Here is a 72,089-nt window from a genome sequence, read left to right as displayed (position 1 = left end):
GTTATGTGTTTATGTTTCATGCATGTGATTAGTAGTTAGATCTACTTATTACAACAATTAATTTTATAAGTTATGTTATGCATGAATTTGATATGAGATGGAAAATATGGTGAATATAGTAAGTGCTTTTTAAGGGATAAAAGTCTTATAGATCCCAATTCACACCCCCTCCCATCTCAGTGTCTTAGTTTCCCAATTAACTTTCGAACACCTTCTTGCATTAAACATGGAAGGAATAAGTACATCAAGTATAATACAACACTATGCATATTATACCATCACATAAGTTTAGTCAATATACAATCATAACCATTTTAGGTACACATATTACCAATAATCTCAGATAATTTCCACTTTAATTTTTTTTTAAATAATGCAAGATCCACCCAAAATCATGACATATACAGGGAGCATCCTATCTTTTCTTGTCAGAAGTAGTCATAACTTAGGGGGACAATAATCAACCCAGATGTCTATACCTAAACACATAGACTAAGCTTAATTGATTAACAATTGTCTAACCAGCGGTCACAACTAAGCACAATGAAGTAAGGACCCTAGTGTGGAACCAAGAGCTCTGATACCATATGTAAGATCCTTGTCCTACTAAGAAAATCCACATCATCAAATGTGCAAGAAATGCAAAATTTAAAAGAAGGCAACCCTAGTTAAATATTCAACCATCCAAGTAATTAAACCATATTCAAGATTAACAATTAGTTATTCGTATCTTTAGTCAAAATCAAAGATAAATAATATTACTTATTAATCGGGTAATTGTTGGAATTAAAAGTAAAAAAGAGTAAACTTATGGCGAGTGAATCGGTAGTTTAAACTTGGACCCATAAAACTTTCACCATTCATTCATCATATGCATTCAATATGTAAACTAAAATAACATGTAAAGCATATGCATCTAAAACATGTAAACATGTAAGCAATCACACATAACACTAGATATGATTACCTAGAAACCCTCCAAGTGAGAAGGTAAAATTGGGGTGGGGATGACACCCACAAATCTTTACTATTACAATTGTAAAATGTATCCAATTAAGGTTACAATATTTTGACCATGAATCATGGTCTACCCTGTGAAAGGTATGCCATGTTAAAGGCTTACAAAGACTGTTAGGTCTCACCTTGATCGAAAATTTTAACACCCTATTAGAAGTGTGCGTTGTTAGAGGACTTCAACTTACAACTAAGTAAGCACCCTATTAAAGGATTTCATACAGCCTATTAGGACTACTCTATTAAGAGATTTAACTGAAATCACCTGTTAAAATATCTCAACATAGATCCTATGATTGGCACTTGCTTACTTGATGACAGATCACCTCTACACAATGTCTAATTGATCCTTTACAATCATGTCTCAATGGTGTATCCTTTGTTCTTCTCTAACTAATTCTGCAATTCACTCTTAATTCTAAATCACCTTGAATGCTCTGCAAACTATCTTGTTTGCTCCTCCAATTCAATCACTCACCCATAAAGAGTTTAGGGCTTCATCCCTCCTTAAGAAGACTTAGGTGGCTTAGGGTTAGGTATGAATCTATGGTTGAGATTCATTCATATTGTCACTTAAACCTTCCCTTTTTCTAATTCGCTGCATGTAATTGCATAGGGAATCCAAATATAGGTTCATCCTTATCTCCAAAATATCATTATCTATCCTTAAGTCGGCTCAAAAATGGTTTACATAGTTGTTTGTGCCATTACAAACAAATATGTCAAAATTGTGTCACTCGGCATATGAAGTCACTGATGCTCGACATGCACTATATTTCTGCACTGACTCAACACTTGCACTGCTCGGCATCCACTGCTTACTGGGCTCCTAAATAACTCAGCATGGTCTAATATTTAAATGTTGTGCTCGGCATGTATTAGTAACTATGTAAATGGCTTAAGTGTGTTGACACTCACTTGTCAAAACCAATTTGAGATTAACAGCAATTAGAATGTCAATTCAATGATGTGGACCAACATGCCATACATCAATGACATATCAATAAAAACCATATGTATGATTGTACAATATACCAGTGGATGCATCAAAATGATTAATTACATCAATGACATCATACAAGATGATGATTTTATACATTACATTCACATAAAGAGTTTTAAAATACAAATTGCCTTGAACATGTGTCCATCTGCAAAATTCAGTCTCTACAGCCATCAAACATCATCCATCCGCTATCATCCCTCCGCAGTGCTCAAGAGAATAACATTCTAGTTTAATAAGAACTTAATTTGTTCTATTTTGATTCTGATTCTACCTTTATGAGGCTCGGTACTATAAGTAATATTGCACATGAAATAAGAAAGAGGAAGACATTCCACTTGTTTCCAGTTCTTTATATCATAACTCAAAACAAAAATGGGAACTAAGCAAAATCCCTAGTTTTGCAAACTTTGAGGGAAGTTCCTTTTCGGTTCAGCCCTTCCTAATTTCAGAATTTGCAGGCACATTATAGCTTTATTGTAGGTATTTTTAGGAAAGAGTACATAACTTATAGTGAATTATTCCATACAGCTCGATGACATTTCACCATTCATTATGTTCCCAACTATACTCTCAACATTGAAGTATGGAGAAAGATTTATAATACACATACAGAACTTAGGTGGTAGAATTTCCAAAGCATTCATTGAAGAAAACAATAATGTAATGAACAATATTCAAGGAAGGTTTCATTTTTCTTCAATCTATTGGATAAAAGACATTCTAAAGCTTGTGTTTTTCTATACTACACATCTCTAAATAATCTATGTTTCCATTGCATTCTCCAATGGAAGATGTTTGATTGGTGGTTCTTAGCAGAAAGTTCGGTGTTCAAACAACATTTGTTTCCAACTGAGTACTATACATTCTCTGTACTTTGTTCGTACAAGTTGGTTATGAGGTCACCACATCTCTATTTATATTTTATAGCTCCACCAAGTTTAGCATTCGATTAACACCAGTTCAAGTTGAAGGTTTGGGAAAAATTAATTCCAGATTCGATGCATATGACTTGGCCAAGCCGCCCAAAATATATAACAAGAAGTGGCGAGCTACATATTTATGGTAGGGATCATGTACTCATCGCAATTTTCATCTTCACAATAGAATGTGAAGTGTCGAGGAAGTAGTAATAAGGATTGATGTTCACAGTGCCTCTTTAAGGGTGAACGCCAGTTTCCACAGGGCGTGAGTCTTGCATAGTTTCACATTCATGGTTTAAAATTCATGTGTTTCATATTGGAACAAAAGAAATCAAGGAAAAACTATGACATCAACTGGCCATTTCAGAAGGAAATGTTGTAGAAAAACATATAGAACATTACATGGAGTTACCAAGAACAATGCATTCATGTCCTTCATTCGGGAAAGAAAATAACTTTAGTGGAAAAAGAAATTAATAAGCAAACGAGCACTTTCTCTATGTAATACCTTATATTTCAGCTGCAAGAGCAATTATTGATACATTTTCCAATGGTATTCACACTCATTTATGAGAAGAACTAAAAAGAATATGGAAAGGAATCTTCTCTGCTTTTTAATTTTTTTAGGGACGGCTTAAACATCACACACTAAATTTCATTCCAACACTAAAATATTAAATAGTCAAATTAGACTTATTTTTTCTAAGCTAGATTTTCTCCTTAATATGTGATGTTTAAGGATTCCTCATTTCTAAAGCCATGTTCTTGCCTCTTGCTTGTTAGTTATCGTCCTCTTTGAAGAATTCATAACCATATTTTATAAAGAAAACCCCTCAATTTCCATAACTGACCCCATCGCTTCTTGTTTTCCCTCATCTAGTCAATGAAGTAATTGTTTATCTCTAACTTATTATAGTTATCCATTAATCAATTTTCCCAATAAAATCTATGTGGTAATAAACTCTCCATTTTATTCAAGCCATGGAGAGACAGGTTGTGAGTGAATAAAGGAAAAAAAAGATATCATAAAGGACACAAAGAACATCACGTTTGTGAAGAATATATGTAGATTAAAGTCATCAGTTATCAATTCTTCCGTATTTAATTCACCACAATGAAATAGATATCAATCAAAGATATTACTGATGTAAAATACCAAAATCTTTTCTAGATGTTGATTATGCAGACTACCAATTTGTTTTAACATTTTCCTTGAATATTTATTTTCTAGTTTAAAAATATCATGTACATCGAACAAATTGTTGATAAAGTTGTTCAATTGTCAATGCCTTGAGAACTCCCCAGATACTTGTTGCAGCATTTTTTTTAAAAATTTGTTGAAAATTTGCAATCATTTGATAATGTATAAGTTAGAAACTTTTCAGTTTGATTACAATCAATTAAGCATTTAATGTTTTTGTCATCTACACTAGCACTTGCATCATAGGAGGTGCAAGGGAACAATTGATAAAAAACTTTGGATGTGACGATTTTGATCATTGTTAACTTATTAGAAGATTTAATCCCTTTGAAAATATTTTATTTTATTATGCTTACATTGTGCACAATTAATCATTCCTCCAAGCTATGCACACAAAATCATAATATTATTTTTGTCATTTCCCCTCCAATTCATAAATGTTGACGTTTCAATCAGTGTTGGGGCATACTTGTCAGAGTCATCACTTGAAATGTCTATAATAGGCTGACGTAGTTGATTGTTCGTCATAACATGGAAGTAAAAGATAGTGGATAAATTAATAAACGTGCATTATACCCTGAAAATAGGAATTGCATAGTCTAAGTATAGTAATTAAGGAATGTCAAATACTATTTTCGCACCATAGAAACTATTGAAGGACTTAATTGAAAATAGAATAATATCAAAATGAATACACAAAATAAGAGTTGAACAAAGAGAATTGGAGAGTATTGGATAACAAACACGTAAATATTCCCTAACACAGAGGACATCATTGAAATAACAATATGAAAAAATAAACATTTGTTTTAAAGATTGAATGACAAATACATACCTCTTTGTGCTTGTACCTCCTCTATTTTGAAACGATAAATGCAAACCCTTGCTATAGAAAAGTTAAGAAAGACAGTAGTAAGTATATTAAATGAACAATTGACACTTAACACTATAAAAAATAGAAAATTATCAAAACAATAACAATTGAAAATCCAATTTGAACCTCGTTTATATGAATATATCAAATACTTTTTGATGTGTGAGTCTTTTCAAATTTGTGGTTCTTTGAAATACTCTAACCCTCATTTACATTAGAAGATTTATATATAGTTTTTTATACTCAAAAAATAGACATTTATTATTATTATTATTTTATATATTTAGGTATCTTATTATTATTTATTCTAATTTTAATATTGTATTTTATAGAGCATTTATATTGATTGATTTCATTAGTTGATAATTTATATTGATTGTTTTTCCTTAATAAAAAATAGATTTAAAAAATTAGTTTTATTCTCAAAATTAAAATTAATTTTTTTAATTAATAAAAATCTATTTTATTTATTATTCTAGAAATTAAGATATCTTATTTTTACTTATTTCAATTTTGATACTTTTATCTAATAAAGAGATAATTTATATTGATTATTATATTATTAACAAATAGATAAAAAATGGTTTTACTACCAAAATAAAAATAAAAATATATTTTTTCAATTAATACAAATATCTTTTATTTATTATTCTAGAGAATTAGAAATCTTTTTTTAAGACAAAAGAAAGTGTGTATATATATATATATATAAATTTGAAGTAATTAATAAAAAATGGTGAAACAACCATACAGTTCATGGTCAAATCATAAAAATAACCTAGATGTAGAATAGAAAGAAGAATATCTATTTTGATATTTTTATTTAATAAAAAAAATTACTGATTATTTTAATTAATTAAAAATAGATAACAAGATTCTTTAGATTTTATTGCTATGAAAAATTTTAATTATATTTTTTTCAATTAATATGATCTGTTTTATTTATTAATATAGAAATTTATGAATATTATCTTTGTTAATTTTTATGTATATTTTTAAAATTAGTTAAATTGGTGAATTTTTTTTTAAAATTATATATTGAGAAATTGTTTATTTGTTTTTTAATATTAAAAGTAATCTTAAAATTAGTGTATAGATTTTTGAAGATATTATTATTTATATGCAAAAATATCATCATTACATTTATATTTTTTCTATGTGATTCATTCAAGGATTTTTTTTAATTAATAAAAAAATATATTTTGATTATTTTAATTAATTAAAAAAAGATTTTGTGTGTGTGTGGGGGCTAAATTTTTAGAAATCGTCAATATGACAAGTAAATTTATTACTAAACCATCAATATTTGTTATAGGTAACTTACTATTTTATTTAATATACATAAATATAATTTCATAATATATATAATATATATGCATGATAAATAAATATTATATTATATTTATATTTCTTTTTTTTCTTATTGTTCAGATATGTATCTATTTTGTATTTTGATGATTACATATTTATATTAATTTAGAAACTTGTTAAAATAGAATATAATTGATTTTAAAAACTTATTTTTAATAACTTACAATATTAGATATGTATTTATATATTTTTTAATTAAAATATGAACTTAGAAACTTCTATTATTTAATACTTTTATATAAATTGTGAATTTATAATTATAATTGATTCAGAGAAATTTTGCATATATTAATAATTTATTTTTATTTTTTGTAAAATATAAAATATTTAAACTTCAAATGATCTATTAAATTACTTTAAAACAAAAAAAAATTGACACTCAACCATTTTCTTAAAACATAAAATGAAAGGCATATAAAAAACTAGTCATCATGAAAAAAGCATATGAAAGGTTGGGGCAGTCATCAAATGCCAAGCCTGGTTTGATGGTGTGAGACAATTTTTTCGGTCAAGAAGTACAAGCATAATCTCACATTAAAAGTCTATCTGCTAATTTTTTTTTTTTAATTACTTAATTTAGCTAATAGACTATGTGTGGAACGTAAAATTATTTTTTTAGTCAAAAAATTGTAGCCTTTTGCTCAAAAATGTAGTTCTTTCCATAATTATTTTCCAACTCATTTTCATCTCATTCTACTTTTAACTCTTGTTTTTATTTATTTAATTTAATTTTCTATTATGTACACTCTTAACTCTCTTTTTCTCTTATTTATTTAGCTTCAAAATTATAGCTATAAAATAATTAGATGTGTTACACATTATTTAAGTATTTCTATTTATTTGGTTTAATTACCTATTATTTAATTTTCTATTATCTACACTCTTAACTCTCTTCTTCTATTATTTATTTAGCTTCAAAATTATAACTGTAAAATAATTAGATGTGTTATACATTATTTAAGTATTTCTATTTATTTGACTTAATTACCTATTATCTCTACGGTTAACTCTTATTTTTAAATTTATTTATTTAACTTAATTAGTTATGATCGGTTGCTTATTTAAAAAATTATTAAATATAGAATAAGAAATCATTTATAATTAATTTATTTACATAAGATTTTATTTAATTTATGAATTTTATTTTATCTACACTTTTAAATCTTTTTTACTTACCTACTTATTTAGAAAATTAATTAGTTGTTATCTCCACTTTAATGTTTTAATTAATGTTTTATTTTTAAAATTGATTGAAGTTGTAATTTTTTAACTTTCTTTATTTATTTTTTTAATTAGTTTAAAATTTCACTTTAACTAGCAGTTGCATGCTTTTGTGCTTGCAACGATAAGCTAATAGGTGCTCAATAATAAAAATTATTTTTTAGCATATAATCTTATGTGAACAAATTAGATTATTAATAAGTTTTAATTTAAATAACATAATATTTACTAAAATATTTTAACTAGATTAATTAATATTATTTATTTGAATTCAATTGATCAAATATGGAAAAAGACTATTTTTAAAAAGCCCATCAAAAAATCTATTATGAAGAATTAATAAGAAAAATACCAAAAAAAAAAACACGTCTTCAACAAATATTTTATTGACTAAATAAATTATAAAAACTAAAAAATAATATTTAAATAAAAAACTAAACTAATAAAAAAAATTACATCATTTAAAAACTAAAAGCTAAAATGATTTTAAAAATCAAAAGTTAGAGATCACAACATGAGCTAATGTGGAGATCACAAGTAATTATTTTTTAAATAAAGAGGAAAAAAAAAAAAAAAAGTTGAAAGTGGAGATTTAAAATATAATCTTATGTGAACAAATTAGATTATTAATAATTTTTAATTTAAATAACATAATATCTACTAAAATCTTTTAAATTGATTAATAAATATTATTTATTTAAATTAAATTTATTAAATATGAAAAAAAAAATCATTTTTAAAAATACCATAAAAAACTATTATGAAAAATTAATAGGAGAAATACGAAAAATAATAATGAGAAAAACTCTTACAAATATTCTATTCACTAAATAAATTATCGAAACTAAAAAACAATATTTAAAGAAAAAACTAAACTAATATAAAAATTAATTAAAATAATTTAAAAACTAAAATCTAAATCAATTTTAAAAATCAAAAGTTAAATAAATAGAGATCACGATTCACAATATGAGCTAATTTGGAGATCACAAGTAATTTTTTAAAAATAAACAGGAAAAAAAAAGCAATAGATAAAAGTGGAGATAAATAAATATCAAAGAAAGAGTTAAAAGTTGAGTGAGATAAAAACTATAACGGGAAGGATTATGATTTTCTGGACAAACTGAAAAAAATTTCGTCGAAAATTCAATTTCCGTGAACAAAGCTCCCACAAATAGCTAGCTAAAATATTGATTTTTAGTTTAGAATATTTGGAGGAGAATTGCTATTTTTTAAATATTTCTTATATTAATTTTTCATAATAGACTTTTTGATGGAGATTTTATTAAATGATTAGTTTATTCATATATTTAAGCAGATGGGCTTGAAATTAGTTTAATTTTTTGATTTTATAATTATTTTAGTTATTTTTTTGCTCTTTACTTTAGAAGTGTTATTTTTTATAACATTTTCTTGTTAATTTTTCATAATTGATTTTTAATGGAATGATTTTTTAAGATGATAATTTATTTTTATTTATTTTTATTGATAAAAGGCTGGGGCCAAATAATTTATATTAATTAAATTGATATAAAATTCTTCGTTCATTGTGGCCACTAGTAGGAAAGAAAGCAGAAGAAAACCTCTAGTCTTGCGTGAGACATAGTCCAAAAACTAGAGTCCAAATATAAATATACAAAGCTTAAGGAGGTATACCTCCTTTTACAAAAGTTATTTAATGTGTACCCTTATTAAAAAAATTCTAAATATTTCAATTAGTAATATTATTAGGGAGCATCTGTGTCCCAATCATTCATTTGACAGAAGTGTACCACTACAATGTGAATAAGAGTGCTCCCTTCACCTTATTTGATTGTAGCTGTAAAACCCAACACATCTTGACCAAGATTATTGTTAGATGAAATACATATCGTATACATAAAAAGGAAAATCATAACTTTTTAGAGAAATTAACAGAGGAAGTTAGATAAGTTGGTTTGATGTTTAAAATAATGATTATTTTCATTGATAATTAAAACATATAATGTCATATTAAATGGGTTATTAGTTTCTAGGAAGTCCTTTAAATACTAAAGAGATTATAGATGTTAGGGGTACATTTATAATTTTGGTTGAGTGAGTTCTTCAACAAGCATATAAGAATTGTTAGATTTATATAATTAATAAGTGATTTTATATTTTTAGTGTCAAGATTTGAGCCATTGGTGTTCAATTATTTGACTACATAATAAACCATCATTAAAAATTAGAAATTATTTAAATAGCATCTATCTTAAAATATTTTTTCTTATTCTTAAGATCTAAAAGAGTTTTTTATTTATTTATTAATATTTAGTAGTAATTTAGAAATCATACTTATTAAAAAGTGAATTAGCATACTTCTTGGATAAGATTAGACATCTTCTAATTCTGAGTCATCCATTTTCAAGATTTTTGTTATTAGTCATCTCTTCTCCAAAATTGTGGTGTTACTATTTTGATCTTTAAAATTAGAATCCTCGTAAAGTTCTTCTTCATCTAAGAACTCATTATCAAAAGTAGATTTCGGAGCTAGATCCAAGGAGAGTTCAGTGTTTATTCTATGAATTATATTTAGCTTGTCTACCTTTTCATGGTTATTTATAGTGGTATTAAATCCATCTTGAAGGTTATCTGGGTATCAAATGTGTGCAATAAATGGTTTGGACACAAGTACATTGTTAGTCAATTTAGGGTCTAGTGAATTTAATTGAGGATCTATTGATTTTTTAACGTTCTGGTCTATTAACTTTTTAACGTTCAGCTCCTTCTCATTATTGAAATTAAAACTATTGGAGGATTTTCTAGTTGTATTAATGAATTTAATTGTGTTAGTAACTTCATTACTAGCTTGATTCTTAATCAAATTAGGTCCTTAATCATGCTAGGAGTTTGATACTGCAATTTATTTAAAAATTTATCTCCACATTTTTGTGATTAAGATTATCTTGATGGTGGTTCCCATCAAAAATTGCATTTATTGGTTTATCTTTATCATTCTTGATTTGATCTAAAAATTCATTTATGTTTTTTTTTTGTGTTTCTAAATCTTTCTTAGTAAATTCTTGTTGTTTAGAAATATGATATACTTCATCATGAATTGCATCAATGTCTTCCATCATGTTGCTAAGAGCTATCGTGTTATATTCAAACTTACTTTTAAAGTTGTTCACATCCTCCATTTTTTTTAAATTATCATTTGAGTTTCCTATCTATATATGAGATAACTTTGTGTTTAAGGACTTCTTACCATCATCCATACTTTTAAACTTTTGATTCTTACTAGGTGGAACAACATCTATAAAATATTATCCTTTGAATCCTTATTGACCTATTCTAGATCTGGAACAAAGATCAAATCCATATCATTTACCTTTGGATTGAGGTTTTCATCCACAATCTGAATATGAACCTGATTGTCAGATATCAAGAGAGAGTGATCCTTGCACAAGGATGGAGACAAATCAAAAACCAAGTCTGGCTTCCACAATAGGGGACTGCAGAACCAAAATTTGAGAAGGGGGGAAGGTTAAAATTCCTAAATATAATTGAAGGAGAGATATTATCAAAGCTGAAAACTCCCTTTTCTAAGAACCTGAAACCTATCTCTTTTTCCAAATAAGCAAGGCTATTCTTTATATGATAAAAATTTCTACTGCGTTCAGGATCCACAAAGGTAGCCCTGATAAAAAAAACTTGTCTCTAACTTGTTTGTTGATGCATTCTACAAAAACAAATCCATTCTGAAGTTCAGTAGTGCATACCTCTCCTTTGTAATGTGTTGACAACCATGCTGCCAAATTTAATTCAGAAAAAAAGCTACCATGCCAGAACGCCACAAGTCCTAAGTCGTGACAATCACACCATAATCTTTTCGTTGTCTGATTGCTGATGGCCAAGTAGTCGTTCTCCAAGATTTGATCCGGTCTACTGGAAATTGGATGGCGTTATGAGATAAAATCTCGTCGTAGATCAGTCTGGTTTATGTTCCTGGGCACGTCCTGTTTAGGAGCATTCATTCTAAAAGTTAGGGTTTTGTGGAAGGCCTCGGAATTCTATAGGGACTTGAAATATTTAGTCTTGTGAAAATAGGATCTCGATGGGAAAGAGGGATGTGGAATACTTTTTCCCTGCATCTTGCTTTGGTGATAAGGTTGTCTAAATTTCCTCTGATTGTAACGTCTGACAGAGATCCATCATTTCTTGCTTATGTAGGTAGAATGCCCAATCAGGGTGTTTGCAAAGAGCTTTAAGGGAGAGCATCCTTGAAATTTGTCTAAATAATCTTCTGGATCTAATGTGTTGAACGAATTCTTAACCTAAACTGCATATTTCAGCTTTCGAAATGCAAGATATCGAGGAATTTCATGAACAAGTCAGATCTCTGTGTGAGGTAAAATTGTCGTAGAGAATGTATGTCGACGCAAATGGGCAGATCGCTTTCAATCGAAAAGTATTACTTGTCACTGTTAAAGGATTTTACCCATGGGGAAGTTCAGTTCAATTGTAGTATGCGGATCATATCTGGAGCCTATTTTCGATGTCCAAAAATGTTGTCTTATCCAATTTTATACAATTGATTTGGTGTCAATTTATTTCCAAGGCAAGATTGTAATTTATTGTCCTTTGTAATCAATTTCGTGGGTTTGTTAACTACATAGTCATGGCGGTCTACATATAAGGAGTTCATTGTCACTTTTTTCACTTAGAATTGATTTATCCTATTCTGTAGAACATTTCTGTCAAATTTGTTCATGTCCATATTTGGTATTATATTTCTGTCATGCCCAAATTTTGAACAAGACACAAATCTTTATGAAACCTATAGAAAACAACACTGAAAAATCATGGAAAGCTCACCTCCCAACCTAGATCTCTATGAGACCACCCACTGAGCTTGGAGAACCAAGACCAACTGGGTAACAATCAAGCACAAACATATAAAACAATAATTACACAAAACAACATTTAACACCCTTTTGAGCTTACACAAGAAGTTATTATAGCAACCAATCTAATGGGTGAAGGTGTGCCTAAAACCCTGAGGAGAAGCCAAATACATAAAACCAAATATACCTTCACAAGACATACAAAATAATTACCAACTCTCACAAAACTTCTCCCCTTATTACCCCAAAGTGCATAACAATGTACTAGCACATGCAGCCCATACTACATGCATATCCCTCTTCCTTCCAGGGAAGAGACTCTGCACTCAAGGGAAATGCCCAACTAACCCCTTCACCCGAAGGCCACTTCTTCCCTCCGAAGGGTGAGTGATGTCCTTCCACACCCATAACATCATACTCTCAAAATCAAGAGAGAGAAAATAAACAATAGAAATCCATTCACACCCAACAATACAACATGGACAATGATAAATACACATATGCATCTATAGCCAATTTACATTACTTTTATATAAAATAGTAACACAACACATAATTCCTAAAAGATGGCAAAAGCTCCAACCTTAATCCAAGCTATGGCAAATGAACCCATTTGAGAAGAGCCCTCTATCCTTCCTTGATCCAATCTCCAAGAAAAATGAAAATCTCTAAAACTAGAGAGTGGGTGAATGAACCTCCTATTTTCAAAGTCCCCTTTAATAAAAAAAATTCAACTCCTTATTTTTCTCCATTATGAAATAGAAAAATCCCCTTAACTTCACCTAAGTTTCCCTATTTGACTAAAACTCCAACTCACTGAAGATAAGGTGATAAGCTGGATAAGATTTCTTCTATTTTTGCAATACTTCAAAATTTGAATTTTAAAAGGATTAGAAAAGTGATTTTAACTAAAAAAAAATCAAAATTAAAGCCCTAACATATAGTGCTAACATATAGGTAACTTTATTTCACTAAAAAAACACCCTAGGACTCAAATAGAGCCCTCTAAAGTCACCCTAAACTCGAAATTCGAATTTTTAATTAATTAAAGCCTTCATAAGGCATTTTTATGCAAGGGAATATAACTTAAACATTTCTAATTGGTTAGAAATAAGGTTGGATGTCTTTTGCCAATAACTAAAACTGACTTGCCACTTATTCACATAACAATACAAGTGCCAAGTGACATTATAAAATATACACTTAACATTACGAGTGGCAAATCTAATCTAACACACTCATTCACATTACGTTCACAAAGTAAAATACTAAACAACGAGGCTAAGATCTCTTCATTAGATGTAGCCTTAGCATTCTCAATACATACAAAGGTATAGTCTTGGTTCTCCATTTTACCACGGTTATTTCCTACACACTCAAACGACATATTAGTAGTCTAAGATATCTAAATTATATGCATATATAAATCCTACATCAATTTTGTATTCGTAATTGAATCAAAGCATAAAATATATCTCAATTGAATTTCAAATAACATTTTTCCATTTTTAAACCACTGTGCATATATAATACTAGCAAAATCAACTAAGCATAGTATGACCATTTGTAACATTTCATGATTTTCAAATATATGATCCATCTAACCTTTTCATTCAAACATAATTTCGTACTCCTCAATAAATAACCAACCAAGAACGTGAATGTAAATAATCATCAAGTATCATTAATAAGTTCTAACATCATACATGATCATGATAAAAATAAAGTGTCGCATAGTATCAAATAGTTTGAATAACAGTCCAACAAAGTCCAACATATTAAAAGGTCTCAAAATATAAAGTATCTGTAATGCAAATAAGCTACTATGCTATGCTATGATGGACCAGGGTGAGGCCTCACATCCTCCCTCCCTGGGCATGAACATCCTCCTAGAGTTGATTAAAGAGGTACGGGTACTGTAATCTCATATGTGTTGTGTCCTCCCATGAAGCTGTGACTTCATCATAACAGTCCCACTGGACTCTAACTTGGTCCAACTCTCTGCCTTGAAGTGTTAGGGTTTGTCAGCCCAAAATGCAAATGAGCTCTAGTGCTAACTGCCCTTCTGACTCCACCTGCAAGACATCCCAATCTATAATGTGAGACTCATCATAAATATACTTCCTTAATACTGAAACATGAAACATGTTGTGGATGCGTGACAGGCTAGGTGACAAGGCTAAATAGTATGCAACTAGTTTTATCCTCTCTAGAATCTTAAGTGGTCCAACAAAGCGAGGTGCCAACTTAGAACCCTTTCCAAAACGGATCGGACTCTTGTGTGGATGCACCATTAGAAAAATTTTGTCACCAACGATGTATTCTATGTCTACTCTCTTTATGTCAGCATACTTCTTCTGCCTATCCTAAGCCTCCCTAAGATGTTGTCTAATCAAATCAACTTGTTGCTCCATGTCTCTGACTAACTGTGGTCCAATAGACACTCTATCCTCAATCCTATCCCAACTCAAAGGAGTCCTGCAATGTCTACCATATAATGCTTGATAAGGCGGCATACCAATAGATGAGTGATGTCCATTATTATAGGAAAACTCTACAAGATGAAGGTACTCTTCCTGTTTGACCTGATGATCCATGACATACATTCGTAACATATCCTCCAAAACCTGGTTGACCCTCTCGGTTTGTCCATCTGTCTGAGGGTGATATGATGTACTAAAATTCAGACTAGTACCCAAAGCTACCTGAAGCTCACTCCAAAATGAAGATGTGAACAATGAGTCTCGATCAAAAATGATCTTATGAGGAATGCCATGAAATCTAACAACATCTTGCAAAAACACTTGTGCTACTAGTGGTGTTGTAAAGGTAGTACGAACAAGTGAAAAATGGGCAAACTTAGTCAGTGTATCAATTGTCACCAAAATAGCATCATGGCGAAGAGAAGACATAGGGAGACCAATAATGAAGTCCATAGAAATTACCTCCCACTTCCACTTAGGTACCTCATGTGGTTGTAGATCCTATACGAAATAAGTTTCAATATGTTATCCTACTTTTCGTTTGTTAAAGACCTATGTTAGTCATTCTTCCTTTTAACACATTATGCATAGTGTTCATACCCTCTTCCAACAAGTTCACTCTGTCATCCCATGGGAAGCAAATACAAAACTGACACCATATCTATTCTAAAATATAATTCATTAACATATTTTTACCCCTACCTCTAGTTTGTAGTCTTCCACGAAGATACTTGACTAAATTGATCAGATGATTTGAAAAAAAAATCCCCAAAACTATAATCCCTAATATTGTTTTCCATACATTGCAAAAACGCAAACAAGTCTAAAAATTCTAAATATTGCAATCTCAATATTTTTTTATATGGTGAATTGTGGTCTTCATTAACCCTCTTGAAATCATGAAAAACCTAAGAGATGTTTGTGAGAATCTCCAAATTGAGTATAAGGACAAGTATCATTAAGTGTATTGGAGTTTTCTGGTTACTATGCTTTAATTAATCAAACCCCTTCTTTCTCTATGTCTCCCTCATTATTTCTCAGGTCTAATTTCTAAATTTATTTTAATTATTCACCATCTACATTGAAGTATTCTGCTCAATTTTAGGCATTGTGATTTCTAAGCAACAAAGAATAATTCGAATTTGAGTGTGAAGGCAATGTTTTCTTAGTCCATTTTTCCTCTCATACTAAGGGTTCTATTTCAATTCTAATTGTTTGTCTCTTATACTAAACCTTTAATCCATGAGGGTTATATGCCTGAGTATTGTGTTAACAAAATGGTTGGGAAAAATATCCACTTAAAAGCAATGGATTAAGGAAGAATGAATATAAGTCATCAAATATTTTCTCATAATGTCTTACATTTCTTAAAAAATACAAGTCCACAATCTAGCCATATGATTACCTTATATTATAACTCTCTAAATGGACAGAGAAACAATATGATTGTATGAATTTCAAGGAACAAAGAGCAACCAAGCAGCTTTCTAAATGCTTTTGACGTGTGCAGAATTACACGTGCCCAAAATCTCTTGTTTAACAATATTATGTTGGGAAAATCCACTTTAAACCAATGGATTAAGGAAGAATGAATATAAGTCATCAAATATTTTCTCAAAATGTCTTACATTTCTAAAAAAATACAATTCCACAATCTAGCCATATGGTTACCTTATATTATAACTCTTTAAATGGACAGAGAAACAATATGATTATATGAATTTCAAGTAACAAAGAGCAAACAAGCAACTTTCTAAATGCTTATGATATGTGTAGAATTACACATGCCCAAAATCTCTTGTTTAACAATATTATGTTCATTTTAGAGTTTAGCCAAACTTGAATAATCAGTTCTTATAGAGAAAATTGGCTCAACGTCAAGGAGTCTTTGAAATGTAACTAAACCTCTATCTCATATCACTCATGTACATATTAACTTCCTTAGAAAAATACAAAAGAATATTACTCGTATTCCCCCCTAAAAACATTCAAGATATAATAATTTTATAGGAATAAGTCTTCTTTACATCACTCTTGTATAATTTTAACTAATCTTAGAATTATTGAGTTGTCATAACAACTTGTAAATAATACATATAAGTTTAGTACTAATAATAATTTCCAACATTTCCCCCTTAGTGCATACATGTTAAGAGCTTCTGCACTTTCCATTGTAGTACGACCAACTCATATGGCTCATGATATTGATTCAAACAAAAGGAACCTCCCATCAACCTTCATGTTTTTTATATTGGGTTACCACAAACCTAGACACAAATAGGAACAAACTCATATGTTCGACTCATACAATTTTTTGGACCACCGCTAACCTTTTCAAGATCTTGAGGTACATTACACTAACACTTTTTTTCATTGCATATTTTAAACTAGGAAGCCACTAGAGAAAATAATGCACATGTGAACAAAAATAACCATTTTTGTTGATCATGTCATTAGATCTCAACAAAGTTAGGAATCATAACTATCACTAGAGATGGAATACTGCTATTATATTCCCCCATGTTCTGATATTTCCAATAACTGGAAAAATAAAATAAAAACACATCACATTATATTTCAACATGTCACTCAAGTTGACAAGAGGCCCATCATGGGTGCCTGATGAGGGGATGTTAGGTATCCTCCTCAATTCACATGTTCCTCATAACTTAAGACATCTCTTACCATTGACATATTCTTTCCAATATGTGTCTTTAACCAAGAAAGCATGATTATCAAGTTTATCATCTAGTAGATTGTGTGCCCTCTTCTTACAATTCATCATTACATCTTAAGTTTTATTATAGTAGAATTATTTCTTTTTCTTTCTTTTTTATGTATTAATAAGATATCTTTAGATTCTGAGTCTTCATTAAAGTCAAGTAGAAAAGATATTTACTCCTTCAAGACTAACATTGACCTTGCTTAATGTAGATATAATTCTAGGCATATTCTTCGTTAAACAATTCTAATCTATTTATCTAGCATCATCTTTTTACTCTCTCGTTAATTCTAGCTAGATAATTTAGGGGAGAGTGAAACTTAATTATATGATCTATCACTTTTTTAAATTTTCCATCTTTAATCCATGCAATCTTTAGATAAATGTTGTTTTGGATTTTTCTACTTCGAATATGAAGAACTTGTTTAATAAATCCCAAATTTTCTTATTTGATTTCGTAAAAACACATGATGCAATTATTATTTTGATAAGCCAAGGTTGATAGTCCCCAACACTTTTTTAATTTTTATAGCCTATTTACAAACTCATATACATTAGTTTGAGAGACTTCGTTGGGTTGAGAAAATTGAAAGATAATTTTTGACCAAATACAACTGCATTTGCATTTCCCAAGTGTGAAAGTCTCAACCTTCACATTTTTTTATTACAATGTTTCAAAGGCTACTAGTTTAACCAAAAGCAAAGCAAATGCATCAAAATCTACTGATAATGCAGCTTCACAATAACACTTTTAATGACATGCAAATCTTTAAAAAATAATGTAAGTTCTACAATAATGACATGTACACTACTCGAACTTCACTTCAATATAAAAACAAACTAACATTGACACTAGTTGTGTTAGATGACAACCAAATACCCACACTAAATAATTTGGAAATGCGCTTTCTTGAGAAGAAAACACACAAATTATGGCTATCTATGATACTCATTCCAAATGGAATATACATCTCATCATAACTTCTACTCTAGTATCAATGAGTTATAAATCACTCTAGTGTTAGTATAAATTTAATTATCTATTAAAAAACAGCCACAAGTCCACCTCTTGTTATCCAATATGAACTTGAATAGCCTTACATTGATCTTGTCAATCTCAACTCACTTTTCCACCATTATTTTTTAGGCTAACTTTGATCTACATTAGACATATAGTTTAATATGTATTATCTTATAAATTGAATGGACTAATCTTGTATTTACCAAAGCTCATTTTTATGAATTTCTCCTCTACGCCATGTTGCTTTTATGGCATCAAAGATGAGGCTTTATCGAATTTTGTTTGTTTGTAGATAGATTTTCTCTATTTATGTTTGTTTGTTTTGGCAAAATACACCATCACCATCACAAAGATTACATTCAAATTCTATGACTTAAATCTTATTTGCCTTCTCTGGAATACTAACAACTAGATTATGGATGCACCTCCTTACTGGGAAATTTTGCCTAAATCCTCTATTTCCATTATGGCCATTTCAATCTACATTTTTATCTTCACTTGAAAATCTATGTAGAGGTTTGTGTGAGCAATTATGCGGGTGTTGTGATAAGATTTTTCATCTTCAATCTAACTTGGAGTAGCTTCATTTCTTTTCACTTGGCAGTTATCCACTCAACATGATAGCATATTTGCAATCTAAACATTGGTAGTTGTTACCTTTATGATGCCTCTCTTTTTCAATTATCTTCCAAATCTTCTATGTGTTTTGCTCATTTCCTTTCTACATCATAGGGTGGATTTGGTTTATGATGCCAAATTAGAGTTCACGTTTTTTTTTTCTTTTCTAAGAAGCATCCAACAAAGTTATGTTAGTTTGTGGAAAAGGAGGAAGTAACTAGTATCATTGTATCTACCAAAGAAGAGAAGAGTGGGGTTTTTGTTTGAATCAGATTGTATAAGAAAGGTTCTACTCATATTTGTGATAAGATAAAAGATAGATCGTTAGTAAAGAGGTTGCCTACCAATAAAATAAGTCAAAGATATTATGTTAATCAAGAGATTGTAGGCTGGTTATAGCTATCAAGAAAGAAGAAAAGGAGTTTGGAATTGGAGCACTATCAATGAGGGGATGTTGAGATGTTTTGCAAAATATAAATGAAGAACTTGCCACCTAAAAGGAAGTAAATAGGAACTAGAAAACTCATGATTTCAAAATGGCAATCCCTTCACAAAAATGATGACAATCACCCTATCTCACCACCTATCCAGAGGGTTCCTTAAACAAATATAACATTCATCCATTTGAATGATTCTTATAGAGGAGATCCCTCTCCCCTCAAAATATCGACATTTATCAATGGTGTCTTTGTAACATGCTAAAATTTCCACTCTTATTTAATTGATTTAATTAACAAAATAACATTTCCTTTTTGAATCACATGAAGGATAGTTATAACGACCAACATATCATATTCACATGAAATACAATTACAACCTCAAATTATATATTCAAATGAAAAGAACAATATGTATAATAGATTAATTGATTATTAGTCCATTAAAAGAATAACGAATTTAACTATATTAACCATCTAAACATGCATCAATTAGAAATGTGGTCATATAAAAGTAAGGTACCCAAAAAGTAGTTATTATGAATGCAGATCATATCCTTGTATTGTGCAATAATTGGCATCTAGAATAGAGGATAAGCATTTCCAAGGACTTAACCTTCCAACAAACCCTTCAGTATCCCCACACAATCTCTATTGAGAAAGACCCTCCCTACCCTGGGATTAGGCTTGTGAGACCACAATTATGCTACTAAGAATCTTAGCGTTAGAGTATCAATTAAAAGCCAACTAGGCTATGGATGTCTTCCATCAACCTATATGTCAACTACTGGCAACCCTGACCTCTAGTGATCACAACAACAAGCATGCCACTAAAATACCTTGGCCAAGGATTTATGTGGGCACTATGTACCCAATCACCCACCACTCAACTTGACAAACAAAACCTATACATTGGACTACCATGAGTTGGCTCAATTTAAAATATTTTCATTACTTGCTTATTAGTTACTAATTTTCTGTCTTATCATGCAAGGATAACCCATGGCTCAATAATTATCAACACACACCCTTCATCTTGACCTTGTTGGTCCTCCTTGATGAATTCCTAGGGTGACAGTCTGAGCATTGTAATATCACATCCAATTATGCTCAACTTAGACTTGGCTTAACAAAAGATTCATGATGCTTTGTAATTTATTTCCTAACTCTACATTGTTGTCTCTTTATCTGAGGGGCATATGGAAGCTACCCCTATATAAGATTTGCATTGATTGGATTTCTTTTCAATATAAATAAAGTTCTGATAAGAAATCTAATTTTGACTATAGCATGTTCTTCAACTCTTAAGCTTATATGCACAGCCAAAACATGAGTAAATAGAAGACAGTCCTTTCGTAGCTAGATCCTATTTGTGTTTATCAATTCTTTGCTTTCCTTTCCAAGCTATGAATTTAGAACCTCTTATATCAAATTTCAAGGAATAGAATCTCATAAAAAATGCATGACCTAGTAAGATGTTGTGATATCTAGATGATTTCCTTAGCACTTGCTAGTAATGTGAAACAAGGGTTGTGATTGTATAGCAGAGATCTTATGAAGTGCAACCCCTAAATTAGATCACGACACTATATGAAAGGTTCGTACCAACAATGTTACACGTTGTTGTAATAAGTGGCTGATAAATGATCTTCGTAATGGAAAGAAATCGAGAAATGGTATGGGATGAGTTGTAGACAAAGTGCGACTAAGGTACAAAATGGAATGATCTTTAGATCAACTTGCGACTATGCATTCAATAATGTGATTGTGATTTCAATGAGAAACTATGCATTCCATATACTATTGTGACTATAAATGTGGTTGAGATGCACTGGGAAATCTTGAAAATAATATGCAATTGAGATATGGATTGTAATTGTAGAGCTATAAGAAATTGGAAATTGTTAAGGAAACTTCCATCATTAGTAATAAGAACCATCACAATTAAAACTTGCTACTCTTGGTTGCATTCTTAGTTACAAGAAAGAAGAAAGAAAAGGTGGGAAAATAAGGTACAGAAACAAAGAGTCATTGGACATATGTGGAAATAACATAAAATTAAAATGGCCACTAAAAGGACATAAGAGCCTGTTAAAGGAAATAAGAAATATGGCTGCTCAAGATATATTATCAAGATCATAACAAAAGTTGGAAAATAATAATAATAACTCCATCCTCTTAATTTTTTAATACAATGACATCATTGTAGCTATCTATTCTTGTATATGTACATAAACATACACATTAACATGTGTAGATCCTAAACATATACATCAAGATTAAAGTAGGTGTATATATTTTTGTACATCTTAATTGATTTATGCACGTATGTGTGTAGGCATCATGATGTTGTTATATTAAAACATGCTTAACACAACATGGGGCTCTAAAATATATCCCAAATTATAAAGGTAACAAATTTGTTCTTAGTTAAATTAATACTTAATGTTTTTATTTTATTATTTAATGATATACACGTATTGACCTAGTTAGCTCATGGTTGTCCATAGTCTCTTGCTTCCCTCATCGTTTACCCTTATCCAAGATGATTCAAACTCATACGTGTTGGCTCATTGGTGGATTGGTGCCCCTTACCCAATTCCCTCTCAAGAAATGCTTCCCCCCCTTCACCGATCACGGTAATTACATATTCCTCATTAAAAAATCAAATTACTATAACAAGTAATCGTTTTCATAAAACATCATAACGATTAACCTCCATTTCACATGAAACCATAATGTTTAACTAATTTACCAATCAACCGGCGTCACATGAAATCTCAATGGCTATAACAACATTTTTAAATTAAGCAAAAATTTGGGATGTAACATACCCTCCCCCTTGTGTTTCATCGTCCTCGATGAACTTGTCAATCAAAACTAATCACATTACAACATATATATCATCACATTACATTTCAAATTTAATCATAATTTATCAAAGTTCAAGTTCTTGGAAAAAAAATGTCAAATTTTCTGGAAGATTTCATCATAATCTTCCCAAGTGGCATTCTCTTCAGGATATTGGTCCCACTTGACCTTGCACTAAGTAATATCTCAATTCCGCAAGTGAAGCTTACACACCTTGAATATTCTAAGTGACTCTATTTACCCCACTCCTAGATATCACACCAAGAAGCAATTCTAGTCAGTAACATGTTTGTGGTTGGTTATATATTTCCTAAGTTATGAAATGTGAAACACAATATGCATTCTGGCAAGGGTTGGGGATAGGGAAATTATGTAGGCCACAAGGTTTATGACTTCCAACACCTCAAAATGTCCCACATATCTCGAGGCTAATTTGGCATTCCTACCAAACTTGATAGTACTTTATGTGCTTTAAACTTTCAAGAGAAGCTTTTCTCCCATTGAAAATTTTCTAGGAATCCTCTTTGCATCTACAAAACTTTTATGATGGTCATTTTCCTCCTTCAGCCTCTAATGGATCTAAACTACTTGCTCCTCCATCTCTGGAAGCATCTCAAGTGCAATGATAATTTGATCCTCAATATTGTTCCAACTTACAAGGATTATGCACTTATGCCCATATAGAGCCTTGAAAGGTATCATTTTAATAGTAGACTAATATGAGTTGTTAATGGCAAGTTCAACAAAGGGAAGATACATGTCCCACTAATATTGTCGATCCATGCAATATACTCTCAAGAGGTATTCTAGCACTTGGTTTACTCTTTTTGTCTGCCCATCAATATCTAGATGGTAAGTTGAATTGGTGTATATGAGGATCCAAAGTTGAGAATAAAGCTTGCCAAAATCTAGATGTTATCCTAGCATCTCTGTCAAATATGATCCTTTCTAGGACTCTGTGAAGTGTGAAAATCTCTCTCACAAACTTATGGGCAATTTCTGGCACCCCATTTGTTAAATTTCTATGGATGAAATGTGCTACCTTAGTTAGTTGATCCACAACCAGGATGGTTGCTTGTTTCGGGTCATAGGTTACCCTTGGATAAAATCCATAGTGATTATTTATCATTTCCATTTTGGAACCTCATTCGGATTTAATAGCCCAACTGAGTATCAATGTTATACCTTAATCCTCTGACACGTGAGGCATCTTGCCACATAGTGAGTTGTTTTATTTTTTCATGCTTTTCCAAAAATACAAAGGTTTTATGTCAGCCAGTATCTTGATTACTCCAGGGTGCCCTAAGGAAGGAGTGGCATGGATTTCTCCCAAAATCATCTTTTGAATCTCTGAATCCTCAAGTATGTACATCCTACCTTTATATCTTAAAAGCCCATCTTTTTCCAGTTGGTATCCTTCATACATATTATCTTGAGGATGCCTAAGGAGTGCTTGACATACCTCATTATAAAATTCATCTCTTGGCAGACACTGAAATATTTCCTCCCTAAGACCAGTATTATTGCTGTGATGGTTGATATATGTCTTCATTGGCTTAAGGCATCATCTACTCTATTCTCTTTACCCTTAATATAACTTATCTTGAAATTATAATCTGCTAAGAACTCTAACAACCTCCTTTGGGGAGCGTTAAGATTGGGTTGGGTGAATATGTACTTCAATCCATGGTGGTCTGATCTGAGCTCACATGGTTTTCCAATTAGATAATGTCTCCACATTTGTAAATCATGGACGATGGCTGCTAACTCTAAGTCGTGTGGTGCAGAACTTTGTTCATAATTTTTCCAATTTATAATTTGAGAGTGCAATAGAATGTTGAAAGAAATAGAGGCCATGACATTGGTAGAGAAAATTATTTTAGGACAACAAAGTTTTTAGATACATGGGAGAGTTTTGTGATTTGATCTTTCGTGAATTATTCATGTCTAGAGACACAGCTTCATGAGTACTGGCATTATTCACCAGAATGACACCAAGAAGTTCATATGTGTGATTTGGTGCTTTTCCCTCTTGTTGCTAATGTTTTTCGTGCTTATCATCTAAGACATTCATTCTATATTCATCGTGGTTACTATCAATTTTGATTATGAGCAGTTTATCTCTGATATGTGGTGTTCCTTCAGAAGCTACACAGAGGTACTATGTATAAGTCAACAGGAGGGTTGTGAGGAAGATTAATGATGATGAGATTATTGTTCTAATGTTAGTATCAATTTTTTTGTAAAATTTATGTTGATGCCATGAGCATTGATTGTAGAGGCACAAGATAGAATCTCTTGTGTGTGTATTTTTGTCTGCATATTGAAGAGATACGTATTTATGATTGAAACTCTTGAATATTGATAGTGATTGCTTTTTAGCATTTATAGTTATGAGTTATTCATATCTCTCATAGTTGTAGGATGCAATGGGATGGTGAGAGATTATGCAACATTATTTGCAGTCATGATACTAAACTGATGGCAACATTATTAAAAAGGGAAGATCATATTTACAGAAAGAGACTATGCAGCTTCAGAGGGAGGTTACATGATAGAGGGAGATGTCCAGCCCTTTGCAAGTTTATGCAATAGTCAACTATCTTATACTGATAATTAAAGTTGTCCTTGCTAAGAGAGAGACTCTATTGTTGAAGTTTTCCCTATTAAGAGGGAGACTCTACTATTTAAGATGTCCCTGCTAAGGGGGGTCTCTATTAAGAGGAAATCTTAGTTATTAATGCATTCTTCTCTGGGAGAAGTTTGAAAGTCCTCGTTCCACCCTCTGCAAGTAGGCATGGTGGAGAAGCATTCTTCTCTAGGAGAAGTATGAGGCGAAAGCCCTCGTTCTACCCTCTACGATTAGGCACAATGGACCACCCTATGCAAGTAGGCATGGTGGAAATGTATCCTTCTCTGGGAAAAGTTTTGAGATAAAAGTATTCACTCTACCCTTGCGAGTGGGCATGGTGAAAGTCATGTGTGACTATATTCTATGTAACTATGTTGGATTATGTTATGTTGAGACAACAGATGTTATGAGAATTTATCATCTTTGGTTACAGCGATGTATGCGTGTGTGTGACTAAAGAACTCTCTTGCTAAGAGGGAGTGTTGAAGTTTGTAGCTTCAATAGAGATCTTATCTCTAATTTTTCCACCTAGAAGAGATATTTCTTGATCAATAAAAGAGATTTTTTCCTGGTGTGGTTGAGTTTTTCCCTTCAATTGGAAAGGTCTTCCTAGGAAAAATGTATTGAGTCTTTTGTGTACCATTTATGCTCTTTGATAGCATTCATAGAAACTGTAGTTGACTTCTAGTTCTAGCTTTTAACATCACAAACATTTTGCCTTTTTCGAAAAAGCAACCAACAAGACATGAACATGTGCCCTCTAATTATTACGACATTGTTGGCGATTTCAAGAGGCAATTGAGAATAACAACGTACTACTCCAACAAACTGATATAGCATGTACCATACTTTGAAATCAATTGAACATGTGGATACATATTGCAATGCAATAGATTACAACAAAAATGAATTTGGGCCCCATATAAATAAACAAATCTTGCTTCACAAATTTTTAATATATACCCATCGACCTCATCATCATAAAATGATATATAATAAAACAGAGATTTAAATAGAAACTAGAACTTTGGTCAGCTAATATATGCATGGTTGCACGTTAACTAAAGGTGAGAAGACCAACTACTTGACACTCGAAAAACATACTTTTTACCTACTGCTCTAATTTTAGTAGGAATTAGTTGAAAAACCTTAAAGATGTGAAAAGAAATGAACACATTGTGTTAAGCTCAAATCTTCAATGTTGGCACAAGTACAACAAAATCCTAGAATGATGGCTACAGGTATTTAGGTTGGTGAGGGACAACCTTTATTAGTGTTTTCAGTCCACTTGCAAATAGTAAGGTAGAAGCAACAATGACTAGGTAAATGAATAATAAAGTGGAAGCAAGCCCTCTCAAAAACACATGATTAAGCAAATGAGTAATAGGGTGGAAGTCAATAGTCAATTGAGGCATGGTGCCATGGTAAAGTCATTTTGTTGATGAATTTGTGGGCCTTATCTCTTGATAGGCTAATGTACTCACATGATATGCACCTTTAGCAAACCAGTGTGCTCATTAACTAAGGGTCATTGAGCTTGTGACTTTGAACAAGTAAAATGAGCGATGTATTAGGTACTCAAGTCCCCCCTACATAAATGAGTAACAAGGCGAAAGCCAGTCCTCAAAAATACATTCCTAGACAAGTGAATGATAAGGTGGAAGTCAATGGCCAATTGAGTCATAATGTCATGCTAAAGTCATTTTGTTGATGAATTAGCCTCCTATTATCACTAGGCAGAAATACTTGCAAGTATGCACCTTCATTGGACAATTGCACTCATAGGCTATTGGTCATTTAGTTCACGTGTTTGAACAAGTGAAATGAGTGGTAAGTTGTTTACCGAGGCCCCTACGTGTGGCCTCAACAATTGAAGTAGGTGGAGATCCTTTGTAAGAGGTCTCTAGACTTGGCTCAGCCTAGGCCAAAAAACACAAGTTCTTAAAATATGACTAGGTGAACAAGTAATAAGGTGGAAGCCAATGCACTAAATCATACAAGACTTGTAGACGATAAATGCACTAGAAACCAACGCTCTTAAGTTTTAACAACCCCTTTCAAAAATAATTGACTAGATAAACAAGTCATAAGGGGCAAACAAGCAATATGATGGAAGCCAATCCATACAAGATCAAGTAGATGAGTAATAAGGTGGAAATCAGCCCTCTCAAAGTACAACACTAGGTAAACAAGTAATAAGGTGGAAGTCAACCCTCTTAAATATACAAGACTAGGTAAGCATGTAATAAGGTAGAAACCATCCCATAAAAAAATACATTACTAAATAAACAAGTGAGAAGGTGGAAGCCAGCTCTCTCAAAAGTACATGACTAGGTAAATAGATAATAAGTGGAAGTGGAAGTAAAACCCAACTCTCTTAAATAACCCTCTCAAAAGTAATTGACTAGATAAACAAGTCATAAGGTAGTAGCCAACGCTCTCAAAATAGATGACTAGGCAAAAAAGTAATATGATGGAAGTCAGCCCATAAAAGATCAAGTAGATGAGTAATAAGGTGGAAGTCGGCCCTCTCAAAAGTACAACACTAGGTAAACAAGTAATAAGGTGGAAGTCAAACCTCTCAAACATAGAAGTCTAGTTAAACATGTAATAAGGTAGAAACCATCACTCTCAAGTATACATTATTAAATAAACAAGTAAGAAGGTGGAAGCCAGCTCTCTCAAAAGTACATGGCTAGGTTAATGGATAATAAGTAGAAGCCGTGCCCTCAAAAATACCCAGGGTGAGTAAGTTAGAAAGCAAAAGCAAACTCTCCCAAAAAATATGAATGATGGAATGTTGAAATTTTCAAGTAGATGAGGACAGACTTAATAGGGGTATTTCTGAGAAATAAATAATATAATTCAGAAAACTTAAGGTGTAACATTAAAAAATTGAAATCACATACCATCATATCAAAAGAAAAAAGCAAATATCATAGCAACTAGCAACCCATGGGGATTGGAAAATTTGGGTACGATGGTTTTTGACTCTTCTTTTATCTATGTAGCAGATAGAAGCCCGTGGGTTTTGGAAAATTTGGGCAAGATGGTTTTTTATTTTTCTTTTCCTTGAGGGAACAAGTTGACATTGCAAGACTACCAAAATAAAAGACGCTGCTCTCCAACAAAAAATTAAATTTGCTATAAAAAAGCAGTAAATACTTCATGGATAAAAATTGTCTTAATATCACTCGGAAGCCTATTTCAATGTTTGGATCAGACAAATAAGAATGAAAAATCAAAAAGGAAAAATGGATGAATGAAGAACAATACCCATCTTTTTCCTTCTCTTGCAATTGGAAATATGCTTGGGAATGGAGAGAATTTACCAAAGAAAAATCCCTTACATTTGATTTTTAAATTTTGGTTTATTCCACACCAACCAAACTTTGGAATGTCAGTAGACAATAGAGTGTGAACTGCTCCTGAGGAACCTTTGACAAATGTGGGGCCATTTTGAACAAAAATCTCATCTTGACATCAAGGTCAAATAGTAGCTTCAGATAGCCATCTTGAGTGAGCAAACAAATTCACTCAATGCTCATCCTTAACAGTTACGGGATGTGTCCAGCGGGTGGATCCAAGTGTGACAGACCGACTGTTAAAACAATGATGAACCTGATTTAAATTCAATTGGAAATCATATTTGAGGACTGAAACTGTTTGATTCTCATATGTAACCATAATAATTTGTATCCAGGGATTGTGCCCACATGTCCCAATGGCCTTTAGAAGTCTTACAATCCTCAACTTACCAATTAAGAGAGGCAGTCTGAAGATGTCAATAGGGTGACTAGAGCAAACCCCATGCCAATTGCATACAACTTACATCCAAACCGTTAGCAAAAATCATTTCTTAAAAGTCAGCCTTGAGATGTTTCAAGGGCTACTTGAAAAAAATCAGAAGGCCAAATGTATAATACCAATATAGTTATAGCATCTAACATGAACTTCCATGTTATTCCTAATGTTGATTCAAGATGAACTCCTTTCTGCCATATGTTATATATGTACATATATGTATTAAACTTCAAGCTGAAGGTTCTCCTTCACAATCCCAATGAAATTTCAGTTATCCAATATCCTATACATAATGAACAACGAAAAACAGTTAGCTTTTACAAATCTCACAAGGCTCACAAAGTATTCACTCTTTTCAAGCCTTAATGTGGGAACAGAATCTTCGATTTCTGACTCCCAAAAAATTTTGTACAAATTAATGGAATATACAAAAAGTTGTTCCAATCAAGAATAGTTTTAATTAAGGTAGCATGCAACAGGATTCGGAATATGGTATCCATTCAGAAATTTGATAATTTGCAGTCATGGATCATCAATGTCACTCCCAGCCCCATGAACCCCCATAATCACATCTGTCCCATCGCAATCCACTAATTTATTCCTGCAGGAAATACAGTTGGAATGGTTCAACGAAGTTTGTTTGGCCACCTAACTTCATTGAAATATGAGTGTGTAACAAACACAAAGCAGGCGGTTTCATGAGTTAGGAATTCACCTTTCCAAAATAAACTTTCCTTCTTTATACTTCTGACTCTTCTCGTGAGCAACTTCCTGCAATTAGCAACCTTTACATTGTTTAGATTCTAGAATGTAATACACAAAAATCTCCTGCAACAAAAAATTGCTTCTAATCTCCTAAATCATGTTCTCAATGTCTAACGTTTTATTTAAATCATACTTCCATGGAGTTTCCTGATGTGGGGACTCAAGGACAGATCTGAAGGGCAGCGCAACCAAGGGCTTAAGTTTGTGGATAGGGGTTACAGCAGCAGAGGGTGGACAGGTGAAGCTTAAATACATAAAGAACTTGAAAAATAGCTATAGAAGGGTGAACAAAAAGAATTACAAGTGGTACTTGGGCAAATTAGCAATACTTGGAAACCACTAGACATTGAAGTGAACATCAACAATACAACATTGGACAATGAAAGAATTTGAAATTTAGATTGTAGTTTATTTTCAAAAATACATCGTGATAATTACAATGAACACAATGATGATTTACAAATGTTCAAAATAAAAAAATGGAGAGAATTGACGCCTCTAATCATCCCCAAACTACTCTTCTTGCTCCTCCTCAACCCTCTTGCACTTTGCTTGATCTTTCACCTTGTGAGGATTTGAAGGTGTTCTATAGGGTTTGATGGGGTCTTGGTGAGCCCCACATGCCAATTGTGTTTGATCTTGGGCATAGGGATAAAAGCAATAGAGTTTGTTTTAAATAAATGCAGTTTCAGCCACCCATCTGTGAGAGAATCCTAGGCATCCCCAAGATGGTTGAGGGACACATGCAAGTTCCTCAGGCATCTCTGCATCTCCAACGTCGCAGCAATGTCTCCAAGGTGATGGAAGTGGTGGTGTGTGGTGGGAGGAGGATGTTTCCCCATCTTGGAAATACAAGGGTTTTTGGTCAGGGCAAATCCCTGCAAAACACTGCATTTGAACCACTTTATAGTTTTGAACAATTTATGTTCATATATAGCATTAAAGGCTCGAGAAACAACCAAACAAAATGTGCAGGTTAAACATGAATCAAAAGCAACCGAGTGCTATTGATAGGCATTGAAAAGAAATGGAAAATGAACCCCACAAAAATAAGCTACAACTAACATTCATATGATATGCCGATGTTCATTAAGTTTGATGTTCAAATCCTTAAAAACCATGCTTAGATGTAAAATGGCAGATTGGCACCCAACACCTACGTTGCCAGTTAAAGTTTAGATTTGCCAATTTGTTATCAGAATTGGTACCACTAGTACCTGTACTACAAATACCAATATAAATATAGAACATCCTCATATAAGGCTGATCTAATCCATATTCAGATTCAAAATGGAGTTTCCCATTCTCTCAAACCCTAAGATAGTTGTGCAAATTCTGTACAGCAACATCCAAGGTGTTCATATCTCAATTAGGCATGCGGTGTCCGTCATGCAGAGAAGCAATCATTGGTGGCATTGAAAGTAGGCCAGGATGTTGCACATGGCATGATGCCAATGGCTCCATTCACACCTAGCAAGAAGGACAAGGACGAGAACTCTATTCTGAGCAACGATGCATTGGTGAGAGGCCAACATTCTTCTGCTCAGACTTTTTCATGAATCAAGGGCAATAAAGGAAAAGCAAGGGAAAGTACCGGAAGCAGCTTTCTCTGATGTGTAAACCTGATCTTTCCCAGTGTGGCCTAAAGATGTCCTCCCTCAGAAGGAAACTTTCTCAGAACTCACATGAATGGATTTCTACTAAATGGTCTGAGCTTTTAAAACACAAATTAGGAAACTTTCCCAGTGTACAAGGCCATTTTGTGCTGCATAGTAAATCATGGGTGAATAAGGTGTATATTTCATAGTTCAAAATATTGTTATTGGCAACTTCTGACCGAGGGAAGAAAATATATTGGAATTTCAGAGATAAGTCAGAAACTTCTTGGGAAAATATCAGGAACTTAAAATCTGTTTTTCCCAATCCTGATGGAACCTTCTTTCTCCTGTTTGCCCTCTCTCCTCTCCAAATCTGTTTCTCCAATTTAAAAGAAAATGTGTTTTCCCTTTTCTGGACCATCGAGTGATAAGTTTGCTATTTATCGTGATAAAATAGAGAAATATTGTCGATATTTTACCAAGTTCTCTGAGATATTTCAAAAATTCTCTGCAATGACTTATCCGAGATAAGCTGATGTTACTTCTCAGGAGCCCCAAAATCATGGATTGTGGAAATCTGTTGCAATTATGGTATTAACCATGAATTATTGATGACCCCATGGTTTCCTATGCCAACCAATAATGGAGATACTTATGGTCATGCCTGTTTGAAAGCAACTATGATATCTGCCTCTTCAGTTTAGGATGGATTTGTGTTTCCATGGCATTGGAAATGCATTCAGTAAATTTTGAAGTGTGATCGTGAAATGGATAGCCTAATTCATTCCACTTAGGCTGGGATTCAACGGAGTTTGATATTTCCTATGGTTTCCTAGAGAAGGTATGATTCTAGAATAGATTTTGGAAATGCAATGGGTAAATTTTGAAGCTTGATCCTGAAATGGATAGACTAAATCATTCCATTTAGGCTGGGATTCAATGGAGTTTGAAATTTCCATAGGTTCGCCAGAGAAGGTATGGTTTAAGTGGAGAATAGAGTTTGGAAGAAATTTTGCATGATGATATATAGCATTTAGATGTTGAAGGTGTTTTCAAATAGGTCATGTTTAACTGTTTGATAGGCAAGCCATTGGCCCAAAAAAAAGCTACAAGGTGGAATGCTGCTCAATAGAGCTATTTGACAATTAAGCAGTCTATTTCCTCTTCTATGGATTGTAGCCCTTGTGATAGGGGGTCCATGAAGGTAATTATAGATGTTGTCACCTCACAAAGTCCTGTTAAATACATTAAGCATGGTTCAACCTCTTCTCTGCTCCAGAATGATATGTGGATGCTGTGAATGTTACTGAGGCCTCTTCAATTCAAAAGACAGTTGAGAGTATCATGGCAATTGATGAATTAGGAGGTTTTGTTGGCAATTTTGCTAAGGTAATGATCTGAAGCTGTCATTTATGGCAACATGATGTCATTATGAACGGAGCAGATCATGAAAAGGTAGTCAAGGCAGTTATACTTAAGAAATTGTCTAAGTGCCAGATAATTATCCAGTAGAGCAGGAACAGTTTTGTTCTGTACAAATGCAATATTCATATTTGGCACGTGCGCAGTTCAGGACAGGTAGTACAGAGTGTTATGATGATGTGTGCAAGAGCGCAGTATGGTATGGACAGTACAGCATCAGATATAACGGTTTCACCAGCAAATGCAGAACACACAAGAACAGAGCATGACAGGCAAATAAGAATTACAGGTTAAAGAATTATTTTGTTCACGAAATAATTATTTAACTAATTAGGGACGACATCCTATATGTTAACCTAAAGTTAGCATGAATTAGTTTTATGTTTTGCAAAGCGTGGGACAGCTTGAAGGCCAACTGGGCTAGTTTTGTAAAATGTAATGGTATAAAGGAAAGATTGTATTATGTGAAGTTGTGTGAGTGTGATATGTGAAATGCGAACTTATGTGAAGGCTATGTGAAGTATATGTGATGTGAATTCCAAATTATGATCAGAGACATGCTAAGTACAGAAGACAACAGGAAAGAGATTTTGTATCTATCTCTTTGTATAAGGAACTTCATTATATATTGCATGTTTGGGTGGTGGGCTCATCTTGCATACATTTTGTATTTGTAATACCAACTCCTAACAGGGTTGAGGCTTTTAACAGGGCCTAATCCTCTAACAAGGTCCGAGACACTATATGTACTTCATAGACTCCTAACAAGGTCAATATCCTTAACCGGATTCTTTTGTTTAGTGAATCATTTTGTGGGTACCATCCCCACCGGGGTTTTCCCTTGGCCAGGGTTTCCCTAGTTAACAAAATATCGTGTTATGAGTTCTCTGTGTATGGTTAATATTATTGTTCAGCATTGTTAGCTTACTTTCATATGCATGTTATAAAGTAATTAACAATATTCAGTTGTGGTCAAAAGTTTGTAGAATACTGATTCACACCCCCCCCCCCCCCCCTCTCAATATTACCTATTTCTAACAGGTTCATCTAACTTCCAAATACATGGAAGAGAAAGCTCTTTCTATCAAATAACAATCAAAAGGTCTCTAGCGGTCCAAAGGCTCCAGAAAGCAGCTGCTTGTAAAACTGGGATGGAAGTCTAAAAGTCTCTTCTGACATAGGAGAAGGAACTGAGACCTAGGGAATGGATTTGCAGATACTACTCAAGAATAGATCCATTAGTGGCAGCATCCTCAGAGTACAAGGAAGATGTTAATTATTTAAAATGGACAGAAGTCAACACAAGAAGGTGATTGCAAATTTTAACTAGAAGGATGACTATTAATCTAATGACTCGAAGTGTGTGTCTTCAAGTGTGTGTGTGTGAGAGAGAGGGAGAGAGGGTTCTGAAAGGGCCACATAACCTTATACAAAGACATAAAAATAGAACTAAAATGCAGAAAGCAGTACCAGAGAAACCAGAGGAAACAGAACACAAACCTAGGCATAGATCACCCTACAGTCAGTTAGGATAAGAGGAGCCACCCACACATCCCCGAGAACAGATAGGGGCATGTGTTTAAGTATGGAAAATCAATTTTTATAAGGACTTAAAATCCCTTATTCATAAAATATGTATTTGTTTATAATGTGTATTTTGGACTAGCCAAATTATTACTGCAAAAGGGAATTTTACCTCAATCCATTGCAACTTGACCCAATATAACCTTAATATCAACACTCCCCTCAACTGCCAAGTTGTAACATCTACTAGCAAAAAGAGGGGGTCCCATTTGACATGGGGCAATGGTGCAAAACCTCACAAATGGAGGTACAAGGGTCAATGAAAACAGTGAATATAAAAATGTTTTCTCCAAAATATTGTCAAAGGGCAGCAACTTCTGTTGGTTTCCAGAGAGAGTGAAACAGTAATAAATTATATTGATTATTTCATTTGTCAGTACCATCATTGAATACAACACTTATAGGAGTTTTGATTCCTACATTATAGGAACAGCTCCCTAATTATTAAGGTTGTTTTAATAAATTTAACAAGCTTACACTTGTACAACATAGTTCTACATTATCCTATACATAGACCAACAAACCTAGCAAATAATTTGATATTACTAACACCAAGGCAGAAAATAGATCACATGAATTGAAAAAAAGTCATATGCCTACACATAGTTTTAGGTCTCCATACTATTATATGGATCTTGCTGAATATGATCACCTACATACAAGAACTCATCATTGACCGGCCAAACTTCCAAGAAGTCCTCAGCCAGAGCATCCTTGTAGCCAGCTGCACTCTGATACAACTGTTTATAATATTGATAATGTCTACATTCTCCTCTTTTCACACTTTAACACCCTCAACTATAGTAAGCCCAATTCTCATGGCTCTTAATAGTGATTATAATGAAAGGCAACTCTCATTAACCTTTCATGGATTTACATAGGTTTACCACAAATCTAAACACAAATACGAACACACTCATTTGTTTACCTTGTATGTTTTTCTTGATTACCAGCAATCTTTTCAAGATTTATGAACTACCTTACAAAAGTGTTTGTGTTCAGTACAATATTTTACACTAGGAGGTTACAAAAGGAAACAATACACAGATGAATATATATACCAACCATTCTCATCGTGCCATACATCTCCAATAATATTGGAATTTATCAATACCACTTGATATGAAATATTAATTTTATATTCGCAGCCATAATGTGAAAATCCCAATTATTAGAAATATAAAGCACACTCACAAGAGAAAGCAAAATGCCACCAAAGCTAATAAGCACCTTGCCATCGGTTACTGATGAAAAGGCATTGAATGTCCTCCTTCCTTTGTTACCTCCTGCCTCCAAGTATGTTTGCCAGTTAATTAGCAAAACCTTTCTTTGAGGCTCAATTTTATAATGCTCCTCTGCTAAAGTGGGCATTGCATACAAGGAATAACGCATACAATTGAATATGAGAATTCTTCTTCTTGTATCTATTTTTTTGGACAGTTTTTGGTTAAAATTAATGATTAATGAAAATAGACCCTAGTCAAACTGACTCAAGAAGAATGATAATACTAAACTAATAGAAGAAGGCTGATTACAATATGGACATGAGACAAAATCCATAAAAGAGAAATCTTTATCAAGGCAAAAATCAAATAACAAGAACTTGGAGTACTTTTTGAGAGAAAGATGCCACCCAAATGTATATATGTGTGTGTATATGTAGACGCGCACGCGCACATATTTAGTGCCTATTTGACCATAAGAAAATGCAAAGATATTATACTCGACGACTATAGTCTAAAATAATGGATGAATGTTTTTAAGGTAGTTGTTTTGGCCCACACATAATTAGTCAAGTTCTAAATCATTTTTTGAACTTGTGACCAGGTTACTTCCAAGAAAACACACTGTAGAATCATTAGAAAATTACATTAATGACGAACCCTCATCCTTAAATTGAGGCCAAACATGACAAGATACTCAGATGGTACATTTGATAGTTAACAAATCATCAAATAGCTTCTTTTCTAGGATTGAGGGAGCAATTATGGCCTATACTATGGTTTGCAAAGATGTAGAATAACACGTAAGTCAATCTGCTCAATGTTTTGCATATAGAACTCTCACAAGTTAGTTGCTTCCTGTCTCATTTTAGGCATATATCCTCACATGTAATTAGGAGCTTCTCTTTCAATTGGTGGACTAAATTTTATTGAATATTCATAGGCATTTATGGTGAGCCTGTCACTAGATCCCACATCAAAATACTTTTGAATCAGAGGGATTACATTTGTGGTTGTTGTCTTCAGTGAAGAGAAAAATTTAACTTTCCACAATTCACAGCAACATTACCAAAAGGATAGCTACTAAATTAGAAAAACCTACTAAGAATCTCAGCTCCATGTACACTGGATTGGATTGATGTGGCAAACACGCACTCCAAGCTCTGTTATGCCCTATATTTTAAGTTTTAGTAAAGACTCGGTCCTTGCCATTGTCTGAAGATCTAATGCTCATTCATTACATCAAACAAAAATTCTCTTAACAGAAAACTTAAATATTTGATTTTTTTCTCGGTTGGGATCCATTGTCCCCCTTTTCAAATGCCCTAGTTTTTTCCCTAAAATTTACAATTCCAACATAGTCTCCTATCGTCTTAAAATGGACGCATTTGTTTTTTAAGACCTTTTAGCTCCCTCTTCATAATTCCTTTTGTGGACCATGGATATGCATCTGCTCAACCTCCTTTTTCTCTTATCTTCCTCCTATTTCCACCATTATCTAGCAACCTATTTCTCCTATCTTCTTCCTCTTTCCACCCTTATCTGGCACCTACCCCTTCTTCCTATGGCACCTGGAACTTGACCTCCAGAACCAGGTCGACCTAGTTCGACCTAGTCCCCGACAGATCCTGAATTCGGGGTCCAAAAGGCCTCAGGGATTTAATTAGTTTTTTATTGTTACCTAGTCAACCTGTATTGTTTTCCCACCACCCGAAAACACATATATAAGGAGACTTGGGAGCTTCATTTTCAAATCATATTCACAATTCAATTCCAAGATTTCAAGCTCTTGCTCTCAAGTGAAGATTTCTACCTTTTGCATTCAAGGAGTTCAAGTATTCAAGTTTTTCTAGCATTTAAACAAGGAGATTTCTATCGAGCGTTGAAGGATCCTTTGTGAGCATTTCCTCTTCAAGATCTAGCTTATTGTTGGCCATCAAGGGAGGAGATCTACATTGAAGTATTCATCATCTTCTTCATTAATGCACTTTTATATTCATGACACCATGATGGGATTATGGTACATCCATTGCAAAAGAGTGGAGATTCCCTACACTCCTAATTCAAGATTTACATTACATTTACAATTTTACATACATACAAGCAAGGTGAATCCGGACTTTTATCTTGTCTTTCAATCATTTACATTTACATTTAAATCATTAACCTAGGGCTTGAACAAGGCAAGCCCTCATCAAACCCCAACCCCCAAACCTTTCTTTTCTATGTTGACTCACAGGTTGGGAGCGAAGGATTGCAGATCTGGAACCTACTCTTCACAAGCTTTCTGGAGTCATCAATTGCAAATCGTCGCACTACATCAACTTGGTTGTAAGACGCGTTCCCAAGTTGAACTAGTCCTTTAGTCTATGATTCCAGGTGATTTATGGGTTTTGTTCCTTTTGTCATTTTGTTCCGAGATTGATGGACGAATATTCCAATACAGTTCAGATCTGCAAGTTTTGGAGCAAAAACACATCTTCCTCTACACATTTCAAGGTGAGTCTTTCATATTTAATTTGCTTTCATAACTTTACCTTAGATCCACATCTTAATTGGGCTAATTGTGTTTATATGGCATCTAGATTTACATTATTTAAACAATAAATTCTATTTCACATTCACATTATCACATCCAATTTCATGTTATTGAATTCCTCTTTATAATTTGGATTTACTATTAGCTCCCTTCTTTTTTTGGGTCCTAGCTAATCTAATTTAGATCATAAGTTGCACCATATTTGGAAATTCTCCTCTTTCCCTCACATACATATTTGAATGGCTTAGTGACCTCGTAAAGTGGACTGGAGACCTACATCTCATTAAAGTGCTTCCATTTTACCACCAAACAAGTCCATAAAACATATCTTTCCCACTAGTGTTAGGAACATTAACTCAATCATATGATATAATTAATCTCATTAATGGAGTTCCTTTGTAAAATAGTTGGAAAACTCTCGGCAGCAACTCGCCAAGCCCTCAAAAAACAAATCGGGAAAAACTCGGCCAGTTTTTCAAAAACACTCGGGAACCCAAAAAGAAGCTTAAATTTAGTTAAAAATACACTTATTTATTTTTTGCAAAATTCAATATGAAGATGCATGTAATGAGTTGATTAAAGAGAACACAAATGAAACAAGCAGAGTTCAGACATAATATTAATGAATAGTGGATACAAAATCACATTCTCATGCAGAATGCTGATGGTGGGTAGCAAAATAGTGAATAGTTTATGTCAAACTAGCAGTAAATACATCATTACAATCAATCTTCCTCTTCCTAGCTCTTCTCGCATATTGTAATTATCTCTATTTTATATAACATATATAGGCTTTTAGCCTTTTGTTTTTCATAAGAAAAAAATTCAAAAAATTTAAAATAAAAAGAATCTGAAAAACTTGGCAATTTTTTCCTTAGCCGAATTGCTATGAAAAACTCAGCGAGTTTTCCAACTATCCTTTGTAATGTCCAAGACTGGAGTCCCATCTCATAATCAATCATAGCTTTAGTTTAATAGGAACCTCAAGATGTAATATCCTATGTATGTAATTAATAATTAATAAATCAATTAATCAAATAAATATACATTGATCAGACATCAATTGAGTAACTGAACAGATAAATGTTAATTGATAATAAATGATTATTAATTATTAAATAAACAACTATTAATTAATAATTTATTTAATTAATGAGTAACTATTAAATAGATGAATAGAACAAAAGGAACAAATAATAAAAATAATTCTTAATGACAGAGAAAAATTATTTAGCACATAATAATCGACATTGTTAAGACGGAGACAACAAACGGGAATGAAAGTGTGAACTCCTCAACCTTAAATCAAATCCATTGACATTTAGAAGGTCGTGATAGAGTTTTATAAACCAAACCATCCTTATGGCAGTCAAAGGATGAGACCATCACCTATACGTAAAGGTCTAACAAACCATGTAGGAATTAAGTAATGATTGAGCAAATTAACAATATTGTTGGTTCACATAGGAGTTTTGATTGAGGAGCACATACCTTATTTGTCAAAAGATATAAAGTATTAGTAATAGGGAAAGGCAGACACCATGAAAAGAAATAATGAGTGGTATCAATCTATGGGGATAAAGATACAAATAAATATATATTCCTTGAACAGTTAGGCAACCTTCATAAGCACCAATTTATGTATTTATAAATATAAATACATATCAGGTATGTATAGAAACCTGAATGTCTTGCATAATCATAGTTAATATGCGCATACTAAACTTATTATTAAACCTAGTATCTGAGAAGGAGATCAAAGATGTATTCAAGGAGAGGCTGGAGAAAATTCCACCTAGTTTGTTGATCCCAATATAGGATGGGGACCAGTGACCCTGAAAGCCTTGAGGGCATCATCCCAAGAAAGGCTTAAGGGCATGATCTATAAAGTTTGATGGAAGACCTATTGAGGATTGATGTCCAAGCAAACTGAGTACAACCAAGCATCCTTCTTAAACTAAATAATAAGGTTAGAATGGATCTTTTATTTAATTCATACATGGTCTTTTGACTTAAACTATATAACATTAGTTGAATCCACATGTCTTACAATTCAATGAACAGGTTAATTTATGTTGAACTAGTCTAAATGATCAAGAGAATTCACAAGAGGCCACTGGTGAATTGCCCAACCTAAGCCTACGAGCATGTTATATTCATATTATGGAAAACATTTCATGCATCCCACAAGAGGCAAGAACGTCCAACAATGGACCAGTTCTTCCCTTGGGGTATCCAATAAGCAGCAAGAACATCCAACAAGCGACAGGTTCCACCCTTAGGACATCCAACAAGGGGCAAGAATGTCCACTATGACCAAATTCCCCCTCTTAGAGTTGCATACATTCTAGGGAGCCAGTACACTGCATTCCCTATCTTATTTCCTCCATCTCATGTGTGATTGATTATGACAAACACACATATATGTAAACAGAGTAACGAGAATCGTGGCAATTCACATGATTCATGCCAGCAGTTCGATTCAAGCCAAGCGATTTTTTGTGAATTGGTGAATTAAATTGGCAATTTCTTGGCATGAATCACGTGAATCGGCTGGAAAATCAGGACAAAAAAATACAACTTTTTGAATGATTTTTTTTCAGATTTCTCTTTCTTATAACCCTAAAAGGCCTTCTATTCATTAAGCATGACAGAAAGAGAGGAAAGGTGAGAGATAAACTTGAGCTAGAGCTATTGCAAATAGACTTGTCACTTCATTTTGTTTTCAGATAGACATAAGTTTCATGGATATTCATCTTACATGCATTTATAATTTGATGTCATTGGTTTTATTGATCTTCATCTTAAATACATTTATGATTCAACAACATTTATAATTCTATATATCTATGACATATGATCCTATGTTTTCTATTTACTTAGCTACAAATTACAATTTACATTTTACATATGTGATGGATTTATCAGTTACGCTCTTTGTTTATGTATGTTAGCTTCTATTTGATGATATTATAGTGTTTTTAAGTGATACTCAATACAGGGTGCATGAAATAAGTTTTAAATCGTTAAAATCTTTGATTCTTTATTAACCCTCTTACTCTCAATAACTAGTAATGCATCTAACAGATTGACAGTATATAGGCAGCTTAAATGCATCATTATCCATAATGGCCATGTGGGCAGATAGAGCGCACTATTATCTATAGGCAGTATATATCAGGGGTAATGTCATAAAATACTTCTTAAAATCCATACCAATTCATGGATACAATGTCAACAGCTGTATATATATCTGGGGTCTGATTTCTCATATCAGAATAATCTCTTAGATTGATCTATTTCATCAAATGGAGTTCTTCTATTTTATTTCCTTAATGCCTACTCTTATTCATCTTTTCAGACTGCTCTTAGAATCTGAATTATATTCTTTCATTGCTGCTGCTCCTTTTAAACTTCCCTTATACTCATCTCCAACTACCCTTACATATATACCATTCCCTTCTGCAATGGTCACAACCTTTCATAATTACCATCTTTCACAAGAGTCACAACCCTTCATCATTCCATTCTTCTTACATTAATTTCCTGCTCTGATGCCAAGTTTGTCTCAGAGAGAGAAAAAATGTAATAATATTATTTAATAGTTGTTCAATACATTACACACACAAGTTTTGGTACCTGAAGTATAGGAAAAACTCCCTACTTATTAGAGTTGCTTTTACAACTCTAATCAATGTATACTCATAACATAAATCTATATTATCCTATACATACAAATAATTTAACATTACTAACACCGACGTGACACTAACATAGCTTCATTCCAGGGTCAGAAAGGTTAGATTAATGGAAAATCAGCTAAAAATTGGAAATCATGTTTGTAAGATTATCTACCTACAAAGCTAGGAACCTGTGTACCAGAATTGATTTCTAAATGTTGAAATTTTCCAAAGCTATGTGAGGCACTGAAGGCAAGGAATATAGTAAATGCAAAACTAGCTGTTAAAATGTTGTTAAAGAACATCAGTTTCATTTTCCAGGTTTTGAAAGTACATTGATGGAAAATTGACTGACATTTGGAAATTACAAATTTACAAGCAAATATCTGCCTACAACAGCTAGAATTCTGTGTATCAAAGCTTTCTTCCAGATCTAGAAGTTTTGCAAACTAATGAGTAAATACTGCAGGTGGACTATTTAGCACAGTTAAGAAAATTAAAAATGATAAAATTGGAAGTTCCGAACTACTTTTGGTATGAAATTTGGAGCAAAACATTGTTTGCTGTGATGTGAACTACAAGGAATTCCCCACTTTCACAAAATACAAGGAACGGGCTACATTTTGATCCCAAAATAGAAAACATGGCCAGAACCCCCAAATGGAATGGGTGGCAATATACTCCCTTTTGTGGTGACACCTGAATTATTTGTGAAGTACAATTCCTAACCCAATGGCCCCATACAGCTGCTTAAGTCCAAATTCTACATAATTTGAGCAAATGAAGTGTTCCCATGCAAATTTTCAATCACAGGAATAAGATAAAATGGACTCTTTCCCAGCTTTAGTGGAGCAGCTATTGTTTAAGAATTACAAATAAGCTTTAAAAATAGGGGTGCTGGAACAAGCAGCAACTGCTTACTTTCAAAACTGACATTTGACTCCACAAATTATTTTCCCTCTTTTTAAGTTGCATCCTATTTGTTTTCTAAATTTCATCTACAAAATTTATTATTGGGATTGTCTTCAAACATACAATTAATGATCACTGCTAAAATAAGCAGCAAAATTTAATAATCAAGGGACCACCAGCTCCACAAATTGCTCTTAGAAAAACTAAGCAGCCACTGCTAGCCTAAATTAACTTAACAAGTGCATGAGGACCTACCTTGAATGTATTTTAGACAGTTACTGCACCACCGTTGGTTGGAACTGTTCTTAAGTGGACATGAGCATGGCCATTTTCAGAATATTAATTCACGAAACAAAATTCTTACATGGCAATAACATTTTGATTGTGAGCACATTTCATTCGATGTTGTGCATGACACATATACAGTCAAGCACAGAGCTAGTCTCCCTCTGTGTTACGAACACAGAAATCAAATCTGCAGTCTACAATGGGAGGAGTGTAAGTAGTCACCATTTTGAGAAGAGAGAGATAAAAGAAATGATGGTTAACAGAGATATCTTATGCTAGGTTGAGTTAAAGATTGAAACCAGAATAAAACAGTTTGCCAAACAAGTCTGCAATTGGAACAGCTGCCACATCCAGCAGAAAAGAATTTGAATTAAGAAAAACATATGACAGCTTATTGTCAAGAGTCTCTACATAAAAGCAGAGAGTTTAGAAACGTAGAAAAAAGTCTCAATTTTTAGTTAAGAAAAGATCCAACATGTGTTGCACCCAAAGATCAATAGTCCAATGAGATTTTCAAACAGGTGGCATGGTTGCAGCAAGAAGCAAGCAATTGACACGTTGCAGACATGTCACCAAGTTCAACAAAGCCAAAACATAAGATAAGATAAATATATTAATGTCCAACAAGAGACCACAAAAGGGTCTAGGGGACTGAAAGCATACAACGAAGGTGACTGCCGTGACCAGAAAAAGAACAAACAACAAAGAAAAAGACCAAGGAAGATTAGAGGTCCTTCCTAGCAGGAAAAAGTCCACCACAGAAGGATAAGGTCCAAGGCAAAGGTGAGCCCTGTACCGTCTCAAAATACCGCTAAAGATGGACTGATGCTGCTGAGTGAACCCATTGCAAGGTCTCACAAGCCTAGTGTGGCTGGAAGTAGGAGGGTAGAGTGGCTGCTTCATCCCTCAGGCAGGAGACATCAGCGAGAAAAAGAAATTGATAAGCTGATCAGAAATATGTCTCAAAGGGAATAGATCCTGCAAAGTGTCATCACAAAGCCGCATGGCCTGCTAGAGGTAAAGAGCAAGACACATCTGATCAATGTATCTAAAGAAGGATGAAAGGGATCTGCACTCTCTGGACAGGCAGTGAAACCTCCTCCTGATCTTGTAATAAGTGGGACACCAAAAGATAAAGTAAGTCTTAGTCTCGGCAAGGCACAAAGGTGACAAATCCGGTCGACTCTGTCAATCTGGTGATCTGTCTGGAAGTGGATCCGATGGGAACTAACTCTAAAGGATCCCAATTAGATGCAGAGAATATGGCTTTATCGTCATGACAAGTAGAAAGGGAGCACAATAACCTCATCTTGAATATCCATAAAGTGTTCAACATTATAGGCCATCCTCAGATGGAGACCACCCGGAGGGTTACTCCAAGTTGTGATGATATATTGTTTGTATATGTCAAGTCTAACATGTCCGTTCAACTCCTATTGTAATCAAAAGAATTAAGCGAGAGAATCCAAAGAGAATTGGAAGGGAGAGAGACAATCAATCTTCATCCCGATCGAGCCTAACAAAGTAAAAGCCGAGACATACCAACATCAAGCTCTGCCATCAGGGTCAGTACTATTAACAACCACAAAAGAGTAGTAGGCCAAGTAAGAGTATATGTGACACCAATCAGCAGAATTCACAAAACCCCAAAGACGATGAAGGAACAAGACCAAGTCAAAGATGGCTCCAAGCTTTAAGGCATGAGCACCAAACTCGGCCAAAATGACACTATGAGGAGTAGAATGCTGACATATGATGATGAGTTGAAAGAGAAGGGACATGACCCTCTCAACCAAGGTATAATCGGTCCACAAAAGAGGGCCACCACGTAACTAAGTCATAGAGCATGGTCGGTATGACCACGAGTCCATAAGGGCCAACTTGGACGTAGTGTCTTGAAAGTGATGTTTGAAGCATTGTCTCTCCAACATAGTTGGAGAACCTAACCCCCAGTTGACCATGGGCTAAATGGCAAGTCTCAAGCTAAAGCAGGGTCCAGATAACTTGACCCTGAGATAAGTGTAAGAGGAAGCAATCTCGATCTCATGACCCTAGAAATAGAAGTGAAGATAGGAGGTCTTCAAGCAATTGAAGATAATCACCTGAGTATTGCCCATGTTCACAACTAATTGTCTCAAGTCACAAAAGGAGGCCAAACCATCAAGAAGCCGCTGAAAACCCTCTAGAGAGGAGGCCAAAAGAACCACATCATTGGCAAATAAGAGAATGGAGATCAAGAACTAGTGTAAATAACAATCATCACCTAGGAGGAAGGAATCTCAAAGAAAAGCCTTGAGCTCATCAAAGTATATGGCGAATAAGGTGGGAGAGAGAGGATACCCTTGCTTCACGCCAATGGTACTCTAGATTGGGTTGGAGAACCCCTGCAAAGTCTTGAACCTGCCCACCACAGTCTCGATAATCTCATTATAGCTGCCAAGAGAGTCGCAAAAATCCCAATGTCTTTAAGTCTCTGAAGAAGCGCCACCAGGGAACAGAGGCAAAAGCTTTGCAAAATTCTACAAAGCAATAGTAGACTTTCATCAAGCAATGTCAAGCCTCTTGAACAATAATTAGCTATGTCAAAACATGGTCCATGGTTTGAAAATCGATGCAATTGGCTTGACCCTTGCACGACAATGTCACCTATCGAGCTCTAGATAATATAGTGTTCAACATTGTAGCATAGATTTTGGCAAAAGTTTTCCCAATATGATAGTCTTGTAATTGTTGAGGTCTGAAACTGACTCGGCCTTATGAATCAAATAGATTATGTGTCTTGATTAGGAGTTAAGAAAATCAATGCAAACTACTCTATTAAAGAGCACAAGGAAGGAGCCCAAAACCGTATAGCCAAGCTTGAAGAGTTCTACCTGTAACCCGTCCTCATTCGTTGTCCTGCTGCTACTCATAGATCTGATAGCCTCACATACGCTAGAGAAGGTGAAGAGATGGCAATGGGTCAGGGGAGTAAGGTGGAGGGAAGGTTGGTTGGGGACATGTAAAGAGTGGAGGTGTGGGTGACTAAAGCGTTGTGGAAGGAGGGAGGGAGGGAGGAAGTGGGGGGAGCACAAAGGGACCAACACTATGACGAGAGGAAAAACTACTTATGACAAAGGCAGTGGTAGGAGAGTTCTATCAAATTTGATTTCTGGGCATGATTGTGTGAGTTTTTTTGTCATCAATGTTTCGGATCATACTACATGATCCATCCTCAGGATGCAAGAGAATCAAGGAGAACAAAATATATATATATATGTGTGTGTGTGTGTGTGTGTGTGTGTGTGTGGAATGCAGATCTAGGAAGGGAGATTAAAAAGGCTGGGGTGATGGAAAGGGCACCCAAAACTAGGAAGACACGGTGCACAATAAACAGAAGAAAGTAAAATAAAAAATAAAACATAAAAAGAGACAACTCTCAAAAAAGGAAAAGAAAAGAAAGGCAACAGAAAGAACCAAAAGGGGGAGTTAATAAATAAAATAAGAGCGAATATAAAGATAAAAAAGGTACAAATATATATATATATATATATGTGTGTGTGTGTGTGTGTGTGTGTGTGTGTGTGTGTGTGTGTGTGTGTGAGGGTCTATATATAAAAATGTGTGTGAGAACAAGAATAAATAAATTAAGGAATAGAAATATAAAAAGATAAAAAATAATATATAAATATAAATAAAGATATATATATATATCTATATAAATCAAAAAATAAATCAGCGAAAACAAATAAATATAAATCTAAATAGGAGCGAAAATAAGAAAAAGAGAAAGAGAGAATTAAAAATAGAAGGAAAGGAAAGAGCTAAGAAAATAAATTCAACCTAATAAAAATAAAAATAATAATAATAAATAACCTACAACCATATATATATATATATATGGATATTTTACAAAAATTTAATAATAAATATAAAGCAATAAAAATGAAAAAATGACAATTAAAAATACCAATATATATATATAAAGAAATGAAAAAAACAAAAATAATAAATAAGTGAATAAATAAAGATATTTATATCAATATATATCAAAAATGAATCAATGAAAGCAAATAAATATAAATTTAAAAAGGAGCAAAAATAAAAAATAAAATAAGAGAAAAAGAGAAAATAAAGAAAAATAATGAAAGGAAAGAGCTAACGAACACTAGCTAAAAAAGGAAAGAATCAATAAAAATTAGAAAAAGAAGGACAAACTATAAAATAAATACTACCTAATAAAAATAAAGATAATAAATAACCCACCACCCTAAATATAAAAATATATAAATGCAAAAAAAATATAAAGCAATAAATAAGAAAAAATTAAAATATAAAAATAACAATAAATATATATATATATATATATATATATATATATGTAAAAAATAAATAGCAAAATAAATGTAAATATGGAAAAAAAGATGTAACCAAATAAATATATATATAAACCTATATAAAAGAATAAAAGAATATATATATATATATATATAACAGAGTAAGAAAGAAGAAAAGAGGAAGAACAAAAGGGGACAACAAAATGAAGAAACGAAAAGGGGAGAAAAAACAAGGAGAGGGCTCGAATGAAAATAGGAATAAATATAAAGGCCTCAAACAAAAAATGGGCTAAAGGACTCGAACAAGAGCAGCGAGAGGATAAAACTAGAGAAGGAAAAAGGGAAGAACCTAATGATGATAGCAATAAAAGAAAAAACAAAAAGCTGAAAGAATACATGGAAACGAGAGAGAGGGATCGAGTGATAGAAAACTTAAGGAAGAGGCACAAGGAGGAGAGGGAGAGAAAGGGAAGAGAGAGAGAGCGAAGAAGGGCGAGGGGGGGGGAGGCAAGAAAAAGGAAGGCCACAACCCAGACGGAGGATGGGGGGGTGGGCGGAAAAAACAGAGAGACGAAACCAGCATGCAAGGGGGAAGGAAGGGAAAGAGGAAAGCCCGAGCTAGGATGAACGACCAAGATGCGGAGGGGGAGGAAGAGAAGATAATAGGGGTTGTTACAAGATTCAAGAAGAGTTGGCAGATTAACGGATTTTCGGATGATTGATTAATTAACAGAGGAACAAATGTGTTCCTTATAAAGAATTACAAGGACGTTGTTTCTAAAAGAAACAACGTAGACTGAAGACGGAATTAGAAACAAAACTAGAGACAGGATAGGAAACATTCCTATCTGGACTGAAGAAAAAAGAGACGGGATAGGAAACATTCCTATCTAGACTGAAAGACGGACTACAGACAAGTAGTTGACTATTATAGAAAGTATAAGATATTATCTTAATACCCTCCCTTAATGGTCAACGTACGGATGTCGGAACATTCTGTGATAACTGAGACCCTCCCTGGATCTACAGAATGCTGAAACCAAGAAGCTTTGCCAGAAGAGTGCTATGACTCAAAATAAGTTGCAATTACAAAACTTCGTTTTTGTGGAAAAAACGGTGAAACCCATAATCTCACACAACCTTGCGTATTACAAACAACTTGAAATGATTTTTGAGGAGAAAATCAACAAACCCAGGAAAAACAGAAACAAATTCAGAAGGCGAAAAATGCAGCTTCGCCTTGATCAGGAAGCTCGACAACTTGTGTTGTTGGCTGGGAAGCATTTTGCCTTGCTTGGGCAGCCAAATGTTTCCGGCACTCGAATTTCATATGGCCGAACTTGTGACAGTAATTACACTGTACACGTAGAGCCATCCAAGGATTGAGCAGAAGGTTGATGCTGGGAAGGCTGAGAAGACTGATGGTTGCCAATGTTCTGTTGAAAGGATTTTGCAGCAAAGGCTTGCTCAGTGGAGGTGGAACTGGAGCTGCTACCAAACTGTTGTTTCCACCGATCTTGCTGAAGTAGCAGGGTGCAGAGATCAGTGAATTTTAGATCAACACCAGTAGATGTGATGTTGAGAGTCTCGATAAAATGCTCATAGGATTTTGGTAAACTCCAAAGAGTGATTACCATAATATCTTCTTCCTCCATCTTGCGATCGATGGCAAGTAACTGATCACGGATTTCCTAAATCCGATTCAGGTGTGCCTGGAGCGAGGTGCGCTCATCCATGACAATAGAAAACAGAGTGTTTTTTAGAAAGATGGCTCTGCTCTTGTCGGAAGTCTCATGAAGACCTTTTAGATGTGTCCAGATTTCGGCAGTTGTCTTGCCGGATGGAATCTGAGAAAGCTGGTCATCAGCTACGGATAGTTTGAGAAGCATTACTGCCTCTCGATTATTCAGATCCCATGTATCTTGATCAGGACCCGGAGAAGTCGGATGCTGCGTAACACCCAGAACAAGTTGAGCGGTGTTGCGATATTCGAAGATTGCGATGATGCGCTGCTTCCAGGTTCCATAATTGCGACCATTGAATTTGGAATTATGTTCGCGCAGAATATTTGTCAGAGATGCCATGGCACATTTTTCAATGAAAAACTATGAAAATTTGTGAAGGCACGTTCTTCGAGGCAAAAATATGAAAGACCCAGAAGAATCAGAGAATGACCCTGAAGAGAGCTCGAAAAACCCAAAAGGAATCTGCTGTCGTTTTCTGGATCCGCTGGCTTGAAAATCGAGGCACACAGAAAAACGGTCGACAACCCAGTTGAGCTCTTGAAAAACCCACCAAGAATCTACAAACAAAATATTTTTTCGACCCCAAAAATTAGGGTTTCGAAAAAAACGGCCCTGGCTGAAAAAAGCTTGAAAAAACTTCAGATTTCTTGATAAAAATGGTCGTTTTCGTTACAGAGTTCTATTAGAGGCAGAGGACGCACTAAAGATTGGAGTTTTAACTCCAAAAATGGTCGATATTGTAGGTTGTAGGCTGTTATAGAAAAAACGTTTGCACAAAAAAATGCCTAAAAACGACTTCCAAAAATCGTGTGTTTATAGATGGATATGGTGTGATTTGCAGATGCAGGTAGACACAAAAGGAAATACGCAACTTCTGGTTTTGATTTGCAGAGAAAAAAGGATACCAGGCGTAGGCGAAAATACCAGTCATGAGCAAAATACCAAGCGCGAGTGAAAATGAAAACCAGGCGTGGGTGCGAACAGAATGTCAGGTGTAGGCAGGAGTTCCTTAGCCACAAACGCGAGTTTCAGAACACGGGAGCAAAAAAGGAAAATCGCAAGTTGCAAATAATCGTCCACGATTTCCACACGTTTTGCAGATGACGGGAGTTGCAGAAAAACGTGTTTGGAAGTCACGATTTTTAGGGCAGACTGGTCGAAATCTCAGACACAAAAACCTTAGGAAAAAAAAAAAAAACCTAGTTGAAAGCTCAAGGTTTTTAGAAAGCAAGGATCACAAAATAATTACGAAAATTGGCTCTGATACCATGTTACAAGATTCAAGAAGAGTTGGCAGATTAACAGATTTCCGGATGATTGATTAATTAACAGAGGAACAAATGTGTTCCTTATAAAGAATTACAAGGACGTTGTTTCTAAAAGAAACAACGTAGACTGAAGACGGAATTAGAAACAAAACTAGAGACAGTATAGGAAACATTCCTATCTAGACTGAAGAAAAAAGAGACGGGATAGGAAACATTCCTATCTAGACTGAAAGACGGACTACAGACAAGTAGTTGACTATTATAGAAAGTATAAGATATTATCTTAATAGGGGTTGCCAGGAGGTGCTCACGCTCCAACCATCATCTCAATTAAGGTTAGACGGGTTGTTATTGATTTCAATAGCCTCCTTGAGTTTCCTCTTGAAAAAATTATCTTCCTTGAACACGATTTGCGTGTCCTCTAAGCAAATATGATGCTTAGTGGCCGAGGAGTGCTCCACCAAGGCAAACTTGACAACTCGATCATGCTTAATGTCTGCAGCATGTTCTTTGATCCTAGTGTGGAAAGAATGCCCAGTTTCACCTATGTAAGGGGGTGCCACATGAGCATCAAACCTTATAGACACCAGATTCCAAAAAAACATCCCTTCCTAGATCTGTATTCCATTTTTTTTTTTTGTTCTCCTTGATTCTCTTGCATCCTGATGATGGATCATGTAGTATGATCCAAAATGTTGATGACAAAAAAACTCACACAATCATGCCCAGAAATCAAATTTGATAGTATTTATGGATTGTGGAAATCTGATAGCTCTGAGGAGAGTTCTAGTTAGGCGAAGGAAAAGGAGTGGTAGGTGAAGGCCGAGCGAATTGAATGGTGGAAGGACTTGAAGTCATCATTGAACCACTAGTTCATAGGACAAGTGTTCCTCTGTGTGGGACTGAGGGGAAAGGGGCTGGTTCAATGGGGGATGGAGAGCAAAGCAGCCTCCCAAAGAGCATTAGCCAAAAGATCAAACATGGAGGAAGCCTATGGAAGGAGTCATCTAAGATAGAGGATAAAGAGGTCACAATCAATCTTAGAAAAGAAAAAGGACGTACAAGTGAGGTTCAACATGGCAGGGTGAGGGGGAGAGAGGCGAGGGGGTGGGGAGATGTTGAAAGAGAAGCTAAGAAGGATCTGGTCAGCTAAGGGGAGGAATTGAGATGCTGAAGCAGGCACAGGAGATAGCATAGTCCACAACAATCGTGCCACCACAATAGTCAGCAGGTGAAGAACCTAGAGTCAAGGAAACAAGGGAGCCCATTCAAAATCGCCAAGCCAGAAGCCTCACAAAATTGGAGAAGATGGCACCCATAACTTGTAAGAGGCCCCTGGCTATCTTCATCGAAGTATTGAAGACCCAAGCTAGTTCAATCTACCTCAGAAGTACAAATCAAATCAGACTCACAATTATGGAGGGGGCTCTAAATATCTATGGTTAGTGCATTGGAATCCCATAAGATAATGATGTCACCCATGGTCGAGAATTTGGAAATGCACTTGTGTAAATCAACAAAAGGGTCACTATCCCCTGCATTATGTACTGCATAGGATGAGGAGGCCAATGGAAAATAGCAGACTGTAGTGAAGATATATCTATGATGCTAAGCAATACAGCAGATACAGATCCACAGGAATTTGACCAATGTGTCAGAGAAAACAACAAAAGTAGTACTAAAGAGATGGTCACAAATCAAGCAGGCAACACAACCTGATCCCCTAACCTCACCAGAAGTCCTGACCTCGTCGCTGCAAGCAGGGGCCACTAGTATCCAGCGAGTCCAAAAAGAGGATGGAAAGGACTCTCATGTGTCTTGGTAACAACAAGAATATCCACAGAACTAGCAGCATAATGAAAAAGACCGAGCAAGGACCATAAGGTGATATTCTCATTCCAGCAGTTGACAAGCATGGAACCACTAAGAGGCTTCCTCTCGCCCAATTGTTGTCAAGAACATCATTTGGCCTTAAGGGCTGATCTTGGTTGCCAACTAGGGCAGAATCATGAATAATAGCTACAAGGTTCTAAATAATTGTCCCACTTCTCGTTGCGTTTAGCCTCCATAACAAGTTCGCTAGAGTGCTTTAGCTTAGCCACCTCTAAATTTGCAAGATCCTCATCAAGAAAAATCTTAGTAGGAAGAGAGAAGCTTCCTCTTCGCTCTAACAACCCGGAGCCGATCGGTCAATAAAAGGAACCCGAGGGAAAAAAAGTGTCATCCGAAGCAACCCCAACCCTATCAAGTGTAATATTTGAGATGCCTAATTAGTCGCTGAGGAAGGAGTATCTAACTGGAATGGGGTCAGCAGAGGAAAGAAAGGCCCTAAACTCCCAAGTTGAGCTCTCAGGTGCGCCTAACCCGCTCATCAGCCAACTCCTCCTGTACAATCATTTCAACACCAGAAAGAGGTGCAGCACTGGCATTGTCACAAATGGAGGCCCAAGACTTAACTTGCTGTATTGATTCCGAAATCAAGGAGGTTTGTTTGCTAACCAGTTTGGCCTACTTATCCTTGATGATACCAATTTCTCCAAACTGTTTGATAATGGATTCAATATGAGATTTGATGTTTGTTTTTTTTGTGGTAAAGGTTACAGAGAAAGGCCCTAAACTCCCAAGTTGAGCTCTCAGGTGCGCCTAACACACTCATCAGCCAACTCCTCCTGTACAATCATTTCAACACCAGAAAGAGGTGCAGCACTGGCATTGACACAAATGGAGGCCCAAGACTTAATTTGCTGTACTGATTCCAAAATCTAGGAGGTTTGTTTGCTAACCAGTTTGGCCTACTTATCAATGATGATACAAATTTCCCCAATCTGTTCAATAATGGATTCAATATGAAATTTGATGTTTGTTGTTGTTTGTGGTAAAGGTTGCAAAAAAGTCATTGATAAGCATAGAGTTAGAACAAACATGTTGCTTCAGATCATTCAAAGATGTGGTTAGGAAATAAACAGAGTCTTGAAGCTTCTGGTTTCCAGCTTCAATCTTCACCATTCAGTCTCAGTTGCTGGTAGGTAATAGACGGAGTTTGAGAGAGAGTGGAGTCCATGAAGTCACTGAACAATAGGACCACTGGCAGAGACAAACCAGAAGTGGAGGAAACCACTGGAGCAGAGCGGAGCACTAGAGCTGGAGGGAAGAGGAGAGAACAGGATTGAAGTAGGTTCAAACACACAAAAACCCGCAGCAGAGAGTGGCCAGGAAGGACCAAACAAGACAATAACTGCAGGCACGGCCAGGGAGCAGCAGCAGAATGCTGCGAGCCACAGCAGAAGGCCCGATTGGGATCGAAGACAGCAGACAGCACCTGCAGGAAGCCCAATAAACTCGGAAGAAGCGGAGAGGAGCTCAAAGCACGAGACAGGAAGAAACATGCACCAAAAGCACAGAAGACACCAGGCTGAACAAGAAAAACAGCCACACAATGAGCAAAGACCAGATGAAGAGAACCTGCGGGAGGCACCAAAACAAAGCCAGAAAGAGAAACAAACACAGGAGACGGTGCTTGAACCACAGGCAGGCAAGAAGCAAGAGAAAATGAAGCCAAAACCAAGCTAAAGCACGAGACAACAGCAAAAAAGCACCCAGCAACTATGATAGCATCACACCGAAAACATGCCAAAACATGCCCCACAGAAATGAAAGACACAGCCTGGAGCAACCAAGAAAAGCCAGTATCGAGCAGAAAGAAGATAACAACAGAGAGCAGAGCAGAGACAAACACAAAACCTTCTTAACAATTTCCCAAGCTCTATTCCATTCCACATTATCCTCATCAACCAACATCCACATTAACACTACAATTGCAGGATGTGTATCGTTCAGCTGGAAAGCTACAAAAGAGAGATTCAGTAGTTGACAGGAATCATTTCAGCCGCATCTTTAATTTCTAGCTAAGATTCCGCTCACCCCCTAATAATGCCTCTGTGGCCTGCCCTCTTGTACAAACCATGAATGGAGATAAGAGCTTGAGAATGGGAAGATAAGAAAATACACCAAATATTTCAGCTTCAATCTTCACGGCAGACAGCAGACATCAAACTAATTCAATTTAACCCTCTGTGAGTATTGAATAACAACAATTGTAATGAAAGCCGCAGAAGATAAGAAATAAAAACGATGAATGGAGATAAGAGCTTGAGAATGCATACAAGATAGAGACTTCATAAGTTAAGAAAGAAGCATCCTAGTTCAAATGAGAGGCATAAAAAATTATGAACTTGGGAACATACTTCACAAGAGATTAGAAATGCAGAGACCCAAGCAGGAAAGCACTGGCAAGTTGAAGGAAGAACAGGTTGATAGAGAAACTGTTTGTCAAAGATATGGTGAGTTTCTAGAGAAATGAAATAGAATCTTTTCTAAGTTCTGGTGTTCTTTTGTGAATATCATTATGAATGTAGGTTTTCTCTCCTCATGAAAAACAGGGATTTTGATTTATTTAAAGGAGAAAATGAAGCTTTTGATGCAAAATCTTAAACAGCAATTCAAATGTCATGAGCATGACATTATTTATTTCACACAAGACAAACTCCTATCATCCAAGACAATCATAAAGAAGAGGAATGATCATCAAAAGAAACCATTGATGATAATATCCAACATGTGAATGAAAATCCTTTTAAAATGCAAACTTCACAACACATTTTAGGAGAAGAACTCACATATTTCCAACCAACAATTTGGTGACATGTGTTACAGTAGATGTCAGCAACAGTGTGCATTCCAGTTGTCATCAGTCTCTCCTCTAGTATCCCGGCAGATACATTCACACTGTACAAACAACATTGTGACAATAATAAAAGTCAGATGTGAATTACTGAGTGCAAAGCTTAACTTGGTAAATGGAACTAAACATACAAGATATGATTATATTACAATACACAAAACTCAACTATGCAATAGAATTAAAAGTAAAACCTTAACCTATTAATATCTTTTCATTTAAGGCCTAAAGAATGCAATCTTTACACATTAGCCTAGATGAAAAATACACTTGCAGTGTAATTGTTCCTTGAGCAGTAACCTCTAGGTATCTGAGATTAGACTTGTCATATAATCAGAACTTTACCTTAAAATCAGTGAGATATACAAAGACAACCAAAAAAGACATCTTGATTCTTAAAACTTGACGAAAGTCCTTTGTACCATTGTATATATATTTTTCAATTTATTGAATACTATTTCCACTGTTAAATTTCATCATGTGATTTCACAATGTTTTAGTATGTCCTGATTTGTTTTTAAGTGCTTCTGAAATTACTTTCTTTTGATGGAAATAAAATTAGTAACTGTCAAGTAGTTCCTGATTTCTGTTACAGAACATAGAAGAGTGGTTCTTAGCTAGCATATTTATATAGGTTGGATACATGAAAATATTCCAAGTAATATTAGAATACTCAAGTTTGATGGTTCATATAGCTTATTTTGCGAAGCATACATTATTAATGCCTCAAGACATTTCCCACGTTGCAATGAGTGTCAAACAGCACAAATATTAGAAACTCAAATGCAATATAGGGAGGCCCAGAGGCATGCTCAAAGTTCTATACATTTTTCATTCAATAAAAAAACATATATATAGAATTTTTCATTATCCTATATTATAAGAAAGGTTGTTCTACCTCCTATTTCCATTCCCCGATATATGTGAGCTGAAACGCTGCTAATAATTGTTAAATTTACAGGAATGATGTAATATTAAACTCAGACCACAAGTCTGTAATTTCTTTGTTGCTCAAAATAACTAGTCCACATGCAATTTCATCCACTCTATCAAGAGGAACAAGATTAATTCTAGGACATCAAGGTAGTTTATGGCTATGCACAATGCCTTGTGACTTATGAATCACAAAATGATTGGGTATAAGGAGACTCCAACAACACAACAAAGATTGATGGGGACCGAAGAACACATACAATGTTGGTTGGTGCTTAATTGTGTGAACTAGAGAGTTTGGTAGTTCCAACAACCAGTATTGTGCCATGGCATTTCATTTAACAATGACTTAAATAAACCATTGAACTTCGAATATTGAACTTTCTATTTTGCTGCCTGAAATTGATGAATAACATATGAACATTTGATCAATTGATAGTTGAATTTTCAAACTTCATAAAAGGTTCACTTTACTCATATCACTTACATAAATAAATAATAATCAGTTACAGATTCCCTTACTCTTTAATATTTTTTGCAGTTAGAATGTCAAACATTAAATTAATTATAAAATATTTTCATAATTGCCCCCTCTCCATCACTAAAATATGAAAAGGGAGTGACAGACCATCTCTAAAAACATGGAATATCATGGCTGTCCCTGAAACTTGGAAACTTGCTATTAAATCTGAATAATCTCCAATGAATCTGCTGAAATTCAACTATCCACTTGTTGATTATCTTAAATAAAGCCAGTCATGTAAAGACACAAGATCCTATCAGAAGTCTTGAGTAACAGTCCATCATTATTCTGAAAACTAAATAAATGTTTATTATATAAATGTTCTCTATTTGTTGAACCTTGAAATTTTGGTTCTTTGAAAATATAACATTTTAGAAGCTAAAGAGATGCAAGACATCTTGTTGGATCTAATGGAATCCTAGGATAACAAGAACTTTGATATCTTCCCATAAAATCAACACCTACACATTTGAGAAGGGGATAAAGCATCATATATTGTTGCATACCTGTATTTATGTTCCACTTATACATGCTTCTGAATGCTGTGTACTAAATCATTTTAATAAAGTATAAAATTCCAAATGTAAGTCCTATAAAATTTACTTGAAATAATTTAAAATCAACAAAAACTACAACTGTAGAAATATAAGAATAAATAACAGTATATCATTGTCTGATGATAGGAGAATAAGTTTCATCCAATATCAGTAAATTGTTTGACACAATGCAAAGAAGGAAAGAATTTCATCCGAAGTCCATAATTTAGTTTGCACAAAATTTAGTTGAATCATCCAGTGCATCTATCATCCAGAGTAAAATAGAAACATCTAGAAAGTCTATCAAAAGGAGAGGGACATACACAGTGTTAAAGAGATAGGCCTTCCCATGCCGGCAATGAAATGTCTGGCAAAAAATTGAACAATAACCAATAAGTATGTATAAATCTTTAAATAAGCCCAATTTCAGTGAATAAATCTGAAGCGGCAGATTTAAACTCAAAAAAATCAATTAGAATTGCAATTTTCCCAATCGTACAAAATTGGACACACTAAAAGCATCATAAAAATAAGTAATGATAAAGTGAAATTAGACTCATTATAAGCCCTAAATAAAGATAGCACTGAATTTCAAAATGCATTTATGTATCAATCATACCACTCTAACTGATCCTCACAACTACAGTGAAAAATGCCTGTGAATTCGCAGCAATTTTTAGATTCACAGTAAAGTACCAGCTATCATAAAAATAATGCAATAACTCTAATTTCCATAAATATACTAGGAACTGTTAAGCAATCAGATAGCAATCTGGAGTCAACCATCAGCCTGACTAAAGGACTCTACATGAGCACAATCCAGGTAGCTTAAGAAAATTAAGAACAAATGTCCTATTCATCAAGAGAATCAACTAATCGCTTCAGAAGTGAATCAACCATGAATAATTACTAGGAGTCGGAATATTTTCCTACATTTACTTTTGTCTGGATATTGGGAAAGGGGAGGGCGATAAGAAAATGTCCCACAGTACAATCAAAGATGAACATATCCCCAGCTTGGAAGAGAGCACTAACAACCAGAGAGCTAAGTTATAAGGACATGGATATAGACACTTTTACACCAGTATACTTTTATGTTTGTTTCTTTACAATATTATAAAGTGTTCACCAGTGGCAATTCCATGGGGTCTAGCTACCTCTCCTGGCCATCCAGAACCTTACACCTTGGCCTCCTTTTTTAGAAAGCATCTCCTTTTCTTTGAAAAAAAGGGCCATGCCCTGTTATCCTTCACATCAGACACAAAATAGCAAAAAGGCAGGAAAATGAAAAATCAGGAACACACAGAAGCAATGTTGCTTGACATAAACTATCACTTAGACTTCTAAGCCTTTTGCAATTTTCAGTGTAGGCTAAATGCAAAACCTTTATGATAGAAGGTCAATATTGTTAGATTGGGATAGCTCAGTTTATTCTTCATATAACATTAGGATTTTGTTGCTTTTTGAAAAAGTTAAGGCTCAAAGTCCTTTTTCTTGTCCTTGGGCAGAACAAGAAAAAATGTCATTCACCCACTTTAAGTAAAACATCCAAATACGTGACTTGTTGCAAAAGGTAGTCATTTTTTCCTTTTAACTACTAGACCAGTGATTCAATGCAAGGCAGATACACACTGCTGTATCCACAATGCATACAGATACAGCAAAATAAATATTAGCATACCTAGATTTGTATCAATTTCACAGAGGCAAAATAACAGGGTAAGAGAATCATCTAGTAATTTAGCAAAAGAAAAGTACCAACCTTTTAATTTCACAAAGGGTAAAATTATCCTGTCTAATACTATTTTCTCTTATAAGACATCATTTTCTTTCCATCAGTTCTCTTTCCTACCATCCACAAAAAAATCTAAAAACAAAAACTCAAACGTGACTATTCGAACCAATTAACAACAAAGTAATTATAGTAATAACAAGCCAAGCTTTAACTGATACTTGGTTTATGATAAACCACTGAAACTAAAAACAATAACCATATGCAATTATTGCTTCATATCTGAACAAAATCACAAGTTGCAAAATAGAGATAGTTCTGCACACTAAAGGCATAATTATCATGAAAGCAAAACTTCCAGACTTAAGAACAATAAACTCAAAAATGACCTTTCAAAGTAAAATCAGTGACAAGGGCATCATCTCAATGACAAGCCAGTACTCAATTGGGAAGTTTTTTTATAATAAATAATTGGAAATATAAAAACCTTACTGTTTTCAATAATTTTCTTATATCAGGCCAAAACCACAAAATGTTGAAAAGCAAAATTGTCTAAACTCTGAACTTTGAAGGTGTATTTATTATTGAAGTAACATGTTAAAACTTTAGACACATAAATCATTGATAAGTAGGAGAATTTTCCACATCAAGTCAAATTCTGATATTGCGATCAAGATTCAACAATGTAGTTTTTTAGTCAAACTCATTGAACCATGATTCATGCATAGTGGTTCACACAAACTAATTTCTTATGAGAATGAATGGAACACTTAGCACTCATTGCATCTAGGTAGTGCTCACAAAGGTGAAGAACCGCGACTTCCTTAGAGGCTCCCCCATTCCAGTACTACTCCAGCTCAAGCAGGCCTAACTATGGAGTTCCCTCCATGGTTAAAACCACTCTACTTGCAATCCCATTTGCAAAACCTACAAGTGTTGTGTCTTATGAACCATTCATTAAAAAGCCCCTTGAGCTCATCAACAAATAAGCCTAAGATATTTTCCACAGCAAGTCGAATTGTGATATTGCTATCAGGATTCAACTGTACATTTTTTGAGTCAAACTCATTGACCCATGAACATATAATATATGACCCAAGAAAGAGGGTGAAATTTCAAATGTAATGGATTATACATTCTTTCCTCCTACTACCAGATGACTAAAGGTGCTTGTGTGCTAATTGTACCCCCTTTCCTTGTAGTTATTTGCAACATAAATGAGGAAAAATGAAATTTCTGAAATGAAAACTCACAGTAATAAAATCAAATTTCTAAATGAAATGTGACCATAAATACTGGTAGAAGCCTTCAATTACTTAACATAAATATATAATTGGATTGTCATTGAATTAAATTCTGCATTGGTCAAAATTAAATAACAAGGATAACATATAGAGCATCACATGTCCCAAAATGCTTTGTCAATAGGACAAGTGGCTAGACAGTGAAAATCTCAACATGGGAGGATTATACCCTTCACTATTCCCCAACTAACAAAATCTCAAAAAGTCTTTAAATGACTATGTGCCATGCAGGTCCCTTTGTCCTTAATACCAACATACATGAGGAAAATATGTCTTAGTTCAATGACTAGTTGTGGAGGTTGCATTAAGATGCTTTAAAAACACACAATTAAAATAACCTCAGCAAATGTGAAAGTCCAGAATCAATGAATGTATGGGCTTATTCCAAACAATATACTTGACAACTTAGACACGTAAGAAATCAAAAGCATAGTCATCCACTTTGAAGAAGTCTTCTATGCCCCTCCATTTGACCTGACTAAAGCCCAAATCAAATATATATTAATGTGATTCCTTTGCAAAATTCAAGCTACAAGTACAAGTTGCCTACCTTAGAGACAACCTCATCAATATTTGCAAGATGATTGTTGCAGGACTTGCAGACATAAATCCGCCCCTTTAGCTGTACCAGAAACAGCCTCCCCATGTTACTGACCAGCAGTAATATCAGCCCTTAATATAAGACTCAAAACTTCTCACTGGCAAGATTTCAAGTATTGCATGACCCCACTTAAGCTGCCACAACAGAAATCAAATTCCAATTAAATTAGATAAACTGATTGATCAAATAAGATACCGTTGCAATTACATACATCCTGCCCATGGTTCAAAACACAATAAAACTGAGAACATCAATTCAAGGGCTCATTAAGTGGCAAAAAACGCCCTAATTCATCTGCCACTCGGTAGAGATCCCCACTGCTATTTCAAGATCAGAAAGAGGTGTCCGAAGCAATTTAATAGCACAAAAGTGATTTCAAAAACATTCTAATGAAGACCAAAATTCTACCAAAAGCAGTGATAAAATAAGTGTTGCACAGAGGAGAGGGCACTTGGATGAAACCCAAGGGAAGAATAAGAAGGTCTTAACTAGCCCTGACAACAAATGCTCTGGCAGAATAATTTAAACTAGCCAAGACAATGAAGAATGGAGGAAAAATGACCACTTCGTTTCACCAAATTCCAAAAATAGTAAGAAAGTGTAAACAAGTTTGGACATCAAATAGGAGAGAAAGTATTTACAGTCCGAGCAAGAATCAGTTCATATGTGCTCAAATGCAATGTGTATCACGAATAACGAAGACACATTTCCAGACTAAATGGGAAGGGGTAATATAACAAGGATTATAAATATATAACACACTTCATCATCAAAATCAAGACAATCCAACCTTTTGAAAACAATCGTATATTAATATTTAAGCTGGAACAGAAAGTAATTTCAGTTGAGTCGGACATGGGATCCAAATCAATTGTAATACCAATAACCAACAGGGTTTCCAAAACCAGCTTCGAAGTCTAAAAGAGTACAGACGCTATTTCAACACCCAGGGGTTCCTGCTGAAATTCTGATAATCGGAAAATGTTTCAAAAAGAATTTCACTAACCAGAAGCGGTTCCCAACGCAGCATCAATACCCATAAGAGCTCCGCGACACAATTTGGAAACTCCTAAGGAATTCTGAGCACAATCTCAATACCCAGAAAGAATTTCCAAAGCAATTGCAATACCCAGAAAGGATTCCAAGAACAATACAACAAAGCAATCCAATACTACCAGAAGACCGATCAACCTATTAAAGCCTGAGGGCCTGATTATGCATTAAACCCCAATAAACTTCAATGTATATTTATCCAAGCTTAGAATCTATCACAATAACCTAGATGATCAATTCACACGGGAAGAATACCTTACCTAAAAGTCATCCTAAGATAAAACGCAGATTTAGGTGTGAGAGAATGCAACTATTCAAACAACCTGGTGGCTTGGGAGCCAAGAAATCCATGGCTTACAATAGTTTCATCACCAGGGAAAGAAAACCCACGCCTTTTGACCAAGCAAAGCCTGCGGTAGTGTTTGTCCTAATGGAGCTTCCTGGAATTCACCAGTCAGACCGTGCAGAGGATGAAAAGAATACTTTTATGTGCCATGGGCTGGCGAATAAATGAATTCATATCGATGGTGAAACGACAATTTACTTTTATTTTTTCTGACGACAGAACTTTTAGGGGTGGCGATGATACAAGTAGGATTTGTGTTTTTATACGTAATGGGGAGGCCGCTTTAGAATATGCAATGTGCAACATCGACGGTGCAGATTCATTTGTATAAGTATAGAATAATCGTGCACCTTCGATGTGATGGAACTTGCTGACTCTATATACTTTAGGTCTATATTTTTTAATCAAGCTATGGATTTGTGATTTGTGATATTTAAGTATTTTCTTAAATATTTATAATCAATTTTTTTAAAATTTAAAATAACCAGCAGTTTTGTGCTTGCAATAATCAGTCGGTCTTTACTATTATTTTTCAAAACTATAATTTAAGGTGGATAAATTAAATTAAGATTAATTTTTAATTTAATTAAAATTTAATTTAATTCTTTTAATAAACTAAATAAATATTATTTATTTAATTTATCATATATTAATAAACTAGCAGTGCTTTTGTGTCAAAAAAATATATCTAATTATAAATCATTTAATTAAATTTATATTTTTAATTATTAATTTTTTTTTTAAAAGCATTATTTTTATCTCACTTTTAATTAATTTTTAATAAATGTATTAATTAATCGTTAAATAACTTATTATTATAAATCTTATATAAAATTATTTAATTATTTTTTTAAAATGTATTAATTAATCATGAAATAATTTTTTTATTAAATAAATCTTGATTTTTTTCGTTATTATAGTTTGATTATTATCTTATATAACATTAAACTTTACTTATTTGTAGTTAATTATTGACTTTGTTCAAATATTTTATTTTTAATGCTAAAAACTACAATTTACTAAAAATATCAATTTTAAAAAATTTTATAAAAAATTGATAGTTTTTAAATCTAACATAAAAGTTATTATTTATTTCTAAATATTTATGTTTTACTAAAAAATGAAATGTGAATTACAACATGTTAAATTGAGAAATTATTGATTGGAATGTGAAAAATCCTCCTATGCTCATATTGCTTTCATTGCAATCATAAAAAATCTTAAAAATCTAAGTGTACACATTTCAACCATGAATAAAAAAGTGTCATGTAATGGCTAGTTCTTATCATTGTAAATTATACTGATGGTTAAGAAGAGCTTTAATCTATAATTATTAGATGAGGGTTTTAATATTATAGTTGCCTTAGTCTACAATTAACAATATTATAGTTGTCTTAATTTACAAAATTGATAACAATTTCTTTAATTACAAATATAATTATAATTATCATATTAATTGTAATCTTAATCGTAAAATATTATTATATATGTTGTAAATAAGTACACTTTATTAAAATTTATAATTATATATTCTATTTTTATGGTTGTAAGAATGAATTGATAATAAGTAAATGATAAATCTATTTCTATTACCAAACTTAGTTAGACATGATTTATCTTATCATACATTCATAATTGATTTTGTTGATAAATTTATTTTTTCTAATAGGATGTAATGTGTTACTTATGTTTCAAAATTAAGTATGATTGAATATGTGCAATATTCTAATTAATGTTATTGTTCTTGTTTTTATTTTTTAAATTAATCAACAAGTAATGTATTGATCTACTCAACTGTTAATCAAAATAATCTAAGTATATTTCAATTTATTTATTTTAATATTTAAGAATTACCAACACTCATTCTCTTTAATTCTTTTAATAAATTAAATAAAATTTAATTCTTTTAATAAACTAAATAAATATTATTTATTTATTTAATTTATCATATATTAATAAATTATCATCTAAAAAATTAGAAAAAAAATAAACTAAAATAATTATTAAAACTAAAAACTAAACTAATTTAAAGCATGTCAACTTAAATACATAAATTAAATAATCATTTTAAAAAAATCTTCATCAAAAAATTAATTATGAAAATTAATATGAGAAATAACATAGATAAAACATCAATATCTATGTTATTATTGTCACCATTTGCTCTCTTGTTTTCGATATCCTTTTGGTAGATCTTTGATAAAGCAAAATGAATGTTGTTGAATTTTATTTCTAATGGAAGTATTTTGAAATAGAGTAATGATGGAAAGCAATGTTATATTTTGCACCTAAAAGGGGATTAAAATAGATATATTAAGTCTATTTTGTATGCAAAAGTTAAATCCAAACTTATAAATTAAACATCGGATAGTCAGAATGTCTTAGAAATTTAAGAATGAAGACTAGTTTTTAATATATGTAAGGTAGAATGTTTTACCATCAAACAAAAACATCAATCGAGAAGTAGCTAAATTAATTTCACAATCAGTAAACAAAAAGGTTAGGAATCAGAATTGTTAGTTTCAGCATCAGGAGGTGTTAATAATATTGGCAAATGAATTCCTGCAAATCATGAAAGAAAGGAACTTATGTTTCATCCTTCCCCACCTAATTTTGATCAATAATTGTCATCATAAACTGATATGCATCATCTCAGAATGGCCAGAAGCATCTAAAGTAAGGGAGTAAATTATTAGACCTTCAAACGATAGAAATTAAAAATTATTAATTAAATAAAATATCATCTAAATAAATTAAATTATAAATAATTCCAAATTAAAATAAAATGATATTTTTTTAAAAAAATAAACAACCAATAATAACTAATTAAGTTAAATAATAAAATAAAAAATAAGAGTTAATAATAGAGATAATAGCTAATTAAGCTAAATATAAATATTTAAATAATGTATGACATATTTTATTATTTTATAGTTATAATGTTTAAGTTAAATAAATAAGAGATAGGTAATGGGTCGAAGTCTAGATTAATTATTATAATTTGTTTGAGTTGAATTATTATGTGTTAAACTCAAGTGGATTTGAACCTAAGACTTCTCCATTTGATGCAGCACAAAGCAAGGGAATCCTCAAAGGAGATGTCCTAGCCCCCAACAAATAACCACACAGCAGAAACACAATAATAAAGCAAGATCTGATACCAAATTACAATAATTTATTCATTAAAAATTTATTACATGCAATGTGTCGGGTTGTTAGGCCTTCTCGGTTATGGCCAAATACAAAGCAATTACAATAATAGTTTTGCAAGATCCCTCAAGATCCAATACAAATCCTAGCTAGTCTAGATCCACACTCTAGTAGAAACCTCCAAGGAAGATCTCAACTTGTGCTTGCAAGCCCACCAAGCAATCTCCTTGTTTTCCAAGCCACAGATACTTGCCCTTCTCAAACTTTATCCAAGATCCAAGTGTAAACTACCTCACATTCGGCGCTCTATTCACACACTCCGAAAATCTTCTCTCACTCAGCTACTCCATCTTCCATGTTCTTCTCCAAGCTGGATGATTAATCACAATCCTGTTGTAAACTACCTCACATTTGGCACTCTATCCACAGACTCAAGAAAAACTCGCTCTTCAGCTACCCTCCACACTCACTCCTCCTCCTTCGAATGAATAATCCATAAATGAATAACTAAAAGACTCCACAAGACCCCCTACTTGTACCCAACTAAACCACAAGTCGGTCTAGCAATTATAAATTAAATAAACCCCTTGCATTAAATGCATATTTAAGCACAAGTCAGCTCACAACAAACATTAAATATAAAACGTGTTAACCCTCGTGTTAACCCACGGATAACACGTGATAACTGCAGAAAAATACTTAGGACTAGCCCCAAGTTTACAACAAAGATTAAATGCACATAGAAGAGATAACCAAGACCACAAATAGGTCCACACAAACTCCCAGATCAATCCACGACACGATCACATGCTACATGCATTAATTACACCAAGAACTCCAATCGACACCAACAGACTCAGTGGGATAACGCGATGGCCAGGATGCTCCTACATCACCATTGAGAGGCTCACAAGTTATCATTGTGTTATAGGCTCTTGCCTAGAAAAAAATAATAGTTAACAATGTAGATGATAACTAATTAAATTAAATAATTAGAAAAAATAAGAGTTAAAAGTGGAGTGAAAAGAAATCAGTCAGAAAATTATTAAAGACAAGTGCTGGCAATTTACCAGTCAAAGGCTGACAATTTTTCGATGAAAAAAGTAATTATACAAGAACTTTGTTCCCACATATACCCTATCGGCTAAATAAACGAGTTGAAAATAGGCAAGTGCCTACAAGCTTCAACCGATTACCTATAAAAAAATGAATTGAAAATGATTGTAAAGTAATAAAATGTATTTTGTTATATTATTAAAAATATTTAATATTTGATATTTTTAATGTATAATGATATATACGAGAATAGTTTATATAATAAATGTAATCATACTTAATCTTTATTAATTAATATTAAGATTATAATTTAGAAATCATAATAATTTAATTATAATAAAATGGTAAGAAGTTAGTATTATTATATAAATGTGTTAACAAATAGATTAATACTTAAAATTTTATTTTTAAAAGAAAAAAATGGTTGTACTCAAGCAAAATGCAATCTCTTTTGCGAATGCGATCACCAATGGCTATTTTGTGAAAACTAAGTATGCAATCAACAAATCACTCTCATTAACCAACAATTTCAAGGCTCTAATATCTTGTCCATAAACATGTTCAAAGGTGCAAAAAAGTCCTTAAATTCAGCTATGACTTTCCCTAAGTACCACCAAGATCTCAAACACATCATTAAAACCAATAGTAAGAGAGAAGTAGAAGGAATTCTTCTCTAAAACTAAGTATGCACTGGTGGGGATAGATCATTGTGGCATATCTCAAAACAAGATAATGGACTATATGCTCATCATGGGAAGAAAACACATCTCTAGAACCCTAATGTAGTCAAATTAGACATGGAAAATAGTAAGGAAGAGTGGGTCACATTTAGAAACAAAAGAGAACGAAGAAGGAATGAACTTAGCAAATCCACCCATAAATTTGCAAGTAATTTTTCAAAAACCAATGGAATGCCTTTAGAAAGTAAGATTAGGAAGACCCCCAAAAGATAAAAATTAGTCATCTTAAACAACGCACCAATTTGTCCTTTAAGGAAGCCCTAGAATGTCAGAACTATGATTATCGAACCTTTAATGCCTCGTCGTCACATAAAAAGAGAACCCTCTCTAATACAAGCATAAATCAATTTGTTGCCAATATTAATAGCAGCTCGGTGGAAATTTTAAAGAATCATCCCTTTCAAGAACAATAGAAGATTATCATTAAATCCCTGAAGAGGAATGAAACTAGTAAAGCATATATACCCCCTCATAGATTAGTTGCAAATACCTCTATGGATGATCTAAAACCTAAGTTGTATCTAGGTATAAGCAAAACAAATCAAGAACCTAGGGCTACACATCAACAAGATGGTAAATCAATAGAGCATATAGAAGTACAAAGAGCATATGAAGAAGCAAAGGAATCCACTATATCAACCTATGTTAATTAAAATATTTCAAAGAGCATTCTAATAATCAGTAACAAAGATAGTAAACATCGATGGTTTGCATGTCAAGATATGAGGCTTTTTGCCTTTTGGAATGGTTTGGAAACAAAGAACCCCAATCTGTCAAAATGGTTGAATGACTTCTGCGATGAACATGTGAGTATTTCTTCTCTATCAAATTGATTGGTTTGTATTCACTACAAAGACACAGATATTAAAGATAGGTTTCTCTCTAGTGCATTACTCTTCTACAAAGGTTATAGTGTAAAAAAAACTATTTGGGCTCCAAATTTTAGTGAATCAACATCTAGAAAACTAAAATCTCCCACTTGGGTTGTAATAAAATCACTACCAGCAAATTTGCTGCAAATCCAAATACTAAAATGCATAAGTTTGGCTATAGGAGATTTGATAGAATTAGAAGCTAATTACATTAACTTTAATGATATTAAACTCCTTATTAATATGAGACTAGATCTACATGAATTCAAACTTGTAAAAATCATTACAAATAAATCAATCTATGATATTAAATATACCATATTTGAAGGATACATTCAAGATATAACTATCTTAGAAGATCACATGAATCATGAGACATTCAATTAAATAAGTGTTATGGTAGAAACTCAAATTTAGAACAAGTGTTCCCATTAAAATCTAAGAGGAAAAAGATATAGTTAAGAGACCAAACACTAGAAAATGAGGAGCATTTGGCTAAAGCATCCTTGGAAATGACAAACAAGGCTAGAAAATGCAACATGAAGCCTAATCTGACAAATGAGATAATATACCCAAGAGCAAAAAATGAGGAAAGGGAAATAGTGGAGGAAATCAAGGAACCATAAGGCAGAATCCAACAATGCTCCGATAAAAACTCATACATATATCAGAACATGGTCGTGAACATCCTCATACAAGAGAATGGCATAATTGGAGAATATGGGAATTGAAGAAAATATCTTTATATTACTGTTGGAATTATGATATATTTGTCATCAGTGACAACACTTATTCGATTCTGAATGCTTACCGAGCTCATCACCTAGTCTACAGTTGATACTGAGCATTCCTTTGGAAACCGAGCATATGGGCAGTTCTGCAGTATTTACCAAGTTCACAGTAGTTACCGAGCAGAACAATGTTCTCCAAGTAGTTAGTGGTTACCAAGCAGAACAGTGTTCCCCAAGTAGTCAGTGCTCACCGAGTCATCAAAAGAACTTAGTGTTTACCGAGTGATCAAGGTAAACAAAGAACTTAGTGTTTACCGAGTGATCAAGGTAAACAAAGAACTTAGTGTTTACCGAGTGATCAAGGTAAACAAAGAACTTAGTGTTTACCGAATGATCAAGGTAAACAAAGAACTTAGTGTTTACCGAGTGATCAAGGTAAACAAAGAACTTAGTGTTTACCGAGTGATCAAGGTAAACAAAGAACTTGGTGTTTACCGAGTGACCAAGGTAAATGAAGGAATCAGTGACTACCGAATAATTAAGGTAAATGAAGGAATCAGTATTTACCAAGTGAAGAAGGTTATCAATGGATTTAGTTTTTACCGAGTGACACAATATTCACCGAGTCACCAATGGTTACCGAGTTCCAAGCTACTTAGAATGATTAGTATGGACCGTGCCTCTACTCTTACCGAGTGCATGATGATGCAGTGTGTTGTAGTGGATGCCGAGTATCAGAAGGTCACCGAGTCAGTTTGTGGAACCCGAGTTTTCTACCACTTGGCCGACTCAGTAATACTTGTTCACTTGTATTTGGCTGACCTTGCTAGTGTAAATATTGGAGTGGTATATATCATGAGAAATGATGAGATGTTAAAAAATTGATTATGATGTGTAGCAATAATTTGAGAAGAAGGAAAGTGAATCACCAGCAAAACAGAGGAATACAACAAGGTCGACATTGATGCAGAAAGGATATATTCATCACATCAGGTGATCAGAGCACAAAGGATCTTACCAGCAATCAGTTGTAATCAGATCCACTGCTTCATCCTAACAGGTGAATCAGTTTGCTAAATCCTATAACAAGGTAGACTTAACAGTCTTTTGTAAATCTCCTAACAGAGTGCATACTTCATTGTATGTTTGTAAATCCTTTAACAAGGTGGATCTAGCAATCCTACTTGCTGTTAACAGGGCAGATCATCAGAAGTGATCATTGTAAGCCTTAACCAGCCAACTTTATACTGCAGTATTGAAGTTTTGTAGGTATCATCCCCACCCCAGTTTTACTTTCTAATTGGAAGGTTTCTGGGTCACCAAATCTATGTGTTCATGTGTTACAAATGTTTATCTTTTCATGCATACAGTAGTTTAGATGGATGAATGGTAAAAATATTATTATGCAGAATTGAGTTAAAGTTTTAGAGTTACTGATTCACCCCTCCCCTCTCAGTAACCTTGTTAGTCTTGATTATTTCCAACAATTGGTATCAGAACTTTGTGGTTCTCAGGACAAAAGTTTGACAGCTTGAGTAAAGATCAAGGACAATGGAGATATTCAGACTTGACAAATCTATTGAGAATGAAAAATTAGATCTGAAAATGGCCATGACTCAATTCAATGAAGAAAAGGAGCATCTTTCTCAATCCCTGAAAAGAAGGAAGGAACTTGCAAGACAAATGAATGATTATCAGTATATTGAAGACCTTTTACCATCATGCAGTTCAAATGAAGCTAATGAAGCAATCAAGGAACTCCTAGCAAAGAATGGTTCTCTGCAGGAAGAAGTAAGAAAGCTCAAAAGAGAACAAGAAGTCCAATCCATCAGGTTATGTGAAGTTTTGGAACATAGAAACAAGGAAAATGAAGACTTAGAGGTAAGAAATAATCTATCCCTTCAGCATGAAGATCTTATAGGACAACTATCTAATGCAAATGAAGAAATTATGATTCTAAGATCTGAGAATGAAAGTTTGAGAAATAATTTAATCACTGAAAGACAAATCAATGTAAGTTTGCAAAGTGATCTGAGATCTTAAAGACAAAACAATGAAAGTTTAAAAAATGACTTAAATGTTGAAAAACAAGTCAATGAAAGGATGATAAAATCTCAAGCAGATATGGATCAATTGAATTTGCAAAATGAGCAGAATCTTCATAGACAAAAAGGTAAAACAGGCCTTGGATACAATGAAGAAGGTGAATCTTCCAAACAAGGTACCCAAAAGAATCAAAAACCTACTTGCAATCACTGTGGAAAGTTAGGTCATACATCTAACAGATGTTGGAGCAATGGTAAAAGAAAATTCAATGGTAAATGCTACAATTGCAATCAACATGGTCACAAAGCAAATGAATGCAAAATGAAACCAAAGTTTGAGGCCAAATGTCACAAATGCAAGAAACAAGGTCACAAGGCATCTGAATGTAGATCTAAATCATTCAATCTAGCAGAACAAATTGTCAATGCATTATTTGGTTGGGACTACAATACTTGGTGCAAATGTCACTATTGTGGAGAATATGGACACATTGGAATAAACTGTGCAAGGCATCACCTAAGGAAGAAAGATACTACTATAAGATGTTATACATGTACCGAACTTGGTCATATATCCAAGAATTGCATGAATACAGGAAGAATTGAAGATGAAAAGAAAGCCAGAGCTGACAACATTCGAAAGTAGATGAGACAATAGTGGATTCCAAAATCTACCGAGCCAGAAAATTCAAATAATGGCTATGTCACTCAAGAAGTAGGTGACTCCACCATTTCTAATTAGACTCATCAAGAAGGACGAGGGATTGCATCTTCAAGCAATATCCTAAGCAGTTTCAGAATGTGGAAGTGCAAATGACAAATTAGTATTGTTCACTGTGATGCATTTTACTGAGCAAGGTTGGTTTCAAACTTAACCGAGCTAGGTCGGTAATATAAAAGATTTTGTTTGTATACCAAGTTACAAGGTTTACCGAGTAAGTCGGTGACTCTCTGAAAAACCCTAGGTCATCTCAGCTACCTTCATACCTGAGCATTAATGGCAAATTTTTCATCAAAAAGGCAAAAATTGATCTCATTTTTTCACCGCGAATTCAGAATATACAGAGCGAAGAGTTTCCAAGAGTGCGAAAGTGAGTTCAAGTGATTTGAAGTGATTTTCCAGCGAAGAATTTGTTTAACAAAATCATTCACTTACCAAGCAGCAATGGCATCCGCAAGCACCAACAGCAGCAAGGCAAAAAGAGGCTCTGAAATGCTTGTGAAAGGAGTAGAATGGAAAGCACCTAGTTTCAAGCTCGTTCCCGCCATAGCTGAATCTCTCGAACCTCATGGAGCTCAATCGAAAATTCCACCAAAGGTACTTCT

At 33.8% G+C, this 72,089-nt stretch overlaps 1 protein-coding gene across 5 annotated transcripts; it reads right to left on the bottom strand.

Moving 5' to 3' along the window:
* Positions 1-29,193: 29,193 nt before the first annotated feature.
* On the bottom strand, positions 29,194-62,401 carry LOC149577682 (protein yippee-like). 5 transcript variants are annotated; one of them, XM_089825046.1, is made up of 6 exons: positions 61,777-62,401; positions 60,720-60,904; positions 57,457-57,500; positions 55,080-55,188; positions 29,779-29,834; positions 29,194-29,664 (listed from the first exon to the last, which is right to left on the bottom strand). In XM_089825046.1, the coding sequence occupies exons 2-6, from the start codon at positions 60,813-60,815 to the stop codon at positions 29,586-29,588; spliced, it is 384 nt and encodes a 127-aa protein (XP_089681172.1). In that variant the 5' UTR covers positions 60,816-60,904; positions 61,777-62,401; the 3' UTR covers positions 29,194-29,585. The 5 variants fall into 5 exon arrangements, with proteins under 5 accessions (XP_089681172.1, XP_089681196.1, XP_089681163.1 ...); XM_089825070.1 differs by having other exon boundaries at positions 29,779-29,848; positions 62,084-62,401; XM_089825037.1 differs by having other exon boundaries at positions 62,084-62,401.
* Positions 62,402-72,089: the final 9,688 nt, after the last annotated feature.

Source organism: Cupressus sempervirens, chromosome 1 (assembly GCF_028749045.1).
Source record: "Cupressus sempervirens isolate cs-2001-9-10 chromosome 1, ASM2874904v1, whole genome shotgun sequence".
Classification (NCBI taxonomy): domain Eukaryota; kingdom Viridiplantae; phylum Streptophyta; class Pinopsida; order Cupressales; family Cupressaceae; genus Cupressus; species Cupressus sempervirens.
This window is presented reverse-complemented; position numbering and strand designations above follow the sequence as displayed.

What these genes read in the sequence shown, in the direction of transcription:
- LOC149577682 (XM_089825046.1), bottom strand. Translation starts at nt 60,815, where the DNA reads ATGGGGAGGCTGTTTCTGGTACAGCTAAAGGGGCGGATTTATGTCTGC. An exon ending in GCCTATCTCTTTAACACTGT is followed by an intron (nt 55,189 to 57,456) that starts GTATGTCCCTCT and finishes TTGTTTGTACAG; the next exon opens with TGTGAATGTATCTGCCGGGA. An exon ending in AAATTGTTGGTTGGAAATAT is followed by an intron (nt 29,835 to 55,079) that starts GTGAGTTCTTCT and finishes TGCTAATTGCAG; the next exon opens with GAAGTTGCTCACGAGAAGAG.